General features: G+C 35.8%; 1 protein-coding gene, 1 non-coding gene and 1 pseudogene across 2 annotated transcripts; all 3 read left to right on the forward strand.

The window, feature by feature from the left end:
• The first annotated feature begins 9,550 nt into the window (after window positions 1-9,550).
• On the forward strand, window positions 9,551-9,658 carry LOC148569154 (small nucleolar RNA R71). Its single transcript, XR_015882616.1, has one exon. It is a non-coding gene; the product is annotated as a small nucleolar RNA R71 (small nucleolar RNA).
• A 15,300-nt stretch (window positions 9,659-24,958) lies between these two features.
• Window positions 24,959-25,425, forward strand: LOC107611393 (uncharacterized). Its single transcript, XM_016313326.3, has 2 exons — window positions 24,959-25,108; window positions 25,186-25,425. Exons 1-2 carry the CDS (start codon window positions 24,959-24,961, stop codon window positions 25,423-25,425), a joined length of 390 nt encoding a protein of 129 aa, XP_016168812.2.
• Window positions 25,426-31,196: 5,771 nt separating this feature from the next.
• LOC148569155 (receptor-like kinase TMK3) lies at window positions 31,197-34,076 on the forward strand (annotated as a pseudogene).
• Window positions 34,077-72,089: the final 38,013 nt, after the last annotated feature.

Here is a 72,089-nt window from a genome sequence, read left to right on the forward strand (position 1 = left end):
ATAAATTAAAAAGATAAGCGGTGAAAATTTAAAACTAAATAAAAATTAAAAAAATATGTATATAATAATATTTTTTATTTGAATTATATTATTTTGCTTATTTTGTGTTTTGTAGAACAGAAATGTGGAAAAAATAGATAATGAGAGAAAAGAGAGAGAAAGATAAAAATGAAGAATGAGAGTGAGAGTTTGTTAATTTTGGAGAAAAAATTTATTTTAATTGTAATAAAAAAATATCGGATGACATATTTTGATTTGTCTAATTACTAATCTAAAGTATAAATTATATATAGAGTGAAAATGGTAGAGAGAAATAGAAAAATAGAGAGGGGTAGATGAGAGAATTTAGGAAGGGAGTTTATTAGAGTTGATACTCATTTTGGCCCCTGAAATTTTCGAGGGGCCTCAATTTGGACCCCGAAATTTATAGTTGCCCAATTAAAACCCTCAAATATTGAATCGTGACCCACGTTTGTCCTTGTAGCTATCTCCATTAACGGAGATCTGATGTGGCACGTTAAATTGACACGTAGGAAACCCTAAAACGACGTCGTTTTATGTTCTCTCCCAGTTTTAACTCAATGTGACGTCGTTTAAGGGCTTCGTTCGGTTAAAAAAGTTAGGCCAACATGTACATGAAGATACAGATGTAACTTAGCCCTTCTTCTTCCTTCTCTTTTTCTTCTATTCCTCTTCTCCACGTTTTTGTTCTTCTCGCATGCTTGACTGTGAGAAAGGAGAATCAGAGTAACATTAGTGGTGTATTACACTGCTGGGTGAGGCTGCTGACGAACTAACATAGGAGCGGAAAGAAACGACGAAGATCAGGTTAGGAAGTGAAGTTTTATTTTATTTTTTCACAAATTTTTTAATACTCTGTTTTTGGCTTTTGTTTAGGTTTTTGTATTGCATTGTTATTGTCGAAGCAAGGTGCTGGTTATATTTAGGGCATTGGAAATTGTTGCATGTGAATGATGCTAGGGTTTTTTTTTCCTTGTTAAAGAAGAGAATGTCGATTTTATCTTTTGCTGTCTGTGGAAAAATGTTATTATGTGTGTGTTATTGCTTGTTTTTAAAAAATTTATTGTTTTAAAATGAATGATGACCTATTGTCCTGTTTGGAGTTTGAAGTCATTTAAGTCAGTATGTTTTATTTTTTAAAATTATTGTTGAGATTTTTGTTATTTTGCAATGTAGATGGATGATGATATAACAATTGTCATCCACCATGGAGGAAGTTTTGAGACAAAAGAAGATGGAGAAGTCGTATATGTCAGAGACCAAATTGAACAGTTATTTGGACTAGAAAAAGATACATTGGATGTGTTCTCAATAAGAAATTATTACAAGGTTCTAGGATATGACAACTTGAAGGAGTGCTGGTAGCTAGCTCCTGGGAGGCCCTTGAAGACTGGATTGAGAGCACTGTCACATGACAAGGAGCTCTTGGAGATGTGCTTTCACGCAAAGAATAATGAAGGTGTAGTGCATGTGTACAGCATGAAAATTCTGAACGTGAAGGTGACGAGGTTCCACAACTGGTCCCTATGACCCCCAATCCAAAAATCATGGTATCTAACACCACCTCAAATTCATCTTCATGTATTCTAGACACACCCCTTGAATAAAATACAATCACATTTCCTGAAGCAAACTCTGCACTCCCAGGCCAACTGAACTCTGCTCCTCCAACTCAACCCCACTCTAAACCTCAAACCAAACCCACCTCAAATCATCCAGCCCAACCCACCTTTGAACCTGTAGCCCAACCCAAGTCAAAGCTTGCAGCCCAACCCAACTGTTCACCTGCAGCCCAGCCCACGTCCACACCTCCAGCCCAGCCTAAACCAATGCCTCTTTCCAAGCCATGTTCTTCTAAACCAAAAACCAATAAATCTGAGAAGTCTATTCCACCCACCACTACAAAGAAATCCACAAAAAGTGTCAAAAAGAATTCAAAGTCTACCCCAAAGAAAGGTGCTGTCAAAAAGGTACCAATACCACCACCAAAACTAGTGACATGATCAGCTTCAAGATTTGCACCCAAAGGGAAAAAGGTTGTTGGTGAGGCCCCATCCGTGACATTAAGCAGTGACAGTAGTGACTCATATGAGAGTGCGGAAGATGAACTCTATAGGCCTGGACCTGAGGCTTTTGAGAATTCAAGTGATGATGATTCTGATTCTGAAGTTGCTATAGCAAGACCCAGGGGGTTGAAAATGAAAAAGAATAAGGCAAAAGGTAACATATGTCTCGAAGACTTGAGTGAAGAAGATGAGCTGATTGTTCAGAATTCTGATGAGGAAGTTGATCTGGGCCAAGTGATTGGAAAATCTACTGACGTCCAGCCACCATATGACGCCTTTGATGCATACCACGATGATTCTGATGGAAATGACTCATAGAAATCTGAGGAAATGAAGACGCCACCTAATTTGGACGAAGAATCTGATGCGGATGATGACGATGCTTTTCCAATGTTCATGGAGGGAGCAAGATTTGGAGAGCTAAAGTTGGAGGTCAGGATGAAGTTCAATAGCAAACATGATTTTATTGAGGCGGTAAGAGAGTTCACCATACAAGAGGTGAGGCAAATTAATTTCAGAAGAAATGAGAGTTATAGGATGAGAGCAATTTGCAAGTACAAGAAGGAGGGTTGTAAGTGGGTTGCATATGCCTATATGGATCATGAAAAGACTTGCTGGCAGATGAAAACATTCAACAACAACCATATATGTGCAAGGAGGACTAAAAATAGGGCAGCAAACAGGAAGTGATTAGCCTCAAAGCTGGTAAAGAAAATAAGAAAATACCCTAACCTGAAACATGGAGAAGCGTCTGATTACTTCAAGAGGAAGTGTGATCTTGACTTGAATAAATCCTCTCTGACTAGAGCCTTAAGTGATGCAAGGAACATTGTATATGGAGATGTGGCAGCATAATACACACTTCTCAGAGACTATGCAGAGACACTTGGTGCACGAAATTGCAATTACACTTTCACAACTCCGATGCAACTAACCAGCAAATGCACTGGGTCGTCCAAGTAATACCTTACGTGAGTAAGGGTCGATCCCACGGAGATTGTTGGCTTGAAGCAAGCTATGGTCATCTTGTAAATCTTAGTCAGGCGGATTCAAATGGTTATGAGTTTAAATAATTAAAAGATAAATAAAATATAAAATAAAATAAAGTTACTTATGTAATTCCTTGGTAGGAGTTTCAGATAAGCGTTTGGAGATGCTTTGTTCCCTCTGAATCTCTGCTTTCCTATTGTCTTCATCCAATCATGCATACTCCCTTCCATGGCAAGCTATAGGATCCTCTCAGTGAAAATGGTCTGGCTACGGTTTCTGTACGGCTAATCAACTGTCGGATTTCTCGTCTCGGATGAAAAATACCAGGCACAGCTACCGCAGAGCTAATCATCTGTCGGTTCTCGCTAGTGTCGGAATAGGACCCTTATCCTTTTGCGCACTGTCACTGTGCCCAACATTCGCAAGTTTGAAGCTCTTCACAGTCATCCCTTCCCAGATCCTACTCGGAATACCACAGACAAGGTTTAGACTTTCCGGATCTCAGGAATGCTGCCTATTGGTTCTAGCTTATACCACGGGGATCCTAATCACAGATTCAGATGCTCTGTTGTCAGGAGAGACGATGCGAACCCATGGGTTAGAGATCCAAGAGATTATACTCCAGCTGGCGTCCAATGACTATGTTGAACATCATGTAGACCGCTTTGTGGTTGTCAGGCACGCAGATCTTGGCTAAGCGAGTAATGAAGATTGGGTGATTGTCACGGGTCACCTCTTCATTCTGAATTAACTGAATTAAGTACAAGAATATATCTTAGAGAAGAAGTAGAAGTGAATTGAATAGAAAAACAGTAGTAATTGCATTAATTCTCGAGGAACAGCAGAGCTCCTCACCTTAATCTGTGAGGAGTAAAAACTCCACCGTTGGAAAATACATAAGAAAGAGGTCTCCCTAACAGCATAATAATTCGAAAAAGGGTTCAAAGACTAAAAAAAGCTCCTTTTACAATAGTAAAAAGTTCTATTTATACTAAACTAGTAACCTAGGTTTACAGAAAATAAGTCTAAGTGCAAAAATCCACTTTCGGGGCCCACTTGGTGAGTGTTTGGGCTGAGCCTTGAAGCTTTCACGTGCATAGGCCCTTCTTGGAGTTAAACACCAGCTTGAATGCCAGTTTCGGCATTTAACTCCAGCTTTGGTGCCAGTTCTGGCGTTTTTACGCCAAAAAAGGGTCTCAGGATGGCGTTTGGACGCCAGTTTGGGCCATCAAATCTCGGGTCAAATATGGACTATTATATATTACTGGAAACCCCAGGATGTCTACTTTCCAACTCAATTGATAGCGCACCAATTGGGCTTCTGTAGCTCCAAAAAATCCACTTCGAGTGCAGGGAGGTCAGAATCCAACAGCATCTGCAGTCCTTTCTCAGCCTCTGAATCAGTCTTTTGCTCAGATCCCTCAATTTCAGCCAGAAAATACATGAAATCACAAAAAAACATACAAACTCATAGTAAAGTCCAGAAATGTGATTTTTGCATAAAAACTAATAAAAATATAATAAAAAGTAACTAAAACATATTAAAAACTACCTAAAAATAATGCCAAAAAGCGTATAAATTATCCGCTCATCACAACACCAAACTTAAATTGTTGCTTGTCCCCAAGCAACTGAAAATCAAATAGGATAAAAAGAAGAGAATATACTATAAATTCCAAAACATCAGTGAAACTTAGTTCCAATCAGATGAGCGGGACTATTAGCTTTTTGCTTCTGAACAGTTTTGGCATCTCACTTTATCCTTTGAAGTTCAGAATGATTGACATCTATAGGAACTTAGAATTCAGATAGTGTTATTGATTCTCCTAGTTTAGTATGTTGATTCTTGAACACAGCTACTTTTATGAGTCTTGGCCGTGGCCCTAAGCATTTTATTTTCCAGTATTACCACCGGATACATAAATGCCACAGACACATAACTGGGTGAACCTTTTCAGATTGTGAGTCAGCTTTGCTAAAGTCCCCAGTTAGAGGTGTCCAGAGTTCTTAAGCACACTCTTTTTGCTTTGGATCACGACTTTAACCACTCAGTCTCAAGTTTTTCACTTGGACCTTCATGCCACAAGCACATGGTTAGGGACAGCTTGATTTAGCCGCTTAGGCCTGGATTTTATTCCTTTGGGCCCTCCTATCCATTAATGCTCAAAGCCTTGGATCCTTTTCACCCTTGCCTTTTTGTTTAAAGGGCTATTGGCTTTTTCTGCTTGCTTTTTCTTTCTTTTTCTTTATTTTTCACAAATTTTTTTTCGCAAGCTTTGTTTTTCACTACTTTTTCTTGCTTCAAGAATCAATTTTATGATTTTTCAGATTATTAATAACATTTCTCCTTTTTTATCATTCTTTCAGGAGCCAACAATTTTAACATTCATAAACTTCACTATAAAAAATATGCACTGTTCAAGCATTCATTCAGAAAACAAAAAGTATTGTCACCACATCAAAATAATTGAACTATTTTCAAGATAGAATTTGAAACTCATGTACTTCTTGTTCTTTTGTAATAGAAACATTTTTCATTTAAGAAAGGTGGAGAATTCATGGAATTATTCATAGCTTTAAGACATAGACACTACATACTAATGATCATGTAATAAAGGCAAAAACATAGTCAAACATAAAGCATAAAAATAAAAAATAGTAAAGCAATTAGACAAGGAGATTAAGAAACGGGTCCACCTTAGTGATGGTGGTGTCTTCTTCCTCTTGAAGAACCAATGGTGCTTTTGAGTTCCTCTATGTCTCTTCTTTGCCTTTGTCGTTCCTCCCTCATGGCTATTTGATCTTCTCTAATCTCATGGAGAATGATGGAGTGTTCTTGGTGCTCCATTCTTAGTTGCTCCATGTTGGAACTCAAATCTTCTAAAGAAGTATTGAGTTGTTCCCAATAGTTGTGTGGGGGGGGGGGGGAATGCATCCCTTGAGGCATCTCAGGAATCTCCTGATGAGGGACTTCCTCATACGCTTGTTGAGGTCCATGAGTGGGCTCTCTTGTTTGCTCCATCCTCTTTTTAGTGATGGGCTTGTCTTCTTCAATGAGGATGTCTCCCTCTATGACAATTTCAGCCGAATTGCATAGGTGACAGATGAGTTAGGAAAAGCTAACCTTGCCAAAGTGGAGGGCTTGTCAGCCACCTTGTATAGTTCTAGAGGTATGATCTCATGAACTTTTACTTCCTCTCCAATCATGATACTATGGATCATGATAGCCCAATCCATAGTTACTTCGGACCGGTTGCTAGTAGGAATCATGGAGCGTTGAATGAACTCCAACCATCCTCTAGCCATAGGCTTAAGGTCCGGCCTTCTTAGTTGAACCAGCTTGCCTTTGGAATCTCTCTTTCATTGGGCTCCTTCCACACAGATGTCCTTGAGGACTTGGTCCAACCTTTGATCAAAGTTGACTCTTCTAGTGAAAGGATGAGAGTCTCCTCTCATTATTGGCAAGTTGAACGCCAATCTCACATTTTTCGGACTGAAATCTAAGTATTTCCCTCGGACCATTGTGAGCCAATTCTTTGGGTCCGGGTTCATACTTTGATCATGGTTCTTAGTGATCCATGCATTAGCATAGAACTCTTGAACCATTAAGATTCTGACTTGATGAATGGGATTGGTGAGAGCTTCCCATCCTCTTCTCCTAATCTCATATTGGATCTCCGAATATTCACTCCTTTTGAGCATGAAGGGGACCTCGGGGATCACCTTTTTCTTGGCCACAACTTCATAGAAGTGGTCTTGATGGACTTTTGAGATGAATCTCTACATCTTCCATGAGTCAGAGGTGGAAGCAATTGCCTTCCCTTTTCTCTTCCTTGAGGTTTCTCTGGCCTTAGGTGCCATTAATGGTTATAAAAAAATAAAAAGCAAAGCTTTTTTTCTACACCAAACTTAAGAGGTTTGCTCGTCCTCGAGCAAAAGAAGAGAGAAGAGAGTAGAAGAAGAAGAGAAGTGGGAGATAGAGGCGTGAGAGGGTTCGGCCAAGGGGTTGAAGAAGTGTTTGTGATGTGTGAAAGTGGAGGATTAATTGAGGTTATTTATAGGGTAAGAGGAGGGGGGGTCCGTATGGATTTGGGTGGGTTTGGGAGGAAAATGGTTTGAATTTGAATGGTGGGTTAGGTGGGGTTTTATGATAGGAATAGCAGATGGATGTGAGTGGTGAAGAGAATATGGGGGAGAGGGTAGGATTTGATATGTGAGTGGTGTTTTGGATAGAGTGTTATAGAGATGTGTGAGGAGGAGAGAGAGTGAGTTGAGGTAGGTGGGGATCCTGTGGGGTCCACAGATCCTGAGGTGTCAAGGATTTCTCATCCCTGCACCTCCTTGGCGTTAAACACCCTCTGTATGCCATTCCTGATGTTAAACACCAGGTTGCTGCCTATTTCTGGTGTTTAAACGCCAGTCTGCCTGCCAGTTCTGGCATTTAAACGCCAGACTGCTGCCCATTTCTGCCGTTTAAATGCCCAGAATGGTGCCAGGCTGGGCATTTAAACGCCCATTTTGCTTCCTTTACTGACGTTTAAACGCCAGTTTGCCTGCCAGTTCTGGCGTTTAACGCCCAGAATGGTGCCAGGCTGGGCATTAAATGCCCATTTTGGTATCGTTACTGGCATTTAAACGCCAGTAAGCTCGTCCTCCAGGGTGTGCTGTTTTTGATGCTGTTTTTTTTTTTTTTAATTTTTGTAGTTGTTTTTGTGTCTCCACATGATCATGATCCTAAAGAAAACATAAAATAAGATAGATAAATAAAATTGGGTTGCCTCCCAATAAGCGCTTCTTTAATGTCAATAGCTTGACAGTGAGCTCTTTACAGAGCTTCACAGATGTTCAGAGCATGATTGTGGCCTCCCAACACCAAACTTAGAGTTTGAGTGTAGGAGCTCTGCTTGACTCTGTATGGAGAAAATTTGATGAAGCTTTTCATGCTTCTTCTCCATGTTTACAGAGGAAGATCCTTGAGTTTTAAACACAAGGTAGTCCTCATTTAATTGAAGGACTAACTCTCCTCTGTCCACATCAATCACAACCTTTGATGTGGCTAGGAAGGGTCTTCCAAGGATGATGGATTCATCCTCATCCTTCCCAGTGTCTAGGATTATAAAGTCAGCAGGGATGTAAAGGCCTTCAACCTTCACTAAGACATCTTCTACAAGTCCATAAGCATTTTTCATTGATCTGTCTGCCATCTCCAGTGAGATTCTTGCAGCTTGTACCTCAAAGATGTCTAGTTTCTCCATTACAGAGAGTGGCATGAGGTTGATGCCTGACCCCAGGTCACACAGAGCCTTTTCAAAGGTCATGGTGCCAATGGTGCAAGGTATTAAGAACTTTTTGGGATCCGGTTTCTTTTGAGGTATCTTCAGCTGAACCAAGGCGTTTAGTTCATTAATGAGCAATGGAGGTTCATCCTCCCAAGTCTCATTACCAAATAACTTGGTATTCAGCTTCATGATTGCTCCTAAATACTGAGCAACTTGCTCTTCAGCAATGACTTTATCTTTTTCAGAAGAAGAATATTCATCAGAGTTCATGAATGGTAATAGGAGGTTCAGTGGAATCTCTATGGTCTCTGTATGAGCCTCAGATTCCTTTGGTTCCTCATTAGGGAACTCCTTAGTGGTCAGTAGACGTCCATTGAGGTCTTCCTCATTGGGAACCACTGCCTCTTCTTCTTTTCCAGGTTCGGCCACGCCAGGTATGGTTATGGCATTGCACTCTCTTTTTGGATTCTCTTCTGTATTGCTTGGGAGAGTACTAGGAGGAGTTTCAGTGACTCTTTTACTCAGCAGACCCACTTGTGCCTCCAAATTTCTAATGGAGGACCTTGTTTCATTCATGAAACTGAGGGTGGCTTTAGATAGATCAGAGACTATGTTTGCTAAGTTAGAGGATTTCTACTCAGAATTCTCTGTCTGTTGCTGAGAAGATGATGGAAAAGGTTTGTTATTGCCAAACCTATTTCTTCCACCATTATTATTATTGAAGCCTTGTTGAGGCTTCTGTTGATCCTTCCATGAAAAATTTGGATGATTTCTCCATGAAGGATTATAGGTGTTTCCATAGGCTTCTCCCATGTAATTCACCTCTTCCATTGCAGGATTCTCCGGGTCATAAGCTTCTCCTTCAGAGGAGGCTTCTTTAGCACTGCCGGATGCAGCTTGCAATCCAGTCAGATTTTGAGAAATCATATTGACTTGCTGAGTCAATATTTTGTTCTACGCCAAAATGGCGTTCAAAGTGTCAATTTCAAGAACTCCTTTCTTCTGAGTTATCCCATTATTCACAGAATTTTGTTCAAAAGTGTACATGAATTGGTTATTTGCAACCATCTCAATGAGTTCATGAGCTTCTTCAGCTATTTTTAGATGAAGAGATCCACCAGCAGAGTGATCCAATGACATCTTGGATAATTCGGACAGACCATCATAGAATATGCATATGATGCTCCATTCCGGAAGCATGTCAGAAGGACACCTTTTGGTTAATTGCTTGTATCTTTTCCAAGCTTCATAGAGGGATTCGCCTTCCTTCTGTCTGAAAGTTTGGACTTCCACTCTAAGCTTGCTCATCTTTTAAGGTGGAAAGAATTTGGTCAAGAAGGCATTGACCAGCTTGTCCCAAGAGTTCAGGCTTTCCTTTAGGTTGTGCATCAAACCATGTCCTAGCTCTGTCTCTTACAGCAAAAGGGAAAAGTATAATCTTGTAGACCTCGGGATCAACCCCATTGGTCTTAACAGTATCACAGATCTGTAAGAATTCAGTTAAGAACTGATAAGGATCTTCTGATGGAAGTCCATGAAACTTGCAACTCTGTTGCATTAGAGAGACTAATTGAGGCTTAAGCTCAAAATTTTTGCTCCAATGGCAGGAATTGAGATGCTTCTTCCATGGAAGTTGGAAGTTGGTGTAGTATAATCACCAAGTATCTTCCTTGCATTGTTGTTGGGTTCGGCCATGTCCACTTCTTTCTCGAGATTCTCTGTAAGGTTTTCTCTGGATTGTTGTGCTTTAGCTTCTCTTAGCTTCTTCTTCAGAGTCCTTTCAGGTTCAGGATCAGCTTTCAACAAGGATGTCTTTGTCCTTGCTCCTGCTCATATGAAAAAGAAGAGAACAAAAGGGAGTAATGGAATCCTCTATGTCACAGTATAGAGATTCCTTAATGTGTCAGAAGAAAAGAAGAATAGAGGAATGAGGTAGAAAGAGAAAAATTCGAACACAGAGAGAAGAGAGAGAGAGAATTCGAAAATTGTTTTGAAAAATTGGTTAGTAATTTTCGAAAATTAGAAGTGGAAAAGTAGTTAAGTGGTTCTGAAAAAGATTCGAAAATAATTTTTGAAAAGATATGAAGTTAGAAAAAGATTTTGAAATTAAATTTTTGAAAAGATATGATTTTTAGAAAAAGATTTTGAAATAAAAATTTTTTTTTGAAAAGATATGATTTTGAAAAGATATGATTTTGAAAAGATATGATTGAAAATTTATTTTGAAAAAGATTTGAAGAGGAAATTAAAAAGATTTGAATTTTAAAATTGATGACTTAACTAACAAGAAATTAAAAGATATGATTCTAAAATTCAAATATTGAACCTTTCTTAACAAGAAAGTAACAAACTTGAAATTTTTGAATCAAATCATTAATTGTTAGCAATGATTTTCGAAAACATTAAAGGAGAATTGAAAAAGATTTGATTTTGAAAAAGATATGATTGATAGAAGAAGATATGAAAAAGATAAGATTTTGAAAATTTGTGAAAAAAATTGAATTTGAAACAAAATTACCTTTCTTGTGTAGTCCTGGCGTTAAACGCCCAGAATGGTATTCATTCTGGCGTTTAACCCCTCTTGGTGGCCATTTTGGGCGTTTAAACGCCCAGCTAGATACCCTGACTGGCATTTAAACGCCAAGAATCCTTTTTTACTGGGCGTTTTTCTAAACGCCCAGAATGCTGCCAGTTCTGGCGTTTAACGCCCATAATGATATCTTTACTAGCGTTTAAACGCCTAGAATGATACCCATTCTGGCGTTTAAACGTCCAAAGTGCCTCTTACTGGCATTTTAACGCCAGTGAGCTCTTTTTTCTTTGTAATTTTGGATCAAAACAAAGAAAACATGCAAGAACACCTTGAATGTCAAGATGAACACCAAGAACATTTTGAAAAATTTTTAGGAAAATAAAGACACACAAGACACCAAACTTAGAATTTGGCACTAAAATCAAACAAGAAACATAAAGTATATTTTTTTTGGTTTTATGATTTTATTGATTTTTTTTTGTATTTTTCGAAAATATTTTCGAAAAAGAAAATAAAGAAATTCAAAATTTTTAATAAGAATTCCAGGAATCATGCAATGTTAGTCTAAAGCTCTGGTCCAAAAAAGTAGGCATGGCTTAATAGCCAGCCAAGCTTTAAGTAAAAGCTTTAGTCCAAAAGTTTAGACATGGCTTGATAGCCAGCCAAGCTTCAGCATGAGGAAGACATACAACAGCCAAATTGATGGGAATCAACATCCTCCTACAATGATAGGTGGAAGCCTCGGTCCAAAAGAATTAGACATGGCTTAATAGCCAGCCAGGCTTCAACATATCATCTTGAAACTCTCGAATTCATTCTTAAAAATTTTATAATTTTTTTTTCGAAAACTAAAAATTTTCTTGAAAGATCTTTGAAAAAATTTTGAAAATAAAACAAAGAGAAAATTACCTAATCTAAGCAACAAGATGAACCGTCAGTTGTTCAAACTCGAACAATCCCCGGCAACGGCGCCAAAAACTTAGTGCACGGAATCGTGATTCGCACTTTTTCACAACTCCATGCAACTAACAAGCAAGTGCACTGGGTCGTCCAAGTAATACCTTACGTGAGTATGGGTCGATCACATGGAGATTGTTGGCTTGAAGCAAGCTATGGTCATCTTGTAAATCTTAGTCAGGCGGATTCAAATGGTTATGAGTTTTAATAATTAAAAGATAAATAAAACATAAAATAAAATAAAGTTACTTATGTAATTCCTTGGTAGGAGTTTCAGATAACCATTTGGAGATGCTTTATTCCCTCTGAATCTTTCTTTCCTATTGTCTTTATCCAATCATGCGTACTCCCTTCCATGGCAAGCTGTAGGATCCTCTCAGTGAAAATGGTCCGGCTACCATTTCTGTACGGCTAATCAACTGTCGGATTTCTCGTCTCGGATGAAAAATACCAGGCACAGCTACCACAGGACTAATCATCTGTCAGTTCTCGCTAGTGTCAGAATAGGACCCTTATCCTTTTGCGCACTGTCACTGCGCCCAACATTTGCAAGTTTGAAGCTCTTCACAGTCATCCCTTCCCAGATCCTACTTGGAATACCACAGACAAGGTTTAGACTTTTCGGATCTCAGGAATGCTGCCTATTGGTTCTAGCTTATACCACGGGGATCCTAATCATAAATTCAGATGCTCTGTTGTCAGGAGAGACGATGCGAACCCATGGGTTAGAGATCCAAGAGATTATACTTCAGCTGGTATCCAATGACTACATTGAACATCATGTAGACCGCTTTGTGGTTGTCAGGCACGCGGATCTTGGCTAGGTGAGTAATGAAGATTGGGTGATTGTCACGGGTCACCTCTTCATTCTGACTTATTTGAATTAAGTACAAGAGTATATCTTGGAGAAGAAGTAGGCGTGAATTGAATAGAAAAACAGTAGTAATTGCATTAATACTCGAGGAACAGCAGAGCTCCTCACCTTAATCTGTGAGGTGTAGAAACTCCACCGTTGGAAAATACATAAGAAAGAGGTCTAGGCATGGCCGAATGGCCAGCCTCCCTAACAGCATAATAATTCAAAAAAGGGTTCAAAGACTAAAAAAAGCTCCTTTTACAATAGTAAAAAGTTCTATTTATACTAAACTAGTAACCTAGGTTTACAGAAAATAAGTCTAAGTGCAGAAATTCACTTCCGGGGCCCACTTGGTGAGTGTTTGGGCTGAGCCTTGAAGCTTTCACGTGCATAGGCCCTTCTTGGAGTTAAACGCCAGCTTGGATGCCAGTTTGAGTGTTTAACTCCAGCTTTGGTGCCAGTTCTAGCGTTTTTACGCCAGAAAAGGGTCTTAGGATGGCGTTTGGACGCCGGTTTGGGCCATCAAATCTCGGGCCAAGTATGGACTATTATATATTTCTGGAAAGCCCAGAATGTCTACTTTCCAACGCAATTGAGAGCGCACCAATTAGGCTTCTGTAACTCCAGAAAATCCACTTAGAGTGCAGGGAGGTCAGAATCCAACAGCATCTACAGTCCTTTCTCAGCCTCTGAATCAGTCTTTTGCTCAGATACCTCAATTTCAGCCAGAAAATACCTGAAATTACAGAAAAACACACAAACTCATAGTAATGTCCAGAAATATGATTTTTGCATATAAACTAATAAAAACATAATAAAAAGTAACTAAAACATACTAAAAACTACCTAAAAACAATGCCAAAAAGTGTATAAATTATCCGCTCATCAACACTATTGAAAAGTAACCCTGGATCAACTGTTAAAATAGGAGTGAAGACACAACCTGAAGGAGAACCAACTTTCGAAAAAATGTACATATGCCTCGATGAATGCAAGAAAGGATTCAAGGCTGGGTGTCGGCCTCTAATTGGGCTAGATGGAGCCTTTTTGAAGACACACTTTGGAGGACAAATACTAGCCGCAGTAGGAAAAGACACCAACAACCATATATATGTCATCGCTAGGGCCATTGTAGAGGTTGAGAACAAGAAAAATTGGCGATAGTTTCTGGAGCTTCTGTTAGATGATCTAGGTGATGTAGCTTTTAACAACTGGTGCTTCATGTTCGACATGCAAAAGGTAACATTTAAGCTTTAAAAAATTTAACTGCTACTTTCAAGGACTCTGTTGGGACATAATTTAAATTTAAAGGTTCAGATAGAGTCATAACTGTTTATTTGGGGGACTTAATTGGGGCTCGATAACAGTAATTGCTAACTGTGCTGCATATGATGGCAGGGGTTAAGTCCAGCAGTCCGTGAATTGATGCCTGGAGTGCACCATAGGTTTTGTGTGTGGCACCTGTGGAAGAACTTTAACAAGCAATGGAAAGATCAAGAGTTAAGAACCATGTTATGGGAATGTGCAAGAGAAACAAATAGGCATGGCTTTGAACAGAAGATGGAGAAAGTAAAGAGAAAGAATGAGAATGCCTGGGCCTACTTGAACAAATGGCCAAAGGAAAGTTGGACGAAGGCATACTTTAGCCATGATCCGAAGCTGGATAACATTTGTAATAATGCGTGCGAGGTCTTCAATGCAAGGATAAAGGAGTATAGGGCAAAGCCTATACTCACTCTACTAGAGGAAATACGCATGTTCGTGATGAGAATAATTACAAAAAATAAAGTGAAGCTGCAACACCACATTGGTAGGTTACCTCCTATTCAGAGGAGCAGACTAGAGAAGATAAAGAAGGAGTCACAAAAATGGCGTCCAGTGTGATATGATGATGATGGCTATCATAGATTTGAGATTCATGAGTTTCCAACAAACATGGCTGTTGACTTGGAAAAGCATATATGCACATGCAGATTTTGGCAGATCACAGGTATAAGATTGTTTTTTTTTTCTTACTTGGTAGTAGTTATAAAATGTTTCAGAAGTACATATGAGGTCTCATTGGCAACTTTTGTAGAAAATGTAACGTTGATTGAAATAAAATATGTTAGGCATACAATTTAGTTTTGAACAAATTCTGATCTGAATGAATATAAACTGTTTGTGGCTGAACCTCCTCTCTGATTGAATATAATCTGGATTTCAGGCATGTCATGTGTCCACACATGTGCTGCAATAGCTAGACTCGATGGGAATCCTGAAGACTATTGTCACAAGTGGTTGATAATGGACTCATATAGAGAAATATATAAGCATTCCTTAAATCCCATCCATGGACAAGTAATGTGGGAGAAGTTTCAGTATAGTAGGCCCCAGGCTCCCAAGATTCAGAGGAAGCCAGGTCCTTTGAAGCAGAAACGACAAAAGGATGCATATGAAGAGCCTTCAGGAAGTAAGAAGAGTAAGACAGATGCAACAAAACTACCTAGAAAGTACAAGGAGTTTTCTTGTGCTTACTGTGGGACAAAAGGTCACACGAAGAGAAGCTGCTCCCACAGAAAAGCTAATGACATTGCAGCTGCCCTTGCTGCTGTAATAGCTAAGGAGAAAGAAAAGGGTTCTAATGCAGCAACTAATGTTGCCACTTCTGCAGCAACTAATGTTGCCACTTCTGCAGCCTCAATAAATGCTCCTTCGGAGATTGTGCTATCACAGACACCTTTTTCACAACCAGATAATGGAGATCAGGAACAAGTAGAAATCCAATATGTCCTATTATTTGTGTTTTTAACGTTTATTTTAAATATCTGTTTAATTTAATTTTTACTTTGATTGACAGGGACTTGTATTCTGCTCATGCAACCATAGGTAACTCCTGTAACGATGCCCGACAAATTACAACCTAAGAGGAAAGCATCTCCAGCCCCAGGATCATCAAGTGTTGACCCATTGCAAGGAGCAAGTGCTGGAACATCTTTAAGGATGGCTGAATTCATGAAATTTGTCCCAACACCAGGAGTGAAGCCAGCATTCAAAACTCCTAAGAAGAAATGAATTATATTTAGTTGTGATAGACTATTATAGTTAGGGTAGTTGTTTTCTTAATTATGTTTATCTTGTGTCACTGGAACATGGTTATGTGTGTCCAAATACTTGGCTATTTTGTTAAAGAATTTCTGGATGTATTTTGTTCATGACTTTCTGGATATTTGTTCAGTTGTTGGCAAGTAATGCTTTTGGATATTCACTAAATATAGACACTTTATTTCAGGTTTATGAATGATACCAATATGTTTAATATTTAGCTTTCCTTCTTTACTATTGCAACATGACATATGTACCAGAGGAGCTAACACCATGCTTCTTTTTCATGAAAATTTGAATACAATGCTTTCATTCACCTTCAGAGTACACACCTTCAGGTGCACACTTTTAATCAAAATTTAATCATACTTACACCATACATGACAGTCAGAAACACAACTAAACAAATAACCAAACTTAAAATACTAATCCATATTTTCAAACACCTAATTCAACTTCCATTGAAGTAATTCTCCATGCTAAATTCATCTTCCAACTATCATCACTGCTTGTAGGTTGTGTTTTGCCCACTAAATTCAGTTCTTCTTCACCGTCTGCCCACATAAAGAAATCACATACCACATTCTCGCAGAAGTTGGAGGGAATGAAAGAGGAAGGAAGGGAGAACTCTTAAATTTTGGAAGGAATGATTTGATTTCAAATGCAATGAGGGAATGACATGTGGTATATTTTGGGGTTGGTTGTAAAATTAGTAAGAAGGAGGGAACAATTCTTTAATTTTAGAGAAAAAAATTTAATTTTAATTACAATAAAAAAGTGATATATGGCATATTTTAGTTGTAAAATTAGTAATAGATAATAAATGTTTTAATGGCACTTGACAATTTCTATTATTGTACATTACTACTATGGCACTTCTTCTTGAAGGAAATAAACATTAGTAATGGTCATAATTAATATAATCTACACTTTTAAAAAATTCATATAAATAATTATAAAAGATAAATCATCACTTATTATTTAAAAAAGAAAAAAAAGAAAAGCTCAAATAATAGACAAATAAGTGGTTTACATTGATTGAACTTATGTCAATCTATGCATAGCTTTAATTTAACGGTGAATAAATGAATTTAAATTATTTCAAGAAAATATACATCCAAATTTTTTTCTTTTTTTTCTTTTTTTTTTTTTTTTTTTTTTTTTTGTAACATCCTGCATGATTTGTGTTAGTCCTATTTATGGAAGCCCTCACTAATCCTATTTATGTACCTTCATAGAATATAAAACATCCATGCACTAAATTAAAAAGGGTTGTTTGGGATTAATATTAGTGATTGATATATTGGACAACTGAAATGATCTTGTAGTATACATAACATTTGAAGCGTGTATTGGCTAAAATAAAAATCAACAAAAAATTAAAAGCTACAACGCTTACATTGTGTAGAAGAAAAATAGAAAAAAAGAAATGGTAAAAAATTATATTAGCTTCAATTTAAGGCTGAAAAGCAATTTCTGAAAGGTTAAGATCTATTGTTACTGTTTTAAAGTCTAGCCGGTGGCAAGAATTGTTAAAATGGAACTGAAATTAGAATTGAATATTACTAAAATTTATTTCAACTATTTATAATTAAAGAACTTTGACAACAAAATCGACTTCCTTCTGTGACAATTTACTCAAATTTATTTAATTAAAGCAAGATAATTATTTTATAAGTCATTATAATTTTATCAAAATTTCAATTAAATTTATAATTAAGTTTTTATATTAGAAAAAAATTTTGAGTTAAATTTTTAAGGACAATTACCACTAGAAATGAAAGCAGATCATGTTAGGACAAACTTCACAATTAAAAATGTTGAGTTTGAAAAATAATTTTTTTCCACGGTATCTTTAATCCTACAAGTTAAGAATTAATTTGTTGCGGTACTCAGTTCTATTTAACGATTTATCGCTGGCCAATGGGTTGTTGTATACACAAGGCGGGATTCAAACTCCCGACATTTACTTAAGCGAACTAGTGAGCTAACTAATAGACTAACCCAACTTAGTTAAAAAACAATTTAATTTATTAATGATGACAAATATGAGTTTGGTTGGGTTAAAAGCCCAATTTGTGTTTGATTGTTGTATAGTTGTGCAGGCCCAAAAGTCATTGGTGCAGCCCAAACAATGGAACCACAAGGCCAAAAAATCAGCAAGCCGAATAACAAGAACAATATGTACAAAGAGTTCTTAACAAAGACCAAACCCACAAGCCTCAAACACAAACTCCATCAGCTGCAATGTTACACACTTCCGGTAAAGCTTAAGATGAAAAATGGAGTTCACTTCTCAATCCATCATCGAAGAAAAAAGAGGAAAAAGTCAAATCACATTGGAGCCATAAATCAAATCTAGGGAAGATCAAGCATAATTAGAAAAAAAAAGTTAAAAGTTTTCCATAAACATACAAATCAATTACTTGCTTAATCTTCCTTCCCTCTGTGCATACATTTCGAATAACAAGAAGAAAAAGGATTAATTATTCAAATACTTATTATGTTAACTAATTGAGTTGTGTAATTAGAAATTTTATTTAAAGAGTTAATAGTCAAAATCGTCGTTGAAAGATACCCGATTTTCATTTTGGTCTTCGAAAGATAAAATTAATAAAAATTGTCTTCGAAAGATACATGACTTGGTCACGTTAATCCTTCCGTCAGTTGGATGATGACGTGTCACGTTAAGTGCCACGTGGCATGATGACGTGGTGGGTTAATACCACGTGTCACAAGATGATTGGTTGACGTGTGAGTTCAGTGACACCTGGCACGCCACGTGTCACTTGACATGTAAAAAAGTTATTTATAATCAAAATAGTTCTTGAAAGTTCAGACGTAAGTCATTTTCATCCCTAAAATTTTAAAAATTAATCAAATTAGTTCTTATATAATTTTTTTTAATTTTTTTTATAATATTAAATTTGAAATATTTTTTGATACTACTAATTTTAATAGAAATGTAATTGACAAACAAAAAATTAGTAATTGTATCTTTTCTTCTTAAAAATTTTTTCAATAAAATTATCTCTCTCCTTTAATTCTTCTCAAAATCTCTCTTATTCTTTTCTATTCTAAAACATTTTTCTTACATTATTACATTTTGTTTGAATATATATATATATATATATATATATATATATATATATATATATATATATATATATATATATATATATATATATACTCAAAATTAAAATGTATGTATTTGCTAACCTAAACAAAGTTATATGCTCAAAATCAAAATTTATGTATGTTAACCTAAACAAAGGTATACCAATATTTTTTTCTACCACATATTTTTTTTCATTACAGTATTACTTACATATGAGAAGGAAAAACCCTAATATAGAGGTGAAGATTAAAGAAAACATCCTACGAAAAGTTAAAAGTTTTAAGTATCTTGTGTGTATCATACAGGATAATGGAGAGATTGAACAGGATGTGAATCATAGGATCCAAGCAGGTTGGTCAAATGGCGGAGTGCATCTGGTTTTATATGCGACAAAAAAGTGCCTTTAAAACTTAAAGGTAAATTCTATTGCACCGCTATAAGACCGGCTATGCTTTATGGTACGGAGTGTTGGGCGGCTAAAGGGGAGCACGGACATAAGCTGAGTGTGGCAGAGATAAAGATGTTGAGATGGATGAGTGGTCATACGCGATTGGATAAAATAAGGAACGAAGATATAAGGGAGAGAGTTGGAGTAGCACCCATTGTGGAAAAGATGGTTGAATCGCGTCTCAGGTGGTTTGGACATGTGAGAAGAAGACCGATAGAACATCCAGTCAGGAGGGTGGATGAGATGGAAGATGGATAAGGGGCGAAAGGCAGAGGAAGACTTAAAAAGACCATCCATGAGGTGGTCAAACGAGATCTACATGTAAACGGTCTCTCTGTAGATATGATACATGACAGAGCACAATGACGTCGTTTGATTCATGTAGCCGACCCCACTTAGTGGGACAAGGCTTTGTTGTTGTTGTTGTTGTACGGTATTACTTACATATAGGATGTAATGGTAGTGATATTAAAAGAAAAATTATATAATCTATCTCAAATATATGAAACACACAAAAAAAAGTTATAATCTTTGCATGTAGTACGCTTAAGAAGCAATTCCTTTAGCATATATAATAATAATAATAATAATAATAATAATAATAATAATAATAATAATAATAATAATAATAATAATAATAATAATAATAATAATAATTAAGCAACAAATTTTTAATATTTTGTAAAGTTTAAAATTGAAGCAAAATTTGTGAATCTTCTTGAATTTTGACTTTTAATATCACTACCATTACATCCTATATGTAAGTAATACCGTAATATAAAAAAAAAGATGTAGTAGAAAAAAATAGTAGTATAACTTTGTTTAGGTTAACATACATAAATTTTGATTTTGAGCATATAACTTTGTTTAGGTTAACAAATACATACATTTTAATTTTGAGTATATATATATATATATATATATATATATATATATATATATATTCCAGGAAAATGTAATAATGTAAGAAAAATGTTTTAGAATATAAAAGAATAAGAGAGATTTTAAGAAGAATTAAAGGAGAGAGATAATTTTATTGAAAAATTTTTAAGAAGAAAAGATACTATTACTAATTTTTTGTTTGTCAATTACATTTTTATTAAAATTAGTAGTATCAAAAAATATTTCAAATTTAATATTATCAAGAAAAAATAAAAAAATTATATAAGGACTAATTTGATTAATTTTTAAAATTTTAGGGATGAAAATGACTTATGTCTGAACTTTCAAGCACTATTTTGATTATAAATAACTTTTTTATACACCACGTGTCACTGATCTAACACGTCAACCAATCATCTTGTGACACGTGGCATTAACCCACCACGTCATCATCCAACTGGCAGAAGGGCTAACGTGACCAAGTCGTGTATCTTTCGGGGACGATTTCGATTAATTTTGTCTTTCGAGGACCAAAATAAAGATCGGAGTATTTTTAAGGGACGATTTTGACTATTAACTCTTTATTTAAATTAGTAATTATTCATTTTTTTTCCAAAGAAATTTATATTTTTAGAGCTAGCCAACCCCTTTTTTTCACCTTGAATTGGTCAAAGCCAATAATCTAATAAATAGAAGGCAGAGAGATCAGAAAGATACGCGGACGACTTGACTATAGTATAGGTCAGATGTTTCCGTGAGCAGTAAGCAGCAGATCTCCCCTCATTGATTTTGGGAAAGCAGGTGGTTGCCTGTGAATTCTTTCAAGGCAAAGGGCGGCCTGATTCGACATTGTTGTTTACTCTGATTCGGTCGAGATGGTTTTCGTTTACCAGCGCGTAAGCGGTCTAAGTTCCTATGACATATTATTCTCGTTTCTTTGTTTAATTTCTCAATATATTATTTAGTTTGGTAAGAAAAAACTAATCTGTCGTAAATCGAAACTCTATTTAAAAATTTGTTTTAGCCAACAAATTGATATATACACAAGGCGATATTTGAACCTCTCGACACTTGTTTAGGAGCAGGTGAGTCAACCACTCGACCAATCCGAATTGATTACTATTCTCATGAGCAAAGTATATTTTTTGTCCCTGAATTTTATTAAAAATTTTAAAAATACCTCCAAATTTTATTTTATTTTAATTTGCATCAAATGTATCCCTAATAATTAGTTTTTTCATAAATTTAAAATTAATTTATCAATAATTTTACAAAGACAACTTTTAACAGAAGTGAAATGACTTCTAATTGTCAAGTATTATTAATACACAAGTCCTAAAATTTTTAAAAAATTAACTATAAAGATACATTTGATGTAAATAAAAAAATTTAAAAAAATTAAAATAAAATAAAACTTAAAAATATTTTTCACAAATTTAGAGAAAAAAACTTTTACTCAATTTTTGACTTATTTTTTTAACATGAGAGATTTGATATTCACGAGAGGCTGTGTTATTGAGCTGTTGTTCACAGTTAGTGATTTACACGCATTCTTCTTATTGAGTGGGAATTCTGGAGAAAGAGCGTGAGAGTGCATGTTAATATAAAAAGTTAAAGAGTGCGTGGATAAAAGAATCTTAAAAGGGTCAAATATATTAAACAGAGTTAGAATTTAACGGTAGATAGTAGATACTAGATACTCTTCATATGGATTAATGGATAGGTTATTTTTAAAGGGAAAGAAGTTGATAACTAGAAAAAAATTAATAAGCTAATCGCTTTTAAATTGAGAGAATGAGATTTATGTACGATCAAAGCAATACATTTAATATTAATTAATATTTTATTTTATTAATTTCTACTTTTCAAGTTTTTTTTTTACTTTTATATTTTTATCATTTTTTTTGAAAAATATAAATATATGTATCTACTCTATTTAGTGGTAAATATAAAAAAATACTCAAATTAATTTTTGAAGAATTTTAAATCGAACATTTTAATATTTAACAAATTTTTTATTATTTTGAAAATATTCAAGATTGAATTGATCAATTTATCTTATGATAAAATTTATTGGTTCAATATACATATTAAAAATTTTATTAAATTTAACAAAGGAATCAATTCGTCTAACGAAAATAATTATCAATAATTTTTAAAATAATTAAAATTTATTGAGATTTAAGTAGCCGATGTAAAATTTGTTAGAAACCAATTCAATAATTGTTTACCCCAAAAAAATATATATGTATATATGTCCTCAAGGAAAAATAGGTTTAAGATAAGAAAATGAAGGATTGATATAATCTGTAGATTATAAAATATATTACATACATATTCTAAAATGACTCAAATAAAAATAGTTTCTTAAATTTTTCCGTTAAAAGGCATATTCTTTATAATATTTATAGCAAAAAGATTTTTTCAATATTTACTTAAAAGAGTTCCAACTTTTAGAGTTTATTCATTTGAATACATTAACAAATTTACATTGACTGCATCAATTATATATTATATTGCATAAATGGCCAAATTCGTAACTTATATATATTATAGATTAAATATATTTTAGTATATTAATACACTAAAAAAATTTACATATTAGTAACTTAATATGTATAAATTATAATGTGTATTATAATATATTAGTAGTAATTAATAAATAGGTTAAAAAAAATAAAAATGTATAAATATATAAATAATTAAAAAGTTATTAAAAAATATAGGTTTGTATTAATGTAAAAAAATAACAACTATAAAAAAATTTCTTATTTTGATTCTTTCTATGACAATAAAAATAATTAAATAGACTTTTTAAATAATAAAAATTATTAAAATAAGACTTTAAAATAAGATAAAAGATAAATTTTTAGCAGATTATATGATTATATATGTTAAAGAAGAGAATGCTTCAAAATTTATTTCAGATGATAAATTTATAATTTTAGTTATATAAAATATCACAGAATAAATTTAAAAATATAAAAATTCTAAAATATGTAGTTAAATATTAATTTCTATATAATATAATTATTAATGTTAACTTATATACTATAAATTATATTTTGTTGATTTTTTTATTTTACTATATTTTAATTTATTTTGTATTTAATTTGGCCCCTCTTATAAAATTTCTAAATCCACCACTGTATACTTATAGAAGTATGTAATTAATAATACAAAATTTATTCATAGTTCATCTATCATACATATTTTTCAATTTTTTTTATTTGAATTTTTGTTGTATTAAATTATTTTAAATTATAATTTTTAAAGCATGATTAAAAAAAATAGACTTTGTAACTAGTAAAGCTTTTTTTTTGAAAAATACTGGTTTAATATTTGATAAATTAAAAAAGCTTATTATAACTATTTTGTTAATTTATACAATAATAATAATAATAATAATAATAATATAACATTTCATTATAATATCTAAATTAAATTACTACACTAAATAAATCAATATTAATTTTTTTTATCAGCAATACCATAATCCTAACTACTAAAAAAAACAATAATAATAATAATAATAATAATAATAACAATAATAACATTAATAATAATAATAATATTGTGTATAATTTGTGATTCATTCGGTGCATGTATCAGTAGGATCTCTCCTTAGAAGAATTGATGGGATCCATTAGAAGTCAAAAAAAAGATATAGGGAAGAGAGGCTACTAAACTGGGTAATTATGGTGGCCTACCTATATAATCACAATCACCTCATTAATTATTTTGCAGTTAATTGGATGTATTACTGTTTTAGTTTAAAATTACATTGGTCAAGTATGTTAATAAATGCCAAAATTTTCCAATTATAGTAAATTAATTGAATGTATTTGGCAGGTACTGAAGTGTGGAAAATTTCCAACTACTATATGATCTGATCAGTTAATCCCCCCTTTAAATAATGACACTATTGAAACATTCTTACAATGTGTCAAAATTACCAGTAAAAAATTCCTACAACGTGTATGAAAAAATTTTATCATCTAAGACCGGTTAAACCGTTAAAGATTAGAATTAATGAGAATCAATTAAAACCGATAAAATCCAATTTAACTGAATCATTTGAGAAAAAAATTTAAAATTAATAAAGATATAATTTAAATTTGGATTCTCTTTAAATTTTTGTATTACATATTTTTCTTGCCACCAAATTATATTATCTTTTATTATTTTATATGCTACTTAATAATTATATAATAAAATTGTACAATAATTTTTTAAATATTATTTTAATTCTATATTCACTTATATTTAAATTGATTATATTTTTATTATTCATAATTATTAATATAAATATTATCAAACTAGTATAAATAAAAATATCAAATATTTTTATTAATTAGAATATAATTATTTTTATATGATTATATAATATTTATTAGGGATAAGTACGATTTTGGTCCCTCACGTTGAGGGTCAGAATCGAATCCGTCCCCGATGTATATTTTGATTTAAAATCGTCCTTAAAGTCGCATTTAAATTTAAAATCGTCCTTTATAACTTTTTCGGACGCAAATGCCCTTGCGTCGTTATGAGGCCGTTATGATCATCGAAAATAATAATAAATATATATATATATATGTATAGGAAATTAAAATGAATGGAAAAGTTTAATAATGATACGTTGAATTGAGAAGAGGAAAGGGTAAAGCAGCGTGGAAGCCATTGTTGCAGAGCTCACCCTGAGGACCTGGTGGAGGGAGACAGCCATGGCTGCACGAAGCTCAACCTCGTCTCGAATCCCATCTTCGTCACAAGGTAGGCTGCTACTTTGTTCTCACGGTGAGAAGCCGGTGTTGCGAATTTTGGGGACCAAGGAGAACCCAGGTCGCAGATTTTGGGGCTGTGTCTACTTTGAGGTTTGTTTATTTACTTTTTCGCTGAAATCGGTCTTCTGGGCGTTGGAAGGGATGGTGATCTCTGTGGGTATGTGCAGGTGAAAGAAGGCTGCAATTTTTTTCGTTGGGCAGATCCAGATACAGAGGTGGAGTATTCAGAAATTGCTAGGTTAAGGAAGAAGCTTTCGATGATGAAATCAAGAACTCAAGTGGCAGAGTGGAAGCTGAAGTTCGTTGCAGTGTTAGGGTTTTTTGGGTGGGTTGGGTTTGTATATTTGCTGTTGCAGAGTTGGTCTAAGGCAACGCAACAGTGTCTCATTCCGTTGAACCTGGTTTGAAACATGTGTAGGTATATTTTGCTGTTGTTTTTGGTGGTGAGTTGGTCTGGGTGGGGTTTATGTATTGGGGGAGTTCTTGTCTGTGGCATGTTGAATGCATTTGAAGATGTAATATGACTGTCTTGTAAGCATGGTTGGATATTGATATGAGAGTGAAAGTTTTCAGTGGCAAAACATGATTTACATGACTGAACAATAATATTAACAGTGTCATTTAACTGGCAACAAGCTACAGTGTTTGACATGAAAATGGTAACAACCTTAATACATAGCAACCATAGTGTTTGACATTACCAGCACCTTAATATAAACTTAACTCAAAACAAGCTAACCATCAAAAGGATTGGCTGGGCTGAGAGCCAATATTTCACTACAACCAACAGTAGCACAAAGGCAACATATAAGCAACAAAAAGTAACAAAATATCCAAGCCAGTATTTCAGTACAACCACACTGGATTAACCAGAAGCTTAACACCAACATAAAACAAAATAAACAAACATGCTAAGTGTTCTGATTTCCCTAAAGCAATCCCCATTTTCTTGGAGGCAACTTTGCCATTAACTTCAGCTTCCTGGGAGAAACATGAGGTCCTCCAGTACAGCTAACAGAGTAGTGCCTAGTGGGTTGGCTTGATGTTGTGGCAAAGGATGGCTGAGATGCTGGAAGAACAGTGGAGGCTGGTTGTGATGATGAAGTTGGTGGATCAGGGTGGGCTGAAGGTGTGGGCTTCAAGGTCCCCTTGGGCCTGCCTCTAGGCCTTTTTGGTGGTGCTACAGTGTTGGACTGGGCTGAGCTTGTTGGCTGTGTTGCTGAAGCAACTTTTCTCTTCACAGTGAGCTTGGAAGTGGGCTGTGTAGATGCACTTTTCTTTCCTCCCTTAGCAGCTGGAGGGATAGAGTTGTTGCTTCCCCTGGATTGGTTGCCCTTGCTTTGTTTCTTGGAATTTTGGGCCTATGAAACATTTGCAGTCAATACAGAAGAACATAAGGCATGAGTAAAAAATTCTCAGACATGCAATGTAAAAAAATTTGATGAATATACCTCATTCTCAATAGGTTTAGGGCATCTGCTTTTATTATGCCCAACAACACCACATATAGAGCACCTCTGTTTCTCCCCCTTCCTGGACATGTGAGTGCGGCTGCTTTCTTCTTCATCTCCAGCAGCTGCCTTCCTTTTTTTGACTGGCCTGTGACTAGGTCTTCTGTATGGGGGAGGCATTACATCAGGATGTGGTGTAATCTCCCATAGGTCAGGGCCATTCAATGGGTGAATTACTGCCTCGTAGCACCTCAAGTATGCTTCTCTCTTGTAGCAGTCAGCCACATAAGGTTCCAACGGAAGCCCTTTGAATTTGATGCACCCAATTGCATGGACACAAGGTATTCCACTCAACTGCCACCTTCTACAAGAGCACTCACAGGATCCTAAGTCAACAGTAAACTTATCTAACCCATTCATAACCTCATATGTCTGAGCAGCAGACCAATATGGACGCCAATCACCAGCAGATCTAGACCTCTTCTCCAATTTGATTCTAATCCTAGGTAAGATTGTCCCTGCATACTTCTGAGCCAACTCCCTATTCTCTGCCCACCTAGTCATCAGTTTAACCCGGATCTCCTCTAACATTGTTAGTATAGGTTTCTCTCTAGCATCAACTATGGCAGCATTAAAGCTTTCAGACATATTGTTAACCAGTGTATCTACCTTAGAGTTATAGGTAAACCTAGATCTAGACCAATACCTAGGGGGGATAGCAATTAGGTACCTATAGGCTTCCTGATTCACAGCCTTTAGTTCGGCCATGTTCTTCTCCCAGTCCCTCCAGTGAGTAGCCTTAGCACACCTCCACATTATTTGCTTCAAATGTAACCCTGGAAACCGTTTCCTGAAATTGCTGTATAGGTGCCTCACACAGAATCGATTCTCCACACCTGGTATAACAGTTTCGTATGCTGGCAACAAACCCTGTAAGCAGAAAATGGAAGACCAAATAGTCATTGATACTTGAGATAAAGTAATTCAGAGTTTCAATGTACATAAGTTAAATTTGGTTTAGGATTGCTTACTTTCTGCTGGTCAGACATAAAAGTAGTTCTTCCCATCTTCTCAACACCAATGTCAGTTGCAAGATGACTAAGGAACCAAGTCCATGAGTCCTTGGTCTCAGCCTCTACAACTGCATAGGCAACGGGCAACATTTGATCGTTTGGATCCCAACCAATGGCAGTGAGCAGTTGTCCCCCCTGTGGTGTCTTCAAAAAACAGCCGTCTAGACCGATAAAGCTCCTACAATGGTTGAAGCTCTGCTTGCATGCTTCCAAGCAGATATATATCCTCTGAAAGATAGAGCAGCTGGTTTGTGATGAGGCAACCTCGTTTTCAACTTCAGGGTACCTTTGCACTTGTAAGCGAACAGATGTCCCAGGATTTGCCCGCATCAGCTCATGTGCATAATCATATATCCTCTTATACTGTTCTCGAAAGGTTCCCTGGATTTCATCAAGTGCAATCTGCTTTGTCCTCGTTGCCATTGACTTGGTGACAGTCAAGTTCCACTTTTTTTGAGCCTTTGAAACTAACTCCCTAATCTTCACCCTCGGATTTGATTCCACTTTCTTCTTGAATGCCTTCCCTAGCCATCTAGAGTGCAAAATCCCCACCCTGTGTGTTTGTGTACACGTGTGAGTCAAGTTCATGCTACGAAGCTGCCAACTATCCTCTTCTTTCATCTTCGCAGCATACAGCCAAAACGGACACTTGCCAGTGCAAACTGCCCTTACCCTCTGCAGATCACACTTTCTAAATGTGATTGCCCGAGCCCTCTGCACAGCATATGCAGTCACAGTGTCCTTGAACTCTTCCCTTGTAGCATACACTGTGCCCACTTCCCACTTGTACTGGCTCATGTCTTTTTGATGCTTGTGAACTGGATAACTCTGTCCCTGGTGGTCTGAGTCTGACCCTAAACCTCCAACCTCGTGGTCATCCTCTACTTCATCACTCCCTGCTCCATCTTCATCCTCAAAGTTTTCAGTTGCAACCCTCTTATTTTTCACTGCCCGACTTTTTTCATTCAGCACATTAACATCTTCAAATCCACTGACAGCAGGATCAAGCTCATCTTCACTGCTGGTAAAGTGTAAATCATCTTCAGTCTCTTCCTCTTCCTCAGATGGTTCGTACTCTGAATCAAAGCTATCACTATCACTATAGTTACCCATATTAGCATCCAGATTAGCATCATCACCACCCTCTGTATTCTCGGCCCCAGAGATATCAGCAGCTGCATCAGATTTTTTTGAACCAGCATCTTCTCCTCCATACACAACCAGCTGTTGTCCCACATCATCCATCCTATGACCCCCCCAACATCAATGTATCCACAAGCAGGAAACACCTGCTCTTCCTCAACCTTGTGCACTACATACAACTCAACATAATCCCTTACCTCAGCTATTTTGCACATAGCAATAGAATCTGCATCAGACTTAAACAGCTTCAAATTTTTCTCCAAGTCTTCATGTGTTGGATCCTTGAACCATAACGAAGGGATATTCTCCTCCACATATCCAAACTGCTTTAACTCCGCATAAGCTTCAAATACAGACCACCGATCACCATCAATTTCTTCTATCATTGTGGTTTCTCCCCCCACATACTCTAACGGCCCATTCCGATAGGTAAAAAACCCTCCATGGTAGACTTTCAGTTTAAAGTACGCCATTGGCTTCTCCAACAACCTATACACAGTGCCATATCACAGAAATAGAAGAAAAAATTAAAACCTAAACCACACAATGATCTTTATTACTACTCTCAGAAACTGGTAAACAGCTACACATACCTGACAGAATGTGCACGACCCTGCCTTTCAGTAGACCAGACTCGGCTGCGATCTTCACTCCAAGAGCACCTTCTAGCGTTTCTGAATCTTCCCTAGGGCACGGTGGAACAACATTGGTGAGATGAGACGTTATGATTAATGTTGGGTTTAAGTTGAGGGTTAGGAAGCATATGAAGCGGTGAGGTGTTTCGCGCGAAACACAAAAACTTCAGAAGGGTATCATCGTCATTTATAAAAAATTTACTTCTTAAAGGATGATTTTAAATTTAAATGCGACTTTAAGGACGATTTTAAATCAAAATATACATCGGGGACGGATTCGATTCTGACCCTCAACGTGAGGGACCAAAATCGTACTTATCCCTATTTATTAATATTATTTTTAATAAATACATACAATATATAATAATATAATAAATATAAAAATACTTTAATACAAAAATAAAATTAAAAAATATTTATTATGAAAAATATTAGAATTTTATATACTTATTAATAATAACCGAATTATAATTTGTTGATTATAATATAATGTGTTAATTATAATTTGTTGAAACTTGATTGTTTTTAAAATATTAGTAAAAATATGTATTTTAAATTTTAGTTTTAAGTTTTTGACTATTTTATATTTTTTATTTATATAGTAGCGGTTCTACCGGTTTAACTAGTGACCCACCAGTTGAACCAGTAATCCAGTGACCCAATAGCCTAATCGGTTCGATCATCGGTTTGGTTCTGACAATTATGCTTAGCACCATAGTTGTCAAAACCGAATCGGTAATCGAACCGGTTAGGTAACTGATTTATTGGTTTATTAGTTCAAATGATGAGTTACTGGTTGAACAGGCAAAACCGGTCTTACGTAAATAAAAAATATAAAATAGTCTAAAACTTAAAACTAAATTTTAAAATATATATATATATATATATATATATATATATATATATATATATATATATATCTTCATTAATATTTTAAAAACAATCAAGTTTCAACAAATTATAATCAACAAGTTATAATCTAGTTATTATTAAATAAGAATATAAAATTCTAGTATTTTTCCATAACAAAATTTTTTTAATTTTATTTTTTTAGTAAAGTAAATATTTTTTATTTTAATAACTAATTAATTAATTTATATTTATTATATTATTATATACTATATGTATTTATTGAAAAATAATATTAATAAATATCATATAATCATAAAAAATAATTATATTATAATTAATAAAAATATTTGATATTTTTATTTATACATATTTAATTACATTTATATTAATACTTATGAATAATAAAAAATATAATTAATTTAAATATAAATGAGTATAAAATTAAAATAATATCTAAAAAAGTTTTTGTACGTTTTTACTATATAATTAATAATTAGTATTTAAAATAGAAAAAGTCTAGGGGCCAGCAACTTTTGTATTTTGTAGCCAGCACTTAACCATCAAAAGAAAAGTGAGTGATCTCCCACCATTGGATGTAATCTCACACCATTAAAAATACTATTAATGGCCAATTGATTGTTACAAAACACAAAAATTGCTGGCCCCTAGCACTCCTCTTTAAAATAATAAGGATCAACATAGCTTAGTGGCAAGGAGAGCATGTAAGTACAAAGAAGATCCAGGTTTAAACTACATCTTCATCAATATTATTTTCACCGACTTTAACCGGTTCTTATCCACTTTGATTGGTTCTATTTCTTAAGCGATTTAAAGATTGGACCGAACCAGTTGAGAGTTCGGTTCATCGGTTTACTGGTCGAACCGATCGGTTTGGTCTGGTTCTTACAACTATGCCTAAACTCCTATAAATACCCTCCAAAGCCAAAGTTAAATCAAAACAACTTCATCATTCTTCTTCTTAAAACTACTTTATCATTCTTCTACTTCATTATTCTTAATCACAATGCCTCGTAACAAAACCTTACCAACATTCTTCTTCTTTATCATGTGCGCATGTGTCTTGTCCCATGATAAGATTAATAATAAAGAAACCGTATACCTCTTGCAGTTTAGGGAAGCCATACAAAATCTTCCTTCTAATTGGTTTGACAACAGTACAACCATATGCCAATGGACTGGCGTGGTTTGTGGTTACACTCCACAAAATTTCCGTTTCGTAGAACAGATCGAACTCAAGTCAAGGAGGCTCAACGGAATACTTCCTTTAAATCTCAATGAATCTCTTGTCACACTTTCCTGCCTCGATCTTTGAGACAACTTTTTCAGTGGTCCTTTGCCTTCTTTTTCGGGCCTCTCCAACCTCGAACAAATATTTTTGTCCAGCAACAATTTCACTTCCATCCCTCATGGTTGCTTTCAGGGTTTAGAAAGTTTGGCGCTCATTGACTTGGGAAACAACCCCAAGCTCCCACCTTGGATATTCCCCACCGACTTAAATAACTACTCACGCCTTGTATCCATCGGACTCTCGGCTACAAACCTCATGGGCTTCTTGCCAAACACATTTGATTCTTTTTCCATATTGACTCTTCTTTATCTCTCAGAAAACAATCTCACTGGAGTGTTTCCTGAGTCTTTTTCAAAACTAACCAAGCTATAGAGATTGGATCTCAGCAACCAAAAGCATAATAACAAGTTGTCGGGTACGATTCAATTTCTTTCATCCATGCCAAAATTGGTTGAAGTGAATCTTGAGGGGAATTCCATCGAGGGTTCTATCTCAGACTTATCCAATTCCACCAGCTTGCAATATCTATTTCTTGCAAACAATCGGTTAACGGGTGTAGTTCCACCTTTTCTGGGATTGCTCAATAATATCTCTCAAGTATCATTGGAAAACAACTGGTTGCAGGGTCCTCTTCCTGCATTTAATAAGAGTCGGGCTCCAAAGCTAAATTTCACTTCTAATGGATTCTGTTTAGACCATCCTGGACCTTGTGATCACAGAGTCACCACTCTGCTTCAAGTTGCTCAGACACTTTATTATCCATTTCTGTTGGCACAATCGTGGCGAGGAAACAATCCGTGTCAAGATTGGAATTTTATCACCTGTGATGATAAGGGCAACATCAGAACCGTAAATTTGACCAACTTGAATTTGACGGGAACAATATCTCTCTCATTCAAGAATTTAACGGTTCTAGAAGGATTGTATCTTGGTGGAAATAGACTGAACGGTTCCATACTAGATATCTTGACAAGTCTACGACAACTCAAGATTCTGGATGTGTCTAACAATAATTTATCGGGAAGTCTTCCACCGTTCTCAAAAAAAAAACCATTGTCATTACCACAGGCAATGCTTTTCTCCAGTAGTCTCACTCGCCGAAAACCTCGCTCTCTTCTACTTTCATTATAGGTACGCTCATTATTATCTCTACATTGAGCAATGTTAAACTTATGGGAAACAAAAAAATAACAAAATTAAAACTATGTTAAACTTAAAAATTTATAGAAATATATATATATACTAGATTAAGATCCGGGCATAAAGAGCTAAATTAATTATATTATATAGTATAAATCTAAAACGCTATATATATATATTGTTTTGGGATATATTAGATAATATGTGAATTAATATTAAACTTAAAAGTTAATTTGTAAAAAATATTGTACAATACATTTATTTAATTTGGCATTTTTTTAATCTAAATTTTTATTTTGTAATTATTCCTCACTTCAATGTATGCAAACAGGTATATCAGCTGGTGTTGGCGTTATTGTAATGATCTTTGTTGCAATTTCTTATTATTGCAAGAGGCATTTCAGTAGGATAATGCTGAACAAAGAAACATCTCTTGTTCGACAATTTGGGGAGCAAATAAATAATGCAACACTAGTGAGATATACTTATGCAGAAGTAGAACAGATGACAAACTCATTTCAAGAAGAGTTAGGAAAAGGAGGATTTGGTATTGTATACAAAGGAAGTTTAAATGATGGTTGTCAACTGGCAGTGAAGATACTTAAGGAGATGAAAGGAAGTGCAGAAGAATTTGTAAACGAGGTTGTTACTATCAGTAGAACATCTCATGTGAACATTGTTTCACTTTTGAAATTTTGCTATGAAATGAATAAACAGACTCTTATTTATGAATTCATGTCTAAGGGCTCTTTGGATAAATATAAATGTAAAGAGGGATCTTCCGAGTTAGATTGGAAAACACTACTTCAGATTGTAACTGGCGTTGCTCAAGGGTTAGACTACTTACATCGAGGGTACAATACAAGAATTTTGCATTTTGATATCAAACCCCAAAATATGCTTCTTGATGAAAAATTTTGTCCAAAAATTGCTGATTTTGGACTAGCTAGAATATGCAAAAAGGATAAAAGTGTTGTGTCTATATTAGACAGAAGAGGGATTCCGGGTTATATTTCACCAGAAATGTTTAGTCGAAGGAATGGTAGAGTTTCTCACAAGTCAGATGTATATAGTTATGGAATGCTAATTCTTGAAATGATTGGAGGAAACGATAATTATGATATTGGAGAATCTCATAGTACTGAATACTTTTCTGATTGGATTTTGAAGGATATCAAAGAAGATAAAATTCGTCTATTGAGATTTGCTTCTGGAAAAGATGATGAAGATATAATAAAAAAGATTTTATTTGTCGGTTTATGGTGCATCCAAATGAATCCATCAGATAGACCAAAAATGTGTAAAGTGGTGGAAATGTTACAAGGAAAACTTGAATCAATATCACTAGAGTCCATCATATCTTCTCCGACAGTACCTCTCTTATAGCATTCAGATGCATCTCATAGCTGATTATATGACACAGCAAATTCGATAATTGAAGAACTAAATGATTAGGTTCACCTAAACAAAAGGTATGTGTTTATAATTTAAAACTCAAAAATTCTTCTTAGTTTTAATTTTGTTGTTCAGATTTAATTTAAATTTAATTGGACCTAAATTTTTAGGTTTAACTTAATTTGAAATTAGAATTAGCTTTAGCTAGTGAATTTTAAATATATTATTCTAATTATTGAGATTGGTATTGTTGATGGTTTAGATAATAAATTTTGATTGATTTTAATCTCTTGTGCTTAAAATTAAAGAATTACGTACATTTAATTTAATTGGATTGTTATAATTATTTTTTTTTTTAATTCATGCACGTCAAGTGCCTTTATAACACTTTGAATTTTGAATTGCATGTTTACTTGTATATTATGTTTGTATATCTCTTAAGTAACAATTGAGCTAAAAGATTATTGATTCTGTTTAGAAATAATTATAAATCTTAAAGTAATTTTACTTTTCTGCATGTAATTAATGATTTTTTTGGCTGACTTAGAGAGTTATTTGCTTATTTATTGAAGAAACAATACAAGATCATTATGATGATTATATAAAGGAAATATTTGAGTTTCAATTCTGACAACTATTGAAATGTTCGTTTCTTGTTTTATTGCTTTAAATCAATCATATATAAATGAGTAGTGTAAATTATAATTATTTTTATATGTTATTTTTAATTTTTATTTTGGTTTGTCATATTTTCAGCAGTGCTAAAATGGTAATCACATAAGAGTGTCAAAATGATGACCACAAGACTTAAGGATATTTTGATCTATTGATAATATTAATCTATATAAAACTTTAATTTATGGTTAAACTTATAGAATTAACTTTTTTGTTATTGCACTTTAAAATAATCTTAGTTAAAATAAAAAATGTTTAAATTATTTATGTTATTATGTATTATACAAATATTGACTTCGTTAGTAAATTAGTTAATATATTAATTAAATAAAAAATGAATATAATTTGCTAAATTGCGTGTGTAATTTATATTAAAAGAAATTATTGCAAAATGAATGTTGTGTTTTTGTATCTAATTAATGAAATAGCTCTAGATAGTTGCTTATCCAATTGAAAGATATATAAATAATATTAAGGCATATTTGTATCTGGTTAGCCCACAAAAATTAAACTTAAAATTGTGTATCTTTATCATATATATCATATAAATTAAAAGTATTATTAGACTTGTGTAATGGATCTAGTACTTTCAATTCCTACTAATATTAATAATAAAGAAATATCCAAACACAATATTAGTGGATTTGAAGATACACAAGTGATTGAGGTCTCATAATCTTCTCCTTTGTTAATTTATTATTGCTTTGAAAATTCTTTTAAAAAAATTGTCAAAATATATGTCTCCCTTTCTTTTTTATTAATCTAATCTATTAATATATCTTCTTCTCTTGTGCTTTAAGGGGCAATAATGAATGGGAAATGGGAAAAAATCATAAAAAAGAGGGAACACAAGTACACAACAACTCCAAATATTCTCTCCCAATTAGAGGGGAAAAAAAACTAAAGAAAACAAAACAGTGTGACGCTCCGCCAACAGTACAACAGTAAGAGGGGAGGATTTTGAAAAAAAAATTAAAAAAATAAAAAATTTAGTTAATTTTGCTTCTTTTTAACATGGAAAATCACGGGCCAAAACCCACAAGATTCAAATATATATGCTTTTTTAATAAAATTATTAAAAATTATTACAAACATATCAACAGCCATACTAGAACAAGAATTAATTTTGAAAATTGAAGATGAGCGGTGGAGTGAGCGGGGAAGAGACTTTGAGGGTGAAACACGGTGAGGCAGCCGATAATGTCGGCAGAAGAGATAAGGGGGAGAGCGGGGGAGGGCTTGCATCAGGAAAAAAGGAGGATCATACTTCGGGAGGGGTTTCTAAGCCTTTGAAGGTTTCTTTCAGGGATAAAGTTGTGGGTTCTAAGATTGCTAAAGCTTTTTCACTCGTTGAAACTTTGTTGGGAGATAACATTGCAGTAGTTTCTGGGAAGCAAGGAGATCTCTTGCCACCGAGTGTCACGTTTACCCAAGAAGCTAAGAATTGTTTGGCAGAACCATATAAGGATGCTATAGTGATTAAGGTGTTAAGTAAACATTATAGCCACACTGCATTGTCTCATAAACTCCGAACGGTATGGCGGATTAAGGGAGGTTTTGATTTATTGGACGTAGGGTTTGACTACTTTCTTGTGAAGTTTGATGTGGCTGAGGAGCGAGAAAAGGTTCTCTTAGGAGGCCCATGGATAATTGAGGGAAATTATGTGGCAGTGAAGCCTTGGGATGAAGAGTTTAGATCAAGTGAAAACTGTTTTGGAGCAACTTTAGTGTGGATTAGAATTTCTGAATTACCAATTTGGTGCTACCAAGAAGATGCAATGCTCCGTGTTGCGGCTGTAGTTGGCATTCCCGTCAAGATTGATTTGACAACAAAATTAGCTGAAAGAGGACGATATGCTCAAGCCTGTGTTCAGATAGATTTAGGATTTCCAATGACTAAGAAGATTCTTGTTGAAGGTGTTGAATATGAGGTTGAATATGAAAGTCTTCACCTTATTTGTGGCTCCTGTCTCAAGTTTGGTCATGATATGAAGGTGTGCAAGACTGCCAGCAATGCGGGAGGAGGAACTAATGCTAGGGTGGTCGGCGATGTAGCAAAGCAGCCAGAAAGTTCAAATTCAAAAAATCCAGTGCATGTGGAAAAGGAAAGTTTTAATTTTGGCAAGAATCTTGGAGATGAGACTGTAAATGTTGCTGTCCTGGATTTGGTGGAGAGTGATTTGCATGCTGTTCATGTAGACCATGCACAACATGAGGATTTGGAAGGCTGGACTCAGGTGATTAGGAAAGGAAAATATAAAATGGGTCAAAAGCCTTCTCCTAGCACCCATCAGGTCCAACCAAAAGCAAAGAAGACTCCTAACAAGGCTACCAATACTTGGACAAGGCCTAATCACCAACGTACAACACATGCTACTGGATCCAAAGTAAAATTAAGCAGGGGCATCAATATTGGAAAACCGGTTAGTGTGGCTTCTTCGGGGACCCGACACAACGTTCACCATCAGCAGCAAGGTGAGACAACAAATGGCATTGTGCGAAAGCGTCCTCGCCCAAACTCTTTGCAGAATTCACCAGTAGATAAGGATGGAGCATCGACGATGGGTGTGGCGCAAGTTTCAACGGCGAAAGTTGTGCTGCAACTTGAGAGTCCATTAAAGGCGGGATCGTTGGAGACAGGGACATCATGTTGAGTCTCGGGTTTGTTATTGGAGCTCCCTTTTTACTGTTTTTTATGGATAGTTTCAATATCATAGCCTGGAATGTGAGGGATGCGTCTAACAAGATGGCCCGTGTGCATTGCAAAAATTTGGTGAGAATATATAAACCATCTTTCTTCTTTCTCTTTGAGACTCATACCATGTTTAATGATTTGAAGAATTTTTGGGATAAGTTGGGTTTTCATTGTGTTGGTATTGAGGAAGCAGTAGGACACAGGGGTGGCATTTGGTTTCTATCTTTTATTGCTAATGCTTCTTGTGTGGTTATTGACCAAATTGACCAATGTATCATAGTGAAAGTGAGTGTGGGTAACTTAGTTTGGCTTTGTAGTGCAGTGTATGGGAGTCCTCAATTCGAAAAAAGAAGTATGCTTTGGGATCATTTGCGTTCTATTAATTCAGGCCATAATGGACCGTGGATGGCCGTTGGTGATTTTAATGAGATTGTGGCGCCAGAGGAGAGTACATGTGCTTATTTTTCTTCTCACAGAGCTAGTCTATTAGCTGCTACTCTAGATGACTGTGAGCTCTTTGATCTTAAAGTGACTGGTAGGAGATATACTTGGTATAGAGCAGTTCAGGCTGGCAGGAACTTGGCTAAAAAGTTAGATAGAGCTCCAGTTAATGAGGCGTGGATGACAATGTTTCCTGAGGGTTATTCTAAAATTCTTAGCAGGCTTCATTCTGATCATTGTCCTATTTTAGTTCATTGTCATGGTGGCCCCAGAGTGAAAGATTCTCGTCCTTTTAGGTTCCAAGCTACGTGGACAACACATCCTTCTTATAAACATGTTATTAGTAAGGCTTGGAATCAAGAGTTTGGAGGCGTTACTGAAAGGCTTAAGATGGTTCAACAGGCTTCTTTGGACTTCAACTCAAAGATTTTTGGAAATATTTTTGTGCAAAAAAAGTAAGCTGGAATATCAGATTGATCAGATTCGACGACGTTTGGAGGTTAGCGATGTGTTATCTCTGAGAATTAAAGAAGCTGAACTGAGGGAAGATTACAATAGGCTTTCATTGCAAGAAGAACTTTTTTGGTACCAGAAATCTAGGGAGCATTGGGTCAAGTATGGGGATAGAAACACTAAATTCTTTCATCTTCAGACTTTGGTGCGTAGAAACCATAATAGAGTACATGGATTATATGTTAGAGATGGGTCTTGGTCTACTGATCCAGATATTCTCCAGGAAGAAGCCCTCTCTTTTTACAAGAAACTCTTTGGTACAACGGAAGAGGTTGAGGTTGATTGTTTAGGGGATGTTCCGATACCCACTCTAAGCACCGAGGCTTGTGCTAGGTTAATTGACCCTGTCTCTTTTGCGGAAGTCAAGTCAGCAGTATTCAGTATGAGCCCTTTTAAGGCTCCTAGTCCAGATGGCTTTCAAGCTTATTTTTTTAAAGAATATTGGGAGATAGTAGGCACTAAGATTTGGAATATTGTCCGGAGCGCTTTCTTGGGAGGGTACTTAAATCCTAGCATCATGGAAACTCTGATTGTGCTTATTCCTAAAATTGATAACCCTACCTTTATGAAGGATTTCAGGCATATTAGCTTGTGTAATGTTGTTTATAAAATTATCACCAAAGTATTGACTAATCGACTTCGGCCTTTTCTTCCAGATATTGTTAGTCCTTTGCAAGGAGGTTTTATTCCGGGTCGTGGTGCTCCTGATAATATTATTGTGGCCCAAGAAATTCTGAATTTCATGAAGCACACAAAATCCAAGAAAGTTACTCTTGCTTTTAAAATTGATCTTGAAAAAGCTTATGATAGGATGGATTGGAGGTTTTTGGAGAGTACTCTCATTGCTTTTGGTTTTCCTATCATCACTGTTAATTTGATTATGAATTGTGTCCGTGCATCATCTCTTTCTATTATGTGGAATGGGAATAGATTGGATAGTTTTGCTCCTAGAAGGGGGCTTAGACAGGGCGATCCAATGTCTCCTTACTTATTTGTGCTTTGTATGGAAAGACTTGCTTGCTATATATCTCATAAGGTGGTCGAGGGTGTGTGAAAACCAGTTTCTATCACTAGGGGTGGCCCAAAATTTTCTCATTTAATGTTTGCAGATGATCTCTTACTTTTCCGTCAGGCTACAAAGAGTCAGGTCCAAATGGTCATACATTCTCTTAACCTTTTTTGCAAGGCATCTGGCATTAAAGTGAATCTTGAAAAGTCTAAAGCTTTTTGTTCTAAAAATGTGACTGCTCGTAGAAGAGATATTTTTACTAGTGTTTCTTCAATACGTTTTGCTTTGGACTTAGGAAGATATCTTGGAGTTAACCTTAATCATTCCCGTACCAGTAGGGCTTCTTTTCATTCGATGATTGAAAAGGTGAGGGGAAGATTAGCTAACTAGAAAGGAAGGCTTCTAAATAAAGCAAGGAGACTTTGCCTGATCAATTCTGTTACAGCATCCATTCCTGTCTATCATATGCAGGTATCTTTTTTTCCAAATTAGGTTTGCGATAAATTGTCTTCTATGATGAGACAGTTCCTTTGGAAGGGTCAAGTTGATGGTAGAGGTCTTTCTCTTGTTAATTGGAGGACCGTGATCACTCCAAAGAAATTTGGTGGCCTGAGTGTTAGAGATCCTGTGTGTGTTAATATATCTTTACTTGATAAATTGGTTTGGCAACTTTTTCATTGTCAGGACAAGCCTTGGGTTGCTCTATTGAGGGCAAAGTATCTGAGGAATGAGGGAGTTTTAGATGGCCCTGTTCCTTGCAACGCTTCTCATGTTTGGAAGAGTATCTCAAAGGTTTTTGGTGCTCTTAAGGATGCCTTCTCTTGGTGCGTTGGGTCACTTGATCAATCTTTTTGGTTTGACAATTGGAGTATTGAGGGCCCAATTGCTCAAGATGTCCCTTTTGTATATATATCTGACTCTGATTTAACTGTTAGAAACGTTTAGAAAGATGGTCAATGGAATCTCCATGATATTTTCTCTATCATTCCAGAAGATGTCAAACAGTGTTTGAATGCTTATAATCCGGATTTGAATGCTGGAGAGAGTTCGGGTTGGTCGTGGGGTATGGCATCTTCTAGACTCTACTCAGCTAGGAGTGGGTACAGTTGGCTAGCAAAAAGAAAGTTTCCTTGGAATGAGCATGATAATTGGTTGTGGGTATGGCGACTGCATATTCCTAAGAAGTACAAGTTTTTGATTTGGCTCAGTCTTCATAATGCTATTCCTACGACAGAGTTTCGTTTGGGTCGTGGCTTAGCTTTATCTAGCACCTGCCATCGGTGTCAGAATGGTTCTGAATCCATTCTTCATTGTCTTCGGGAGTGCCCTAGTGCCAAGGAGGTCTGGAACCTTTTAGGCCTGTATTCAGATAACTCATATTTACGTGATTGGCTCTACAAAGGTGCAAGGAGTGGAGATGTTTTTCTTTTCTTTTCGACCATCTGGTGGATTTGGAGAAGCAGGAATCATGACTTATTTAATATAGATGATTCTTGGAGTGCTAGTAAAGTGGTGAGTTTGATTCGTAGTTCAGTAAGGGAGTTTCACACTATTTTTGCTATGCATCAATCTTTGTCTCCTCCTTCACTTTGTTTGCATTGGGTTCCACCTCCAGTTCATTCTGTTAAATTGAATTGTGATGCTAGTTGTTTTGCTCCTTTTGGCTTTGCTGGTTTTGGTTGTATCATTCGCAGTCCTGATGGATGTTGGTTGAAAGGTTGCACTGGAAAAGTCGAAGTGTGCAGTATTCTTTTTGCTGAATTGTATGCAATTTGGAGAGGTTTACTTCTTGCTTGGGAGAGTGGATTTCGTGAGGTTATTTGTGAAACAGACTGTTCAGAAGCTCTTTTCTTGGTAAACCAAAGAATGCTTGGTAAGGATATTCCGGAATGGGATTTGGCAAAGCATATACAGGAGGTTATGAATTGGAATTGGAGAGTCTCTATTCTTTTAATTCAGAGGAATGCAAATAGTGTTGCAGATTGTATGGCTAAAGCAGCTGCTTCTGGCGCGGACATTTACTCAAATTGGAGCCAACCATGGAGTGAGCTTCAACATCTAATATATTTAGATATGAATCTAGCCAATTAATTTGGCTTTGTCTCTATTTTTTTCTTTCTTTTCTATTTAGTCACAAAAAAAAAAAAACCAGAACAAGAATTAGAAGAATAGAAGACACCTCAACATACAGTCAACAAGGAAAAGCTAAGGAACATACCAAACTCAAGAACACACTAAACTCAAAAAATTAACAATCAACAATAACTACCTCAGCAAATCAACTCAGACACACAAGAATTAACTCAGAAAATAAGAATAACTAAAAATAAATTTCACAGCATAGAGCACAAAGGTGAGGGAGAGGGAGCACGACGCACACACAAGATGGAGCGTGGCAAACTGGAGCAGGGAGGGCCATCCCTCCTGAAATTTCCTTATGCCAGTTCTCTCTCTGCAGCAGTCTATCTTTTGGAGTTTGAGTGGAAGTTGTCCCGGTTCAAGTACCGCCAAGATGAACCTTACCCCCAAGCTTCGAAGAGCCCAACAAGCTCAAATTGGTCAGCCTTGGAGCGCGGCAGAACAGGGACTGTGCGACGGAAGAGACAGAGGAGACGAGTAGTGGCGATGGCAGAACAGGGGAGATAGAGGAGACAAGTGGCAACGCGAAACGCGTTGCAACGGAGGAGACGAGCTTGAGTAGTGGGGATGGCGACTGGAGCATATGCGACAGCAGCGGTGAGACAGCGGTGGACGTGAGTTTTTGGCGATGGAGAAGGCGGCGGGTGAGTTTGAACTTAGAGAGAGAGAGAGAGAGAGAGAGAGAGAGAGGGGGGGGAGGAAGGGGTAGGGATGGGGCCGAGGCAGTAACGCACCCAGAAAAATTTTGCAGCGGGGTAAAATATAATAAAATTTAGGTATAGATATTTTTTTTTTTGGTTTTCTACAATACTCAACAAGTTAAGGACTAATCCGTTATGAATTTGAATTTCATTTAAAAGTCTGTAATTGGCCAATAAGTTGCTATACGATATGAAATTCGAACTCCCAACACTTGCTTAAGCGGACGATGACTAAGCTGATTACTCGACTAATCCAAATTGATTTAGATATATTTAAAATTTTAAATTATAACTATCTATACATATTAATAAAAACTAAAAATATACACACAGTCACTTATAATGACTATCTTTTTATTTTTAACATGACAATATTAATTTTTTTATATATATTCTTAAAAAATTATTTTATTTTTTATTATCTCATATTTAACTGTTAAGTCTATTTATTATAGTCTTTATGGTATAAATAATTTTTTTAACCAAAGTAATTACTATAATTAAGACTATTTTAATAATGAATATTAATATAAAATATTAATATATAGATAATATATTTTTTATCTTAAATAATTTTTAAAAAAATTACTAATAATTTAAGTTATATTTAATTAAAAAATTAAGTTTTAATTTAATTATCAACTAATTAACTAATATAATAAAATTAATATTATTACTAGTTTTTGAGTTCATTTATTTATTTATTTATTTTTTATTATTATACTAACTCAAATTTAATAATATTATTATTATTATTATTATATGTTAAGTTTAATAACAAAATTTTAACATAAAACATAAAAAAAATATTTATATTTTATTTTAAAATAAACATAATATAACAACATATATATATATATATATATATATATATATATGTGTGTGTGTGTGTGTGTGTGTGTGTGTGTGTGTGTGTGTGTGTATATTTTAAAAATTTTATGGGGGTAAATACCCCCTCTTCATTGCACGTAGGTCCGTGCCTGAGCCGTGGGTGTGGGAGAAAAGGGAAAGGGGTTCTGAAACTTTTGTTTTTGTTAATATATATAAAATTCCAAACCAGTAACCTAAAAAGCGGCCCGGTTCAAAAGGTTCGTTGGTTCGTTTGGTTTCTACAAAGTTTTGGGCATTATTTAGACCGGCCAAAGAATTGGTTTTTGGTCGAATCGGACGGTCGAATCCGATTTTTCAGAACTTTGATTAATTATATATACTCCTTTGTTTGTTCGTATCTGTTTTATTTACAACAAGGTTCTGAGAACTGAACCGGTTATCGAATTGCTCTAACTACTGGTTTACTGGTTTATTAGTTCATCTGATTCGACCGTAATTCAACCGAAAATATTGTTTTATAATAAAATAATAAATAAACACATTAAAACATAATTATAGTCTAATATACATTTTAAAATATTATCCAAATTAAAAATACTACATAAATCACAATGTTATTATCTCATTCAAATACAAATTCAAAAGTCAAATAACAAAAAAACCAACACAATCACAACATATGAACTGAAGCATAAAAACTACAAACATATGCATCAACACTGCTATATTTCTAGTTAACAGTCTTACCTGAAAAAGTTTGAATATATTCTTGATGATGGAAAAAATATTATTTTTATTTACTTCAAAGAAAAAAGGTTAATCTATAAATTCTAACATTAAATTTAGATCATAAAAAATATTATTACTTTCTGATGGGTTGCTCTTGATGTTTTCTAGCAAAGTAAGCTCTTTGATCTTGGTTTTAGTTTCCTGCAAAGTAAGAATTTTAGAGTTAATAGGCAGTTACAAAAGAGACATTACTAGTTTACTGAAACAGAATAACACTACTAATGCCTAGGCTAATGGAGATTCTAAGCAAGCTACCTTCCTTGAATTACAAATTACTAGTACACATGCATTGAAAGAAAAAGGATAATGAAACTCTATACAGATTCTCTAGTTCAAGTTTTTCAGCCATGGAAACTGCTTTGCGTTTCGACCACTCCCCCACCAACAACCACATTGATCACAACAACATCTACAGAAACAAGTCATAAAATCTTATCAACAATAATCCAATCCACCACCATTCCCTGGGAGTAGAGTGAAAGAATCAATAAATCAAACCCTAATGAAATTGATTCACAGAAACGATACCATACCATCTTGAATTGAAGCCTGTCCCAAGAATCACAAAATTTTAAAGAAGTCACAGAAATCAAATCACAAACAATCCAGAAATATAAATTATAATGAAGAAAATCAAAATTCCAAGAATAATCAGAATCAGAAATATAAATTATAATTAACATAAATCACATAAATCAGAACAATTCTATAATAATTAACAAATTCACCAAAGTAAATTAAGAATACACAGATATATGATAGAAAATCCTAAAATCGAACTTAGAAGCTAGAAGCTAGAACAGAGCAGATACTGAACAAGAGGGGGAGCAGCGCTGACTGGTGGAACAGAGATGGCGCCGGCAACTGTGGAACAGAGCTTCGCGACGGAGGCAGGAGGTTAGCCCAACGACTGTGCTTCCACTGCTGAATCGTTAGCTGCACGAGCAGGAGTGAGGGAGTGAGCCTCGAAACTCCAACTTGCGACGGCGGTAGGAGTAGTCTAGCGGCTGAACGGAAGTGAGGGAGTGAGTGAACTGGCATTTGAAAGGAACAATGAGCTCGAGGCTGATGGGAGGGAGGGAGTGTGTGGCTGTGTACTGCTGCTGCGCCGTTGGAGTGAGTTAGGGTTGCTGTGTTGGTAATGGTTAGGGAATTAGTGGATCAGCTCACAAAACAGCAGCATTTTTTGTCAAATTCAAAAAACCGGCCAGGTTCCAATTCGGTCTGACTGATTGGTTTTCGGCCGGTTTAACAATTCAACTCTGATCTTTTATTTTTGGGGTTTTGACATATAACCGAATTATAATTCATATCGGTTTACAATTTGACCAGTTCAACCGACCGATTCAAACTGATTTTCAGAACCTTGATTTATAATAAGATTAAAAAAATATCTATTTATTGAGATTTGTTTCTCACTAGGGAGAAAAATATTAGTTGAATTCATTGTAAAGAAACAACATGAAAACCATTTTGATACAAGATTAATGTAAAGGTTTTAATTTATTAACGAGTGTTTTACAATTTATCTTAAGAATTTGCAAATGGAATTTTTTTATAAAAAAAATAAAATATTTAAGTTCAAAATTCATTCAACATATCAGCCTACGAAAAAAAATCATTGAAAAAGTAAAAAAATTTAAAGATTTTGATATATATATTATATCAAAATCTTTAAATTTTTTTACTTTTTGAATATTTAAAGAGAAACCTCAAGATTATTTTTAATTTGTCAATTACATTATTCATTTGACTCTTATTAGATAAGTAGCTAAATTAAATATTTTTTTATAGTAATATATAAATATAAAGAGTAAATAGTCAAATTAGTTACCAAAAAATTACTTATTTTTTAAGTTAATTCTTAAAAGATTTTTTTAATTAAATTCGTCTTTCAAAAATTTTAAGTTAGTCGGTTTAGTCCTTCTATCACTTCCGTAGTTAATGGCGTCAAAATTTATTGATATCATACATTAAATGACATCATAACATACATAATAATCCTAATTAGCAGCTAACATGATAAGTTTATGGAATTAAATTAAATCAAACCTAAATTGAGAGATTCCAATGTCTTAGATTCTCTAAATTATATTTTGATTTGATCTAATTTCATAAATTTATCATGCTAATAGTCAATTAAAATTCCTATGTGTATGTTATAGTATTACTTAGCATGCCACATTAACAAATTTTGGTGCTATCAACAAGAAAAAAATAAAAAGATTAACACGATTAATTTAAAATATTTAAAAAATAAATTTAATTAAAAAAAATTTAAAATTAATTTAATTATATAATAATAATAAACTAATAATATTAATTTTTTTTTTAAAAAATGGGACCATGACCACCTTAGCCTTCGGAGTAAATCCGCCGTTGGCTGTACACATATGTAATAACTAATAAAATTAATAATTATATGCACGTTTCGGACATTATTTTTTAAATGTTATTGTACCTTTCTTTTTATTGATGCGACTACAAATAATAATATCATGTGATAGCTGTCCTCCTCCTCCTCCTCCTCCTCCTCCTCCTCCTCCTCCTCCTCCTCCTCCTCCTCCTCCTCCTCCTCCTCCTCATTATTATTATTATTATTGTTATTTATCTTTGTTATATATGAGTAATTATTATTATGATTAGTATATTATTAATTTTTTATAATACGATTTATGATAACAATAATACTTTATTATTATTAATAAAAATATTTTAAGTATTATAAAATATTTATTATTATTATTAGTGTTTTAGTTTTGGTTGATTAATAATAATAATTAATTATTATTATTATTATTATTATTTTATATAATACTGTTTAGTATGACAATAATAATTTATTATTATGATCATGTTAATATTAATATGTATTATTCAGAAGAGCTCTTTCATATAATGATATATTATTATTATTATTATTATTATTATTATTATTATTATTATTATTATTTATTTTTTTTGAATATATTATTAACTGTTATTATTAATATATTATTATTATTGTAACAGTTATTGTTGTGCCTAATTATTAATATTTTTATTAATGTTATTGTTAATGCTAATAATAGTTATCAAGTAATATTAATAATTATTTTTTTAATAGGTGATTAAGATTTTGTTGTCCAAAAAATTTGATTTGCCAAAAATTTTTAACGAGATAGTTACAATAACATTAGTATTAACTGAATTTTACCACGTTTCACAATAAAAATATTTTTTCACAAGTTTACTTACCCGAATCTTTTATCTTAACTATTTTTCACTTAATCTATTTTTTATAAAACTCACTCGAATCAGATATGAATAATGATTTTTTAATTAGTAGATACATTGTACATATATGGGTCTAAAATTCCAAATTAAAATCTCAGAAATGTGATTTTGTTCAGGAGTGGCTAGTGGGTCTATGCTATAATAACATATCGAATTTAATAAATTGTAGTTGAGGATATTGTGATAACTTAAAAATTAAATAAAAAAATATAAATAAAATAAAAATATATATAAAATGTAATAAGAAATAGTACGGTTGGCTAATATTAATTTCCACCTAAATATGACATTATTATTATTATTATTATTATTATTATTATTATTATTATTATTATTCGTTGATCTTAATTATTATATATTATATATTTTTTATAATTAAAATTAATAATTAAAAATATTAAAACACTAATATATCAATACATTTTAAAATTTTCTTAAAATATGATCAACAATCACAAGATATATTTTTTTTTCTATTCATCCATTATATTGATGCTTGCTTCCTATATCTTATAATATAGTGTTATTATCACGGAAAGATATTATATGTCTATTATAGATATCTATCATAACAGAGAGAAAAAATCAAAAAAGAAAAGCATGTGAATGATTGATATAATTAATGGAATAACAAAAATACCAAAATTTATATATATAATATTGTTATAATGGGTAACCGGAGATTAGTTGATTGGACTCGTTGGGTTGGCCCAATCGTCTGAAGGAGAAAGCCCTTCGACTAGTTCCGCGTCTGAGAGCCTCCGTCCGACTTGTATGTGTGAGGAAATGGGGGGTGGTACCTGCAAAGACACTCCGATGCTTAAGTTAGAAAGGGTCTAAGCAAGTTTAGAGAGTATTGGAACTTAGATATACTTAAGGGGTGTCAGTGTATTTATAATGGTGAATCAATAACCACCGTTGGAGTAGTTCCACCTTTTAAGGAAAATAACCATCCCTTTATTTTAGGGAAGTTGGGATATGGCTCCTGGAAGTGGATTGAGAGATTTTAGGGGCAGTTATTTATTTGAATGGGTATTATCTGCCGGCCAATCTTTATTCCCGACTTCCTTAGAGCAAGTCGTGGTTAGATTCGACTTCTTGAGAGAAGGTCGGTGTCGAATGAGGACCATCCTTTGGATTGGGCCTTTTGCTTGGACCTGGGCCTTGGTGTTGGGTTAGGGTATGAACAGTGCCCCTACTCGAGTATAATCTCTTTTCTTTAAGAGTTAGACTCGAGTATTTTAACTCGGGCTTGTAGCCGATGTGGTGAGGAACCGACGTGGTTTTTCGAAACCGACGTGATTCAAAATTTCTCAACAGTCGCGTCTAATCAAACGTCGCGTCCGTTAGGAGTTTTGTATTTACACGCGGGGAGCAGTTGCATTGGTAACGGCGCATCTCTTTAATGGCCGTATTGATTTTACCTTTATGCCCCTGGGGTATTTATAAATACTTTTCCCTCTCTTTCTTTGTTTTCTTTCTGAAAAACTTTTCTGCCTTCACTCTCTGAAAGAAACTTCTTCTGTTCGAAAAGAAACTTCTTCCTTCTTCGAGTCACCGTCGCATCTGCTCATCTTCGCAAGCAAAGGTCAGTTCTTTTACTAATGAATGCTTTTTTGTTCGCGTGCTTTGTTTAGGGGAGTGTTCATAGTGAGTCTAACTGTAGGCCTAGTGCTTCTGTTTTGTGGAGAAACTTATCTTGGCCCTGTAGAGACCCTGTGTTTGACCCTTCCCCTTTTTTCTTTGTAGGTTTCGTCGCCCCTTTTTTACTAAAAAGATGTATTCTCTCGAGTCTCTTTCACGATGGGTGGATGTTACTGTTCTCGGGGAGGAACCCCTCGTTGATACTGATTACATTACTGACCTCCGTACTCACCATAGAATTTGTGTTCTTGATGAGGATAAACCCAAATATGAATTGATTGCCTCGGGTCCTAGACACCGGGTTTGTTTCGGGAAGGCTGCTGATGCTGACCCTCATTTCCTTTTTATGTATGAGAGTCTTTTTACCCACCTGGGGGTGCTCCTGCCTTTTTCTGACTTTGAGGTGGAAGTTTTAAATCATTGCCAAGTTGCTCCAACTCAACTCCATCCCAACTTTTGGGGTTTTATGAAAATCTAACAGCTTGTTAGTCGAGAGTTGGACTTTTCGACCTCTTTAAAGATTTTCTTTAATCTTTTTCATATGACTAAGCCCTTCAGTGAGCAAAATAATAAACAGCAGTAGATTTCCTTCCAGGCCATTCAAGGTCGGAAAATTTTCAATCTCTTTGATGAGTCCTTTCATGACTTTAAAAACTTCTTCTTTAAAGTTCAAGCTGTAGATGGTCACCACCCCTTTTTCCTGGATGAAAATTCTTCTCCCCGCTTTTTTTTATACTGGTCTGAGGCTTCTCCTGTGGAGAAGTATGGTTTGGATGATGTAGATGAGGTCGAGGAGGCTGTTGTGGGATTTCTGATGAGCGGATATTTTATACGCTTTTTGGTAGTGTTTTCATATAGTTTTTAGCATTTTTATTCATTTTTTATTATATTTTTATTATTTTTTATTCAAAAATCACATTTTTGGACTTTACTATGAGTTTGTGTGTTTTTCTATAATTTCAGATATTTTCTGGCTGAAATTGAGGGACCTGAGCAAATGTCTGATTCAGAGGTTGAGAAAAGAATGCAGATGCTGTTGGATTCTGACCTCCCTGCACTCAAACGCGTTTTTCTGGAGCTACAAAAATCCAATTGGCACGTTCTTAATTGGGATGGAAAGCTAACATCTTGGAATTTCCAGCAATATATAATAGTCCATACTTTGCCCGATATTTGATGGCCCAAACTGGCATTAAACACCAGCAGAAACCATTTTCTAGTGTAAAACGCCAGAATTGGCACACTTCTTGGCGTTAAACGCCCATTTTGGCACCCAGGGTGGCGTTTAACTCCAATTTGAGGCACATACACGTGGAAGCTTGAAAGCTCAGCCCAAACACTCATCAAGTAGGTCCCGAAAGTGGATTTCTGCACTATCTACACCTAGTTACTCATTCTCTGTAAACCTAAGTTACTAGTCTAGTATAAGAACTACTTTTAGAGATTCATTTTGGAACTTATGACATTTTACATCTCATATTGTATCTTCTACGGCATGAGTCTCTAAACCCCATAGGTGGGGGTGAGGAGCTCTGCTGTGTTTCAATGGATTAATGCAATTACTATTGTTTTCTATTCAATCACACTTGCTTCTGTTATAAGATACTCACTCGTACTTCAATATGAAGAATGTGATGATCCGTGACACTCATCATCATTCTCAAATTTATGAACGCGTGCTTGACAACCACTTCCGTTCTATCCGAGCTCAACGTAGTCATTGGGCGACAACTTGAGTGCATATCTCTTGGGTTTCTAATCCACAAGTTTGACTTGCATCTTCTGACAACAGAGCATTCAAACTCGTGAGATCAGAACTTTCGTGGTACAGGTTAGAACAAACGAACATCAAACTCACAGATGTTGGGCACAGTGATAGTGTGCAAAAGGACAGAGAGGTCCTATTTCGACACAAGTGAGAACCGACAGATGATTAGCCGTGCGGAAGATGTACTCAGAGCATTTTTCATCCGAGACGAGAGATTCGACAGATGATTAGCCGTACAGAAGTCGTATTTAGACCATTTTCAGTGAGAGGAAGGATGGTAGCCATTGACAACGGTGATCCACCAACATACAGCCTGCCATAGAAGGAGCCATGCGTGTTTGGAGAAGAAGACAGTAGGAAAGCAGAGATTCAAAAGACAGAGCATCTCTGAAACCTCAACCTATTCTCCATTACTGAATAACAAGTATCATTCATTTCATGCTCTTTTATTTTTTACAAATGAAATTATTTTTATCACTAATCTCCTGACTAAGAGTTACAGGATAACCATAGCTTGCTTCAAGTCGGCAATCTCCGTGGGATCGACCCTTACTCGCGTAAGGAATTATTACTTGGACGACCCTTATTCGAAAAATTTTAAGAAATAGATAAAAACCAATAAACTAATAATTGAGTTGTCTGTTTGAGTTTAGTTTCATGTTTTAAGTTTGGTGTCAATTGCATGTTTTTATTTTCCTTCAATTTTTCGAATTGTATGCTCTTTTTATTCTTCATATTTTCGAGTTTTATGTTCCTTGTTCTTTCTTGATCTTCAAGTTGTTCTTGTTTATTTTCCTTGTTTGATCTTTAGTTTTTCTTGTTTTGTGTCTTTCCTTGTTTTTCTTGTGCATTTTCGAATATTAGTGTCCAAAGTATAAAAATTTTTAACTTTGGTGTCCTTTGTGTTTTAATTTTCTTAAAGATTTCCAAAAATTAGTTTTTGGTGTTCATCTTGACATTCAAAGTGTTCTTGGTGTTCATCTTGACATTCAAGGTGTTCTTGGTTGTTTTCTTTGTTTTGATCCAAAATTGTTAAGTCTTGTGTCTTTTTATTATTTTTCTCTTTCCTCGTTAAATTCAAAAAAAAAAAATCTTTTCCTTTATTTACTCATCATTTTCGAATTCCTTGGGTTGACTTAGTCAAAATTTTTAAAATTTGGTAGTTTCTTGTTAGTCAAGTCAAAATTTCAATTTTAAAATTTTTTTTCTTTTTAAATCTTTTTCAAAACAAATTCTTTTTCAATTTTCTTTTTATATTTTTCAAAAATCTTTTATAAAATTTTTCAAAATCCTTTTTCTTTTTTGTATAATTTTCGAATTACTTGTCCTATTTTATTAGTTTGATTGAAAAATTTTAAGTTTGGTGTTTTCTTGTTAAGAAAGTTTTAATCTTTAAAATTTTAAAATCATATATTTTTCAAAACTTCCTAACCACTTTCTCTCTCTTCATTTTTCGAAAATCCTCATCCACAACTTTTCAAATCTTTTTAATTAATTAATTATTTTAGTTTTCAATTTTTTTATTTATTTTTCTTTTAATTTTTGAACTTATATTCAATTTTTTATTTATTTATTTTATTTTTATTTTATTTTAATTTCGGTTGTCAAAAAAAAAAAATTTATTTACAATCCACATCATCTCCCTTTCTCCATCATGGACCTAAGTGGAAATGAACAGTCCAGAAGGACTCTGAGGTCATATGCTAACCCCACTACTGCTTCATATGGGAGTAGTATCTGTATACCCCTCATCAGAGCCAGCAATTTTGAGTTAAATTCTCAGCTCATTATCATGGTGCAGCAAAATTGCCAGTATTCCGGTCTTCCACAGGAAGAACCTACTGAGTTTCTGGCACAGTTCTTACAAATTGCTGATACAGTACGTGATAAGAAAGTGGATTAGGATGTCTACAGATTATTGCTGTTTTCATTTGCTGTAAAAGACCAAGCTAAGAGGTGGTTAAACAACCAACCCAAAGCCAGCATAAGAACATAGAAACAGTTGTCAGACAAATTCCTGAATCAATATTTCCCCCCAAAAAGGATGACACAACTAAGGCTGGACATCCAAGGCTTTAAACAAGAGTATAATGAATCTCTTTATAATGTCTGGGAGAGGTACAGAGAGATGCTAAGGAAATGCCCCTCTAAAATATTTTCAGAATGGGTGCAGTTAGACATCTTCTACTACGGGTTTACAGAAAAGGCCCAGATATCTCTAGACCACTCAGCTGGTGGATCTATATACATGATAAAGATAATTGAAGAGGCTCAAGAGCTCATTGATACAGTTGCTAGAAATCAGCATCTGTACTTAAGTAGTGAGTCCTCCAGAACAAGTTTCTGAACTCAATCAGCAATTGCTTTTCATAACAAAACAGTTAGCAGAATTTAAAGAGATGCTACAAGACACTAAAAATGCTAACAAGAATATGGAAGCACAATTGGATCAGACAAGACAGCAGTTATCTAAACAAATAATAGAAGAGTGCCAAGCTGTTCATTTAAGGAGTGGGAAGATATTGAATGTCTCAACTCAAAGCAGCAGAAAGCCAAGAAAGGAACAACTGACAGAGGATGACCAAACCAATGCCCAAAATCCCTCTGAGAATAGTAAGAGCCCAGAGAGGAATAATTCTGGCGTTCAAACGCTAGAAAAGGGTGAGAAGTTGGCGTTAAACGCCCAGTGGATGGCCAATTCTGGCGTGTGGGTGGCAATCTGGCGTTAAACGCCCATACAGCACCCAATTCTGGCGTTCAAATGCCAATGAGGGATCAGGCACCTGCAAGTGCTGATAACAACCCCCTTGATGAGCGGATAATTTATACACTTTTTGGCATTGTTTTTAGGTAGTTTTTAGTAGGTTCTAGCTACTTTTTAGTATGTTTCTATTAGTTTTCATACAAAATTCATATTTCTGGACTTTACTATGAGTTTGTGTGTTTTTTTGTGATTTCAAATATTTTCTGGCTGAAATTGAGGGATCTGAGCAAAAATCTGATTCAGGCTGAAAAAGGACTGCTGATGCTATTGGATTCTGACCTCTCTGCACTCGAAATGGATTTTCTGGAGCTATAGAAGTCCAATTGGCGCGCTCTAAATTGCTTTAGAAAGTAGACATCCAGGGTTTTCCAGCATTATATAATAGTCCATACATTGCTCGAAGATAAATGACGTAAACTGGCATTTAACGCTAGTTCCATGTTCCATTCTGGTGTTAAACGCCAGAAACAGGTTACAAGTTGGAGTTAAACGCCCAAAACAGGTTACAACCTGGCGTTTAACTCCAGAAATAGCCCAGGCACGTGAAAAGCTCAAGTCTCAGCCCCAGCACACACCAAGTAGGCCCCGGAAGTAGATTTCTGCACTATCTATCTTAGTTTACTCATTTTCTGTAAACCTAGGTTACTAGTTTAGTATTTAAACAACTTTTAGAGATTTATTCTGTACCTCATGACATTTTAGATCTGAACTTTGTATTTCTGACGGAATGAGTCTCTAAACCCCATTGTTGGGGGTGAGGAGCTCTGTTGTGTCTCGATGAATTAATGCAATTACTTCTGTTTTCCATTCAAACACGCTTGTTTCTATCTAAGATATTTATTCATACTTAACCATGATGAATGTGATGATCCGTGACACTTATCACTATTCTTAACCTATGAACGCATGCCTGATAACCACTTCCGTTCTACCTTAGATTGAATAAGTATCTATTGGGTTCCTGGCTCACAAGTCTGATTGCCTCTCTTGACAACAGAGCATTCAGATCCGTTAGACCAGAGTTTTCGTGGTATAAGCTAGAATCCATGGGCAGCATCCTTGAGATCCGAAAAGTCTAAACCTTGTCTGTGGTATTCCGAGTAGGATCCGGGAAGGGATGACTGTGACGAGCTTCAAACTCATAAGTGTTGGGCGTGTGACAGATGCAAAAGGATCATTGGATCTTATTCCAACATAAGTGAGAACCGACAGATGATTAGCCATGTACATGGACCTTTTTCACTGAGAGGACGGATGGTATCCATTGACAACGGTGATCCACCAACATACAGCTTGCCATGGAAAGAGCTTTGCGTGCGTGAAGAAGATGACAGTAGGAAAGCAGAGATTCAGAAGATAAAGCATCTCCAAAACTCCAACATATTCTCCATTACTGCATAACAAGTATTTATTTCATGCTCTCTTGTTCATTTGCAAGTCAACTGATAATTGTAATTGATATCCTGACTAAGAGTTACAAGATAACCATAGCTTGCTTCAAGCCAACAATCTCCGTGGGATCGACCCTTACTCACGTAAGGTATTACTTGGACGACCCAATGCACTTGCTGTTTAGTTGTGCGAAGTTGTGAAGAAATTGTGATTTTCAATTTCGTGCACCAAGTTTTTGGCGCCGTTGCCGGGGATTGTTGAGTTTGAACAACTAACGGTTTATTTTGTTGCTTAGATTAGGAATAATTTATTTTGCTGTGTTTAGAGTCACTAGGATTGCATCTCATATTTTTCCTTTCACAAAATTTTTTTCAAAAATATTATTTTTCCTTATTAATTTTTAATTTTTCTTTGAGTTTAGTTTCATATTTTAAGTTTGGTGTCCATTGCATGTTTTTATTTTTTATTTTTTCATAATTTTCGAACTGCATGCTTGTTATTTTCCTTCAATTTTTCAAAAATACTTCTCTTTTGTTTAGTCCATGCATTTGTTGAATGTGTCTATGTTCTTGTGAATAGTTACTCCTTTGAGTCTTTCTTTCTAAAATCTTTTCAAAAATTTATTTATTAAATACCTTATTAAAATACGTTAAATTTGTAGCTCAATTGGCTAGAGCGTTGTGCCTATGTTCTTGGTAATTGGGTATCTTCCTTTTAAAAAACTTTTTCAAAAATAATTTTTCTTTGATTAAATCTTGTGTCAATTTTTAAGTTTAGTGTTCTCTTGTTAATTTTCCTTTAGTTTTCAAAAATTTCATTGTGATTTTCTAAAAATTTTAAGTTTGGTGTTCTATCTTCATGTTCTTGTTGTTCTTGTGAGTCTTCAAGGTGTTCTTGAGTCTTCCTTGTGTTTTGATCTTAAAATTTTTAAGTTTGGTGTTCCTTGGTATTTTTCCTCCAAAATTTTCGAAAATAAGGAGCATTAGATCTAAAAATTTTAAGTTGTGTGTCTTTTGTGTGTTTTTCTCTTTCATCATAAAATTCAAAAATAAAAAAAATATCTTCTCTAACTATTTTTTAGCAAAAATTTCGAAATTTTTCAAAAAAAAAAATCAGATTTCAATTTCAAAATTTTACCTTATCATATCTTAGTTGTCAAGTTTTTAAAAATCATATCTTTTTCAAATATTTTCTCTTACTTATTTTCCTACAAATATCTTCAATTTTAAGACATATCTTTTCCTCATTCCACTCATAGTTTTCGAAAATTTAGCATTAAATTAGTCATCAATTTTAAAAATTATATCTTTTTCAATCATATCTTTTCCAATCAAATCTTTTCAACCATATCTTTTTCAAAAATCAAATCTTTTTCAAAACCTCCTAACCACTTTTTCTCTCTCTTCATTTTTCGAAAATCCTCACCCATTTTTCATTTTATTTTATTTTATTTTTTAATTTCTGTTTTCTAAAAAAAATATTTTAATACTATTTGAATCTCCAATTCACAACATCTCCCTTTCTCCATCATGGACCTAAGTGGAAATGAACAGTCCAGAAGGACTCTGGGGTCATATGCTAACCCCACTACTGCTTCATATGGGAGTAGTATCTGTATACCCTCCATCGGAGTCAGTAGTTTTGAGTTAAATCCTCAGCTCATTATCATGGTGCAGCAAAGGTGCCAGTATTCCGATCTTCCACAGGAAGAACCTACAGAGTTTCTGGCATAGTTTTTACAAATTGCTGACACAGTACATGATAAGGAAGTAGATCAGGATGTCTACAGATTATTACTGTTTCCATTTGCTGTAAAAGACCAAGTTAAGAGGTGGTTAAATAACCAACCTAAGGCTAGCATAAGGACATGGAAACAGCTGTCAGAAAAATTCCTAAATCAATATTTCACTCCAAAACGGATGACACAGCTAAGGCTGAACATCCAAGGCTTTAAACAAGGAGATAATGAATCTCTTTATGATGCTTGGGAGAGATAAAGAGAGATGCTAAGAAAATGCCCCTCTGAAATGTTTTCAGAGTGGGTGCAGTTAGACATCTTCTATTATGGGCTTACAGAGAAAGCTCAGATGTCTTTGGACCACTCAGCTGGTGGATCTATACACATGAGAAAGATAATTGAAGAAGCTCGACAGCTCATTGATACAGTTTCCAGAAATCAGCATCTGTACCTAAGTAGTGAGTCTTCCATGAAAGAAGAGGCTAAAATAGTAACTGTTGAACTCAGTCCTGCAGAACAAGTTACTGAATTCAATTAGCAATTAGATTTTCTAACAAAACAACTAGCCGAATTCAAGGAGATACTACAAGACACAAGAATGGCTAATATGAATATGGAAGTACAGTTGAAGCAAACAAAACAGCAGTTATCAAAACAAATAACAGAAAAGCGCCAAGCAGTTCAATTAAGAAGTGGGAAAATATTAAATACCCCACTTCAAAGCAGCAGGAAGCCACGAAATGAACAAACTGCTACCAAAAATCCCTCTGAGGATAGTAAGAGCCCAGAGAGGAATAATTCTGGCGCTCAAATGCCAGAAAAGGGTGAAGAGCTGGCATTAAACGCCCAACCCATGCTCAGTTCTGGTGTTCAAACGCCACAAACAGGCAAGGAGTTGGCGTTAAACACCCAATGAAAGCTCAGTTCTGGCGTTCAAACACCAGAAACAGGTAAGGAGTTGGCGTCCAACGCTAATCCAGCTTCCAACCCTGGCATTCAAACGCCAGTGAGGGATCAGACACATACAAGTGCTGATAGCAACCCCTCTAAAAAGGCTTCTCCAACCACCTCTGTAGGAAATAAACCTGCAGCAACTAAGGTTGAAGAATACAAAGCCAAGATGCCTTATCCTCAGAAACTCTGCCAAGCGGAACAAGATAAGCAATTTGCCCACTTTGCAGACTATCTCAGGACTCTTGAAATAAAGATTCCGTTTGCAGAGACACTTGAGCAAATACCCTCTTATGCCAAGTTCATGAAAGAGATCTTAAGTCATAAGAAGGATTGGAGAGAAACTAAAAAAGTTTACCTCACTGAAGAATGCAATGCAGTCATTCTGAAAAGCTTACCAGAGAAGCTTAAAGATCCTGGAAGCTTTATGATACCATGCACATTAGAGGGTACTTATACCAAGACAGCTTTATGTGATCTTGGGGTAAGTATCAACCTAGTACCTGCATCCACTATCAGAAAGCTTGGCTTGGCTGAAGAAGTCAAACCAACCAGGATCTGTCTTCAACTTGCTGATGGCTCCATTAAATACCCATCAGGTGTGATTGAGGATGTGATTGTCACAGTTGGGCCATTTGCATTTCCCACTGACTTTGTAGTGCTGGAGATGGATCGGAGGAGCACAAGAGTGCAACTCTCATCCTAGGAAGACCTTTCCTAGCAACTGGACGAACCCTCATTGATGTCGAAAAAGGGGAAGTGACCCTGAGAGTCAATGAGGATGAATTCAGGTTGAATGCTGTTGAAGCAATGAAGCATTTAGACACATCAAATGACTGCATGAGCGTTGATGTTATTGACTCCCTGGTAGAGGAGATCAATATGGCTGAGAGTCTCGAGTCAGAGCTAGAGAATATCTTTAAAGATGTTCAGCCTGATCTGGAGGAATCAGAGAAAATAATAGAACCTCTGAAAACCCCTCAGGAAGAGGAGAAACCTCCTAAACCCGAGCTCAAACCATTACCACCATCCCTGAAATATGCATTTCTGGGAGAAGGTGACACTTTTCCTGTAATCATAAGCTCTGCTTTAAAACCACAGGAAGAGAAGGCACTAATTCAAGTGCTAAGGACGCACAAGACAGCTCTTAGGTGGTCCATAAGTGATCTTAAGGGCATTAGCCCAGCCAGATGAATGCATAAGATCCTATTGGAGGATAATGCTAAGCCAGTGGTTCAACCACAAAGGTGGCTAAATCCAGCCATGAAGGAAGTGGTGCAGAAGGAGGTCACTAAATTACTAGAGGCTGGGATCATTTATCCTATTTTTGATATCCCCTGGGAAAGCCAAGTCCAAGTCGTCCCTAAGAAGGGAGGCATGACAGTGGTTCATAATGAAAAGAATGAACTGGTTCCTACAAGAACAGTTACAGGGTGGCGCATGTGTATTGACTACAGAAGACTCAATATAGCCACCAGAAAGGATCATTTTCCTTTACCATTCATAGACCAGATGCTAGAAAGACTAGCAGGTCATGATTACTACTGCTTTTTGGATGGCTATTCAGGTTACAACCAGATTGCAGTAGATCTTCAGGATCAAGAAAAAACAGCATTCACATGTCCATTTGGAGTATTTATATACAGAAGGATGCCATTTGGCTTGTGCAATGCACCTGCAACTTTTCAGAGATGCATGCTCTCTATTTTCTCTAATATGGTGGAAAAATTTCTGGAAGTCTTTATGGATGACTTCTCAGTATTTGGAGACTCATTCAGCTCCTGTCTTGACCATCTGGCACTTGTTCTAAAAAGGTGCCAAGAGACTAACCTAGTTTTAAACTGGGAAAAATGTCACTTTATGGTGACTGAAGGAATTGTCCTTGGGCACAAAATTTCGAACAAAGGAATAGAGGTGGATCAAGCTAAGGTGGAGGTAATTGAAAAATTACCACCACCTACCAATGTTAAGGCAATTAGAAGCTTTTTGGGGCATGCAGCATTCTACAGAAGGTTTATAAAGGATTTTTCAAAAATTGCAAAACTTCTGAGCAATCTGCTAGCTGCTGATACGCCATTTATCTTTGATAAGGAGTGTCTGCAGGCGTTTGAGACTCTGAAAGCTAAGCTGGTCACAGCACCAGTCATCTCTGTACCAGACTGGACATTACCATTTGAATTAATGTGTGATGTCAGTGATCATGCCATTGGTGCAGTGTTGGGACAGAGGCATGACAAGCTTCTGCACGTCATTTATTATGCCAGCCGTGTTCTAAATGATGCGCAGAAGAACTACACAACCACAGAAAAGGAATTGCTTGCAGTGGTTTATGCCATTGACAAGTTCAGATCCTATTTAGTAGGATCAAAAGTGATTGTGTACACTGACCATGCTGCTCTTAAATATCTACTCACAAAGCAAGATTCAAAACCCAGGCTCATAAGATAGGTGTTGCTTCTGCAAGAGTTTGATATAAAAATAAGAGACAGAAAAGGGACAGAGAACTAAGTAGCAGATCACCTGTCCCGAATAGAACCAGTAGAAGGGACGTCCCTCCCTCTTACTGAGATCTCTGAAACCTTTCCAGATGAGCAACTTTTTGCCATTCAGGAAGCACCATGGTTTGTAGATATTGCAAACTATAAGGCTGTAAGATTCATACCCAAAGAGTGCAGTAGGCAGCAATCGAAGAAATTGATCTCGGATGCAAAGTACTATTTGTGGGATGAACCATATCTCTTCAAGAGATGTGCAGACGGAATAATTCGTAGATCTGTGCCTAAAGAAGAAACGCAGTAGTATGGAGGATATTTTGGAAGTGAGCGAACAGCCACAAAGGTCCTCCAATGTGGCTTTTACTGGCCTACTCTCTATAAGGACTCCCAAGAGTTTGTACGTAATTGTGACAGCTGCCAAAGGTCTGACAATCTGCCTCACGGTTATGCCATACCTCAACAACGGATCTTAGAGATTGAGTTGTTTGATGTATGGGGTATTGACTTTATGGGGCCTTTCCCACTATCATACTCAAACACTTATATTCTGGTGGCAGTGGATTGTGTATCCAAATGGGTGGAGGCTATTGTAACACCCACTAATGATACTAAGACAGTGCTGAAGTTCCTCCAAAAATATATCTTCAGCAGATTTGGTGTCCCTAGAGTACTAATCAGTGATGGGGGCACTCATTTCTGCAACAAACAACTTTACTCTGCTATGGTTCGATATGGAATTACCCACAAGGTAGCAACTCTATATCATCCACAGACAAATGGGCATGCTGAAGTCTCTAATAGAGAACTTAAAAGAATCTTGGAACGGACTGTGATTAACCGTAGAAAGGATTGGGCAAGAAGCTTGGATGATGCTCTGTGGGCATACAAAACAGCATTCAAGACTCCTATAGGGACCTCTCCATACCAGCTTGTGTCTGGAAAAGCCTATCACTTGCCAGTGGAACTGGAACACAAGGCCTACTGGGCAACCAGATTCCTAAACCTTGATGCAAAGTTAGCTGGAGAGAAAAGATTGCTCCAGTTAAATGAGCTAGAGGAATTCAGACTCAATGCTTTCGAAAATGCAAAAAGTTTACAAAGAGAAAGCAAAAAGATGGCATGATAAGAAGCTGTCATCCAGAGTCTTTGAGCCAAGGCAGAAAGTTCTGCTATTCAACTCTAGGCTTAGGTTATTCCTTGGGAAATTAAAATCCCGGTGGAGAGGACCATATGTGATTACAGGTGTGTCACCATATGGATATGTAGAGCTTCATGATAGTGACTCTGACAAAAAATTCATTGTTAATGGGCAAAGAGTCAAGCATTATCTTGAAGGCAATGTTGAGCAAGAATGCTCAAGACTGAGACTGGATTAAAGCTCAGTAATAGTCTAGCTAAAGACGATAAAGAAGCGCTTATTGGGAGGCAACCCAATTTTATCTATCTATGTTAAAATTCCATTGTTATTTTGTGTTTTCTTTAGGTTGATGATCATGTGAAGTCACAAAAACAACTGCAAAAATTAAAGCAAAATAAAAAACAGCATTAAAAATAGCACACCCTGGAGGATAAGCTTACTGGCGTTTAAACACCAGTAAGAAGCATCAGACTGGCGTTTAACGCCAGAAAGGAGCATCAAGCTGGCGTTAAACGCCAGAAACAGGCTGCAAGCTGGCGTTTAACGTCAGAAACAAGCAGCAGTCTGGCGTTAAACGCCAGGATTGCACTAAGAGGGCGTTCTACACGCCTAAATGGTGCAGGGATGAGAAATCCTTGACACCTCAGGATCTGTGGACCCCACAGGATCCCCACCTACCTCACTATTCAAATTCAAACCATTCCCCTCCCAAACCCACCCATTCACACACCTCCATCTCCTCCACTTCTCCTTCTACTCCCTTCTTTCTTCTTTTGCTCGAGGACGAGCAAACCTTTTAAGTTTGGTGTGGAAAAAGCGTTGCTTTTTATTTTTCCATAACCATTTATGGCACCTAAGGATGGAGAAACCTCTAGAAAGAGGAAAGGGAAGGCAGTTGCTTCCACATCTGAGTCATGAGAGATGGAGAGGTTTATCTCAAGGGTCCATAGTTCAGTGGTAGAGCATTTGATTGCAGATCAAAGAGCCTTGAGGGAAGAGCAACAAAGGCAAGGAAGAGACATAGAGGAGCACCATTAGATCTTCAAGAGGAAGAACAAGCCGCCATCACTAAGGTGGACTCATTCCTTAACTTCCTTGTTCTTATTTTTCTGTTTTTTTTCGATTTTCATACTTTATGTTTGTCTATGTTTTGTGTCTTTACTACATGATCATTATTGTCTAGTGTCTATGTCTTAAAGCTATGAATAACTCCATGAATCCTTCACCTCTCTTAAATGAAAAATGTTCTAAACACAAAAGAACAAGAAGTACATGAGTTTCGAATTCATCCTTGAAATTAGTTTAATTATATTGATGTGGTGACAATACTTTTTGTTTTCTGAATGAATGCTTGAACAGTGCATATTTTTTATATTGAATTTTATGAATGTTAAAATTGTTGGCCCTTGAAAGAATGATGAACAAGAGAAATGTTATTGATAATCTGAAAAATCATAAAATTGATTCTTGAAGCAAGAAAATGCAGTGAATAACAAAAGCTTGCGAAAAAAAATGGCGAAAAAAAATATAAAAGAAAAAGAAAAAGCAAGCAGAAAAAGCCAATAGCCCTTAAAACCAAAAGACAAGGGTAAAAAGGATCTAAGGCTTTGAGCATCAATGGATAGGAGGGCCCAAGGAAATAAATCTAGGCTTAAGCGGCTAAATCAAGCTGTCCCTAACCATGTGCTTGTGGCATGCAGGTCCAAGTGAAAAGCTTGAGACTGAGTGGTTAAAGTCATGATCCAAAGCAAAAGAGTGTGCTTAAGAACTCTGGACACCTCTAATTGGGGACTTTAGCAAAGCTAAGTCACAATCTGAAAAGGTTCACCCAGTTATGTGTCTGTGGCATTTATGTATCCGGTGGTAATACTGGAAAACAAAGTGATTAGGGCCACGGCCAAGACTCATAAAGTAGCTATGTTTAAGAATCAACATACTAAACTAGGAGAATCAATAATACTATCTGAATTCTGAGTTTCTATAGATGCCAATCATTCTAAACATCAAAGGATAAAGTGGGATGCCAAAACTGTTCAGAAGCAAAAAGCTACTAGTCCCGCTCATCTAATTAGAACTAAGCTTCATTGATGTTTTGGAATTTATAGTATATTCTCTTTTTTTTATCCTATTTGATTTTCAGTTGCTTGGGGACAAGCAATAATTTAAGTTTGGTGTTGTGATGAGCGGATAATTTATACACTTTTTGGCATTGTTTTTAGGTAGTTTTTAGTAGGTTCTAGCTACTTTTTAGTATGTTTTTATTAGTTTTCATGCAAAATTCATATTTTTGGACTTTACTATGAGTTTGTGTGTTTTTTTGTGATTTCAGGTATTTTCTGGCTGAAATTGAAGGATCTGAGCAAAAATCTGATTCAGGCTGAAAAAGGACTGCTGATGTTGTTGGAAAGTAGACATCCAGGGCTTTCCAGCAATATATAATAGTCTATACTTTGCTCAAAGATAAACGACGTAAACTGGTGTTTAACGCCAGTTCCATGTTCCATTCTGGCGTTAAACGCCAGAAACAGGTTACAAGTTGGAGTTAAACGCCCAAAACAGGTTACAACCTGGCGTTTAACTCCAGAAATAGTCTAGGCACGTGAAAAGCTCAAGTCTCAGCCCCAGCACATACCAAGTGGGCCCCGGAAGTGGATTTCTGCACTATCTATCTTAGTTTACTTATTTTCTATAAACCTAGGTTACTAGTTTAGTATTTAAACAATTTTTAGAGATTTATTCTGTACCTCATGACATTTTAGATCTGAACTTTGTATTTCTGACGGCATGAGTCTCTAAACCCCATTGTTAGGGGGTGAGGAGCTCTGCTGTGTCTCGATGAATTAATGCAATTACTTCTGTTTTCCATTCAAACATGCTTGTTTCTATCTAAGATATTTATTCGTACTTAACCATGATGAATGTGATGATCCGTGACACTTATCACCATTCTCAACCTATGAACGCGTGCCTGACAACCACTTCCATTCTACCTTAGATTGAATAAGTATCTCTTGGGTTCCTGGCTCACAAGTCTGATTGCCTCTCTTGACAATAAAGCATTCAGATCCGTGAGACCAGAGTCTTCGTGGTATAAGCTAGAATCCATGGGCAGCATCCTTGAGATCCGGAAAGTCTAAACCTTGTCTGTGGTATTCCGAGTAGGATCCGGGAAGGGATGACTGTGACGAGCTTCAAACTCATAAGTGTTGGGCGTGTGACAGACGTAAAAGGATCATTGGATCTTATTCCAACACAAGTGAGAACCGACAGATTATTAGCCATGTACATGGACCTTTTTCACTGAGAGGACGGATGGTAGCCATTGACAACGGTGATCCACTAACATACAGCTTGCCATGGAAAGAGCCTTACGTGCGTGAAGAAGATGACAGTAGGAAAGCAGAGATTCAGAAGACAAAGCATCTCCAAAACTCCAACATATTCTCCATTACTGCATAACAAGTATTTATTTCATGCTCTCTTATTCATTTGCAAGTCAACTGATAATTATAATTGATATCCTGACTAAGAGTTACAAGATAACCATAGCTTGCTTCAAGCCAACAATCTCCGTGGGATCGACCCTTACTCACGTAAGGTATTACTTGGACGACCCAGTGCACTTGCTGGTTAGTTGTGCGAAGTTGTGAAGAAATTGTGATTTACAATTTCGTGCACCACCCCTTAAGCAGGCTTCTCCAACCACTTCTGTAGGAAATAAACCTACAGCAACTAAGGTTGAAGAATATAAAGCCAAGATGCCTTATCCTCAGAAACTCCGTCAAGCAGAACAGGATAAACAATTTGCCCGCTTTGCAGACTATCTCAGGACTCTTGAAATAAAGATTCCATTTGCAGAGGCACTTGAGCAAATACCCTCTTATGCTAAGTTCATGAAAGAGATCTTAAGTAATAAGAAGGATTGGAGAAAGACTGAAAAAGTTCTCCTCACTGAGGAATACAGTGTAGTCATTCTGAAAAGCTTACCAGAGAAGCTTAAAGATCCCGAAAGCTTTATGATACCATGCACATTAGAGGATGCTTGTACCAAGACAGCTCTATGTGATCTGGGGGCAAGTATCAACCTGATTCCTGCATCCACTATCAAAAAGCTTGGTTTGACTGATGAAGTTAAACCAACCCGGATATGCCTCCAACTTGCTGATGGCTCCATTAAAATTCCATCAGGCGTAATTGAGGACATAATTGTCAAGGTTGGGCCATTTACCTTTTCCACTAACTTTGTGGTGCTAGAAATGGAGGAGCACAAGAGTGCAACTCTCATTCTAGGAAGACCTTTCCTAGCGACTGGACGAACCCTCATTGATGTCCAAAAAGGGGAAGTGATCCTGAGAGTCAATGAGGATGAGTTTAAGTTGAATGCTGTCAAAGCTATGCAGCATCCAGACACCTCAAAAGACTGCATGAGCATTGATGTTATTGACTCCCTGGTAAAGGAGGTCAATATAATCGAGAGTCTCGAATCAGAGCTAGAGGACATCTTTAAAGATGTCCAGCCTGATCTGGAGGAACCAGAGGAAACAGAAAAGCCTCCAAAAACTCCTTAGGAAGAGGAAAAGCCTCCTAAATTCGAGCTCAAACCACTACCACCATCTCTAAAATATGCGTTTCTGGGATAAGATGACACTTTTCCTATGATCATAAGCTCTGCTTTAGAGCCACAGGAAGAGAAAGCACTAATTCAGGTGTTGAGGACACACAAGACAGCTCTTGGGTGGTCCATAAGTGATCTCAAGGGCATTAGCCTAGCCAGATGCATGCACAAGATCCTATTGGAGAATGATACTAAGCCAGTAGTTCAACCACAGAGGCGGCTGAATTCAGCCATGAAGGAGGTGGTGCAGAAAGAGGTCACTAAGTTACTAGAGGCTGGGATTATTTATCCTATTTCTAATAGCTCTTGGGTGATCCCTGTCCAAGTTGTCGCCAAGAAGGGAGGTATGACAGTGGTTCATAATGAAAGAATGAAGTGGTTCCCACAAGAATAGTTACAGGGTGGCGTATGTGTATTGACTACAGAAGGCTTAATACAGCCACCAGAAAAGATCATTTTCCTTTACCATTCATAGACCAGATGCTAGAGAGACTAGCAGGTCATGAATACTACTGCTTTTTGGATGGCTATTCAGGTTACAACCAAATTGCAGTAGATCCTCAGGACCAAGAGAAAACAACATTCACATGTCCATCTAGAGTATTTGCCTACAAAAGGATGCCATTTGATCTGTGCAATGCACCTACAACCTTTCAGAGGTGCATGCTCTCTATCTTCTCTGATATGGTAGAGAAATTTCTGGAAGTCTTCATGTATGACTTCTTAGTATTTGGAGACTCATTTAGCTCCTGTCTTGACCATCTAGCACTTGTTCTGAAAAAGTGCCAAGAGACTAACCTGGTTTTAAACTGGGAGAAATGTCACTTTATGGTGACTGAAGGAATTGTCCTTGGACACAGAATTTCGAACAAGGGAATAGAGGTGGATCAAGCTAAGGTAGAGGTAATTGAAAATTACCACCACCTGCCAATGTTAAGGCAATCAGAAGCTTTCTGGGGCATGCAGGATTCTATAGGAGGTTTATAAAGGATTTTTCAAAAATTGCAAAACCTCTGAGCAATCTGCTAGCCGCTGATACACCATTTGTCTTTGACACACAGTGTCTGCAGGCCTTTGAGACTCTGAAAGCTAAGCTGGTCACAGCACCAGTCATTTCTGCACCAGACTGGACATTACCATTCGAACTAATGTGTGATGTCAGTGACCATGCCGTTGGTGCAGTATTGGGATAGAAGCATGACAAGCTTCTGCATGTCATTTATTATGCTAGCCGTGTTTTAAATGACGCGTAGAAGAATTACACGACCACAGAAAAGGAGTTGCTTGCAGTGGTTTATGCCATTGACAAGTTCAGATCTTATTTAGTAGGATCAAAAGTGATTGTGTACACTGACCATACTGCCCTAAAATATCTCACCACAAAGAAGGATTCAAAACCCAGACTCATAAGATGGGTGTTGCTTCTGCAAGAGTTTGATATAGAAATAAGAGACAGAAAAGGGACAGAGAACCAGGTAGCTGATCACCTGTCCCGGATAGAACCAGTAGCAGGAGCGTCCCTCTCTCCTACTGAGATCTCTAAAACCTTTCTGGATGAGCAACTCTTTGCCATTCAGGAAGTATCGTGGTTTGTAGACATTGCTAACTATAAAGCTGTGAGATTCATACCCAAATAGTACAGTAGGCAGCAAACAAAAAAATTGGTTTCTGATGCAAATTACTACTTGTGGGATGAACCATATCTCTTTAAGAGATGTACAGACGGAATAATCTGTAGATGTGTGCCTAGAGAAGAGGCACAGAAGATCCTATGGCATTGCAATGGATCACAATATGGAGGACATTTCGGAGGTGAGCGAACAGCCACAAAGGTTCTCCAATGTGGCTTCTACTTGCCTACTCTCTAAAGAGACTCCCAAGAGTTTGTACGTAACTGTGACAGTTGCCAGAGAGCTGGTAATCTGCCTCACGGTTATGCCATGCCTCAGCAAGGGATCTTAGAGATTGAGTTGTTTGATGTATGGGGTATTGACTTCATGGGGCCTTTCCCACCATCATATTCAAACACTTATATTCTGGTGGCAGTAGACTATGTATCTAAATGGGTAGAGGCAATTGCAACACCCACTAATGATACTAAGACAGTGATGAAGTTCCTCCAGAAGCATATCTTCAGCAGGTTCGGTGTCCCTAGGGTACTGATCAGTGATGGAGGCACTCATTTCTGCAATAAACAGCTTGACTCTGCTCTGATCCGATATGGAATTAACTATAAAGTGGCAACTCCATATCATCCACAAACAAACGGGCAGGCTGAAGTCTCAAATAGAGAACTAAAATGAATCCTGGAACGGACTGTAAGTACCCGTAGAAAGGATTGGGCAAGAAGTCTGGATGATGCTCTGTGGGCATACAAAACCGCATTCAAGACTCCTATAAGGACCTCTCCATACCAGCTTGTGTATGGAAAAGCCTGTCATCTACCAGTGGAACTGGAACACAAGGCCTACTGGGCAACCAGGTTCCTAAACCTTGATGCTAAGGTAGCTGGAGAGAAAAGATTACTCCAGTTGAATGAGCTGGAGGAGTTCAGACTCAATGCTTTCGAAAATGCTAAAATTTACAAGGAGAAAGCAAAAAGGTGGCATGATAGAAAGTTGTCATCTAGAGTCTTTGAGCCAGGACAGAAGGTTCTGCTGTTTAACTCTAGGCTCATATTGTTCCCTGGGAAATTGAAATCCCGGTGGAAAGGACCATATGTGATTACAAGTGTGTCACCATATAGATATGTAGATCTTCAAGATATTGACTCTGACAAAAAGTTCATTGTTAATGGACAGAGAGTCAAGCATTATTTTGAAGGTAATGTTGAGCAAGAATGCTCAAAACTGAGACTAAATTAAAGCTCAGTAAGGTCCAGCTAAAGACAGTAAATAAGCGCTTGTTGGGAGGCAACCCAGCCATTAGCAAAAGTTAGATGTTTATAACAATTATATGAGTTTATTTAATTTTGTTATTCATATTTGTTAATACATTTCAGTAAATAATACAGAGAAATGAAGGTTCAGAACATAAAGCAGAGAAATCACAGAGAAAAAGAGCTCACTGGCATTAAAACGCCAGTAAAGAGGCATTTTGGGCGTTAAACGCTAGAATGGCTATCATTCTCTGCGTTTAACGCTAGTAAAGGTATCATTCTGGGCGTTAAACGCCAGAATGGGTAGCATTCTGGGCGTTAAACGCCGGAATGGGCAGCATTCTAGGCGTTTAACGCCAGAAACAGCAGCATCCTGGGCGTTCACAAAAAAAGTCCAGTAACAAAAGATTTCTGGCGTTTAACGCGAGCCAGGGTAACGCCAGCCAGGGTACCTGGCTGGGCATTAAACGCCCAAAATGGCTAACAGATGGGCGTTAAACGCCAGAATGGCTATCATTTTGGGCGTTTAACGCCAGAACAGCAAGGGGGAGGTAATTTTGTTTTCAATTTATTTTTTTTTTGAATTTTTATGTTTTAATTCATAATTTTCTGCATAAAAATGTTACAAATATTCATCTTTCAATTTCGATTTCCAAAAATTAATAATCTTATAAGTTCTTTTTAATTCTTTTCAATTCTTTTCAATTCTTTTTCAAAACGTTTTTTAAAACTCATTTATCTTTCCAATTTCTTTCCAAATATTTTTAATTCATCCATATTATCTTTTATTTCTTAGATGCATTAACAAAAATTTAGATTTAACTTCCTCATATCTTTTTCATCTCTTTTAAATTTTAAAATCTTATCTTTTTCAAATCATGTTTATTTTTTATCAATCATATCTTTCTATCTTATCTTTTTCTAAAAATTCAAAACCCATTCCCTCCTCCCTTTTAAATATACATTCAACCAACCTCCTTGACCCATTATTCAAATCTTTCACTCCCTCTATTCCTCTTCTTTCTTTTCTTTTGCTTGAGGACAAGTAAACCTCTAAGTTTGGTGTGATTTTCCGTGATCACTGAGCTAAAACAGACTGAGATCATGGCCCCTAAAGGAAAACAACCCACTTCAAGAGGCAAGAAAGAAAACAATCCAAAATTACCTTGGATACATGAGAAGTTCTTAACCAGAGAACATGCAGATCATTACCTCAAAATTGTGTGCAGAAGATCAGTGATCCTGGAAGTTAAGTTCAATATGAAAAAAGATGAATACCCGGAGATTCAAGAGCAGATTCGAAACAGGGGCTGGGAAGTCCTGGCTAATCCTGAGAAAAACGTTGGAAGAAACATGATCCAGAAATTCTATTCAAATCTGTGGATGACGGATAAGCAAAGAATAGAGGGAACTATTTTCTACTCCTTTCGGACTATGGTCAGAGAGAAGAGTATTTACTTCCACTTCGACAAAGTGAGAGAAGTTCTCAAGCTTCCTCAACTACAAGATGATCCAGAGTCCTTTAATAGGAGAATGGCCAAAGATAAAAGGCTAGATCAAGTTCTAGAGGACATATGCCTCCCTGGAACCAAGTGGATTACTAATTCAAAAGGTGTCCCAAACCAGCTAAAGAGAGAAGATCTCAAACCAGTTGCTAGAGGTAGGCTGGATTTTATTGGGCATTCTATACTCCCAACTAGCAAATGCTTTGAAGTCACTGTCAAGAGGGTAGTGATGATTCACTGTATTATGCTGGGGAAAGAGGTAGAGATTCATCAGCTGATCCCTGGTGAAATTTACATATTTGCAAACAAGGAATTCACTGATGCCAAATTGGCTTACCCAAGCTTGATTAGTTTGTTATGTAAAGATGCGGGGGTAAAGATGGGTGTGGATGAGTTTATCCCAGTTGAACGCCCAATCACCAAAAAGGTGATAGATGGAACTCAAGTTCAAGACAACCCCATCAAGAGGAGGGCGCATGAGCTCCTCCTAGAAATTCCTCAATTTGAATTCTAGGCCCGCTTAGAAGCTTCTGTCACCAAGCTGCAAGAAGCTATGGATCAACTCAAAGAAGAGCAGCAGAATCAAAACAGCATGCTCTGTAAACTGCTCAAAGAACAAGAGAAGCAAGGGCGTGAGATACAGGAGCTAAAGCGCCAGAAGCTGTCCCTTGAAGAGCCAGACGTCCTACAAACTGAAGGAGCACTTATCTCTCAAAATAAAGGTTGTTGAGTCCTAACTCTGTGATAACGTTTGTTATTAGAAACCTATTTTAAGAGATTACATGAGCATTAGTATTAGAGTCGTTTATTTTTATGTCTTTAATTATTATTACATAAGTATTAGTAGCATTTAAATTTCCATTTTAATTTTCTGTTATTTTAATAAAACCCAAATTGCATGAGTAGTACTTTATTTTTATTTTTTTCAATTTGGCTATAATTTACTCTTCTTATCATCATTAAACATGAATAAAATAGTAGATTTTTTTTAGAAGAGTAAGGGTGCAAACATTTCGAGTATATAATAAGAAAAATTCAAATTAAGTATATGTGGTGGCATTACCTTAGCTCTCTGAATGAATGCATAAATAGTGCATATTTTCTTTATTTATACTGAAATTTAAGTAATGTTTGGCTCTTGAAAGAATGAGGTAAACAAAAAAAATGTTATTGATAATCTGAAATATCATAAAATTGATTCTTGAAGCAAGAAAAAGCAGCATTCAAAAAAAAGTCTTTAAAAATAAACAAGCATTAAGAAGCCAATAACCCTTTAAACCAAAAGGCAAGGGTAAGAAGGATCCAAGACTTTGAGCATCAGTGGATAGGAGGGCCCAATGAATTAAGATCATGGCCTAAGCAGCTTAATCAAGCTGTCCCTAACCATGTGCTTGTGTCATGAAGGTCCAGGTGAAAAGCTTGAGACTGAGTGGTTAAAGTCGTGATCCAAAGCAGAAAGAGTGTGCCTAAGAACTCTGGGCACCTCTAGCTGGGGACTCTAGCAATGCTAAGTCACAATCTGAAAAGGTTCACCCAGCTAAGTGTTCGGGCATTCATGTATCCATAAAGTACATTTCGGAAAACAGAATGCTAAGGGTCACAGCCAAGACTCAAAGAAGTTGTGTTCAAGAATCAATCAAAGTTAAACTAAGAAAATCAATAACCTCATATGCATGCTGAGTTCTGAAAGAAGCCAATCATTCTGAGTTTCAGAGGATAAAGTGAGATGCCAAAACTATTCAGAAGCAAAAAGCTATAAGCCCCGCTCATCTAATTTGAATTTGAGCTTCATTAAAGACTCTGAGATTTTATTGCATCATAATCTTCCTTTTATCCTATTTTATTTGTCTAGTTGTTTGGGGACAAGCAACAGTTTAAGTTTGGTGTTGTGATGAGCAGATATTTTATACGCTTTTTGGTAATATTTTCATATAGTTTTTAGCATTTTTACTCACTTTTTATTATATTTTTATTATTTTTTATTCAAAAATCATATTTCTGGACTTTACTATGAGTTTGTATGTTTTTCTGTAATTTCAGATATTTTCTGGCTGAAATTGAGGGACCTGAGCAAGTATCTGATTCAGAGGCTGAGAAAGGACTGCAGATGCTGTTG

Source organism: Arachis ipaensis, chromosome B4 (assembly GCF_059453495.1).
Source record: "Arachis ipaensis isolate K30076 ecotype BB chromosome B4, ASM5945349v1, whole genome shotgun sequence".
Classification (NCBI taxonomy): domain Eukaryota; kingdom Viridiplantae; phylum Streptophyta; class Magnoliopsida; order Fabales; family Fabaceae; genus Arachis; species Arachis ipaensis.

What these genes read in the sequence shown, in the direction of transcription:
- LOC107611393 (XM_016313326.3), top strand. Translation starts at nt 24,959, where the DNA reads ATGGCTGCACGAAGCTCAACCTCGTCTCGAATCCCATCTTCGTCACAA. An exon ending in GGGGCTGTGTCTACTTTGAG is followed by an intron (nt 25,109 to 25,185) that starts GTTTGTTTATTT and finishes GGGTATGTGCAG; the next exon opens with GTGAAAGAAGGCTGCAATTT.